Here is a 72,089-nt window from a genome sequence, read left to right as displayed (position 1 = left end):
AGGTGCGAGGGACTCGTGCGTGGCCTCCTACTGGATTGATACCTTGGTTCTCAAAAACTGAGGGAAATACTTACGCTACTTTGCTGCATCACCCTTTCGTCTTCAAGGGAAAACCAACGTAGTGCTCGAGAGGTAGCAAGAAGGATTTCTGGCACCGTGGCCGGGGAGTCTACGCAAAAGTCAACATACCAAGTACCCATCACAAACCCTTATTTCCCGCATTACATTATTTGCCATTTGCCTCTCGTTTTCCTCTCCCCCACTTCACCCTTGCCGTTTTATTCGCCCTCTCTCTTTTCCGTTCGCCTTTTTTTCGCTTGCTTCTTGTTTGCTCGTGTGTTGGATTGCTTGCTTGTCACGATGGCTCAAGATAATACCAAATTGTGTGACTTTACCAATACCAACAATAATGATTTCCTTAGCACGCCGATTGCTCCTCTTACCGATACTGAATCTTGTGAAATCAATGCTACTTTGTTGAATCTTGTCATGAAAGATCAATTCGCTGGCCTTCCTAGTGAAGATGCCGCTACCCATCTAAATAGCTTAGTTGATTTGTGTGATATGCAAAAGAAGAAAGATGTGGACAATGATATTGTTAAATTGAAGCTATTTCCCTTTTTGCTTAGAGATCGTGCTAAAGCTTGGTTTTCATCTTTGCCTAAAAATAGTATTGATTCTTAGAATAAGTGCAAAGATGCTTTTATCTCTAAGTATTTTCCTCCCTCTAAGATCATCTCTCTTAGAAACGATATTATGAATTTTAAGCAACTTGATCATGAACATGTTGCACAAGCTTGGGAGAGGATGAAATTAATGATACGTAATTGCCCTACGCATGGTTTGACTTTGTGGATGATTATACAAAAATTTTATGCCGGATTGAATTTTGCTTCTAGAAATCTTTTAGATTCGGCCACGGGTGGCACTTTTATGGAAATCACTTTAGGAGAAGCTACTAAACTCCTAGCTAATATTATGATTAATTATTCTCAATGGCACACTGAAAGATCTACTAGTAAAAAAGTGCATGCGATAGAAGAAATTAATGTTTTGAGTGGAAAGATGGATGAACTTATGAAATTATTTGCTACTAAGAGTGTTTCTTCTAATCCTAATGATATGCCTTTGTCTACTTTGATTGAGAATAATAATGAACCTATGGATGTGAATTTTGTTGGTAGGAATAATTTTGATAACAACGCGTATAGAGGAAACTTTAATCCTAGGCCTTATCCTAGTAATTCCTGTAATAATTTTGGTAATTCCTACAACAATTCTTATGGAAATTTAATAAGATGCCTTCTGAATTTGAGACTAGTGTTAAGGAATTTATGAATTCGCAAAAGAATTTCAATGCTTTGCTTGAAGAAAAAATTGCTCAAAGTTGATGAATTGGCTAGGAACGTTGATAGAATTTCCCTTGATGTTGATTCTTTAAAACTTAGATCTATTCCACCTAAGCATGATATCAATGAGTCTCTCAAAGCCATGAGAATTGCCATTGATGAGTGCAAAGAAAGAACCGCTAGGATGCGTGCTAAGAAAGATTGCTTTGTGAAAGCGTGTTCTTCTAGTTTCTATGAAAATAAAGATGAAGATCTAAAAGTTATTGATGTGTCCCCTATTAAATCTTTGTTTTGCAATATGAATCTTGATAATGATGGGACTGAATATGATCTACCTTTACCTAGAAGGCGTTCCAAAAATTCGGAGTTTTTAGATCTTGATGCTAAAATCGATAAAAGTGGGATTGAAGAGATGAAAACATTAGATATTAATGAACCCACTATTTTGGATTTCAAGGAATTTAATTATGATAATTGCTCTTTGATAGATTGTATTTCCTTGTTGCAATCCGTGCTAAGTTCTCCTCATGCTTATAGTCAAAATAAAGCCTTTACCAAACATATCGTTGATGCTTTGATGCAATCTTATGAAGAAAAACTTGAGTTGGAAGTTTCTATCCCTAGAAAACTTTATGATGAATGGGAACCTACTATTAAAATTAAAATTAAAGATCATGAATGCTATGCTTTGTGTGATTTGGGTGCTAGTGTTTCCACGATTCCAAAGACTTTGTGCGATTTGCTAGATTTCCGTGATTTTGATGATTGCTCTCTAAACTTGTACCTTGCTGATCCCACTATTAAGAAACCTATGGGAAGAATTAATGATGTTCTTATTGTTGCAAATAGGAACTATGTGCCCGTAGATTTTATTGTTCTTGATATGGATTGCAATCCTTCATGTCCTATTATTCTTGGTAGACCTTTCCTTAGAACGATTGGTGCAATTATTGATATGAAGGAAGGGAATATTAGATTCCAATTTCCGTTAAGTAAAGGCATGGACCACTTCCCTAGAAAGAAAATAAAATTACCATATGAATCTATCATAAGAGACACTTATGGATTGCCTACCAAAGATGGCAATACCTAGATCTATCCTTGCTAGTTGGGAGGCAACCCAATTTTATTTTTAGTTTTTTGCTTTTTGCTTCTGTTGAGGAATAAATATTTGATCTAGCCTCTGGTTATATGTCTTTTTATGTTTTAATTAGTGTTTGTGCCAAGTTAAACCTATAGGATCTTCTTGGATGATAGTTATTTGATCTTGCTGAAAATTCCAGAAACTTTCTGTTCACGAAAATAATTGTTAAAAATCACCAGAACGTGATAAAATATTGATTCTAATTGATGCTGATCAGTAAACAAATTATCTAGGTCTTCCTATTTTTTCTGAATTTTTGGAGTTCCATAAGTTTGCGTTAGTTACAGATTACTACAGACTGTTCTGTTTTTGACAGATTCTGTTTTTCGTGTGTTGTTTGCTTATTTTGATGAATCTATGGCTAGTAAAAGAGTTTATAAACCATAGAGAAGTTGGAATACAGTAGGTTTAACACCAATATAAATAAAGAATGAGTTCATTACAGTACCTTGAAGTGGTCTTTTGTTTTCTTTCGCTAACGGAGCTCACGAGATTTTCTGTTAAGTTTTGTGTTGTGAAGTTTTCAAGTATTGGGTAAAAGATTTGATGGATTATGGAACAAGGAGTGGCAAGAGCCTAAGCTTGGGGATGCCCATGGCACCCCAAGATAATCTAAGGACACCTAAAAGCCAAAGCTTGGGGATGCCCCGGAAGGCATCCCCTCTTTCGTCTACTTCCATCGGTAACTTTACTTGGAGCTATATTTTTATTCGCCAGATGATATGTGTTCTGCTTGGAGCGTCTTGTATGATTTGAGTCTTTGTTTTTTAGTTTACCACAATCATCCTTTCTGTACACACCTTTTGAGAGAGACACACATGATTCGGAAATTATTAGAATACTCTATGTGCTTCACTTATATCTTTTGAGTTATATAGTTTTTGCTCTAGTGCTTCACTTATATCTTTTAGAGCACGGTGGTGGATTTGTTTTATAGAAACTATTGTTCTCTCATGCTTCACTTAGATTATTTTGAGAGTCCTAAAAAACAGCATGGTAGTTTGCTTTAACAATAATAGGTATTCAAGATTAATAAATTTTTTCTTATGAGTGTGTTGAATACTATGAGAAGTTTGATGCTTGAAAATTGTTTTGAGATATGAAGATGGTGATATTAGAGTCATGCTAGTTGAGTAGTTTTGAATTTGAGAAATACTTGTGTTAAAGTTTTTGATTCCCGTAGCATGCACGTATGGTGAACCGTTATGTGATGAAGTCGGAGCATGATTTATTTATTGATTGTCTTCCTTGTGAGTGGCGGTCGGGGACGAATGATGGTCTTTTCCTACCAATCTATCCCCCTAGGAGCATGCGCGTAATACTTTGCTTTGATAACTTGTAGATTTTTGCAATAAGTATATGAGTTCTTTATGACTAATGTTGAGTCCATGGATTATATGCACTTTTCTTCCTTCCACCATTGCTAGCCTCTCTAATACCGCGCACTTTTCGCCGGTATCATACACCCACCATATACCTTCCTCGGATCAGCCACCATACCTACCTATTATGGAATTTCCATAGCCATTCTGACATATATTGCCATGCAACTTACCACCGTTTCGTTTACTATGACACGCTCCATCATTGTCATATTGCTTCGCATGATCATGTAGTTGACATTGTATTTGTGGCAAAGCCACCGTTCATAATTCTTTCATACATGTCACTCTTGATTCATTGCATATCCCGGCACACCGCTGGAGGCATTCACATAGGGTCATATTTTGTTCTAAGTATTGAGTTGTAATTGTTGAGTAGTAAGTAAATAAAAGTGTGATGATCATCATTTTTAGAGCATTGTCCCAAGTGAGGAAAGGATGATGGAGACTATGATTCCCCCACAAGTCAGGATGAGACTCCGGACGAAACAAAGGCCACAAAAAAGAAGAAGAAAAGGCCCAAATAAAAAAACGAGAGAAAAAGAGAGAAGGGACAATGTTACTATCCTTTTACCACACTTGTGCTTCAAAGTAGCACCATGATCTTCATGATAGAGAGTCTCCTATGATATCACTTTCATATACTAGTGGGAATTTTTCATTATAGAACTTGGCTTGTATATTCCAATGATGGGCTTCCTCAAAATGCCCTAGGTCTTCGTGAGCAAGCGAGTTGGATGCACACCCACTTAGTTTCTTTTGTTGAGCTTTCATATACTTATAGCTCTAGTGCATCCGTTGCATGGCAATCCCTACTCACTCACATTAATATCTATTGATGGGAATCTCCATAGCCCGTTGATTCACCTAGCTGATGTGAGACTATCTTCTCCTTTTTGTCTTCTCCACAACCACCATTCTATTCCACATATAGTACTATGTCCATGGCTCACGCTCATGTATTGCGTGAAGATTGAAAAAGTATGAGAACGTCAAAAGTATGAAACAATTGCTTGGCTTGTCATCGGGGTTGTGCATGATTTAAATATTTTGTGTGGTGAAGATAGAGCATAGCCAGACTATATGATTTTTTAGGGATAACTTTTTTTGGCCATGTTATTTTGAGAAGACATAATTGCTTAGTTAGTATGCTTGAAGTATTATTATTTTTATGTCAATATTAAACTTTTTGTATTGAATCTTTCGGATCTGAATATTCATACCACAATTAAGAAGAATTACATTGAAATTATGCCACGTAGCATTCCACATCAAAAATTCTGTTTTTATCATTTACCTACTCGAGGACGAGCAGGAATTAAGCTTGGGGATGCTTGATACGTCTCCAACGTATCTATATATTTTTATTGTTCCATGCTATATTATATTCTGTTTTGGACATTATTAGGCTTTATTATACACTTTTATATTATTTTTGGGACTAACCTATTAACCGGAGGCCCAGCCCAGAATTGCTGTTTTTTGCCTATTTCAGAGTTTCGCAGAAAAAGAATATCAAACGGAGTCCAAACAGAATGAAACCTTCGGGAACGTGATTTTCGGAACGAACGTGATCCAGAGGACTTCGACCCTACGTCAAGACATCAACCAGGAGGACACGAGGTAAGGGGGCGCGCCTACCCCCGCGGGGCGCGCCCTCCACCCTCGTGGGCCCCCTGTTGCTCCACCGACGTACTCCTTCCTCCTATATATACCTACGTACCCCCAAACTACCAGATACGGAGCCAAAAACCTAATTCCACCACCGCAACCTTCTGTACCCGTGAGATCCCATCTTGGGGCCTGTTCCGGAGCTCCGCCGGAGGGGGCATCGATCATGGAGGGCTTCTACATCAACACCATAGCCTCTCCGATGATGTGTGAGTAGTTTACCTCAGACCTTCGGGTCCATAGTTATTAGCTAGATGGCTTCTTCTCTCTCTTCGGATCTCAATACAATGTTCTCCCCCTCTCTCGTGGAGATCTATTCGATGTAATCTTCTTTTGCGGTGTGTTTGTTGAGACCGATGAATTGTGGGTTTATGATCAAGTTTATCTATGAACAATATTTGAATCTTCTCTGAATTCTTTTATGTATGATTGGTTATCTTTGCAAGTCTCTTCGAATTATCAGTTTGGTTTGGCCTACTAGATTGATCTTTCTTGCAATGGGAGAAGTGCTTAGCTTTGGGTTCAATCTTGCGGTGTCCTTTCCCAGTGACAGTAGGGGCAGCAAGGCACGTATTGTATTGTTGCCATAAAGGATAACAAGATGGGGTTTATATCATATTGCATGAGTTTATCCCTCTACATCATGTCATCTTGCTTAAGGTGTTACTCTGTTCTTATGAACTTAATACTCTAGATGCATGCTGGATAGCGGTCGATGTGTGGAGTAATAGTAGTAGATGCAGGCAGGAGTTGGTCTACTTGTCTCAGACGTGATGCCTATATATATGATCATACCTAGATATTCTCATAACTATGCTCAATTCTGTCAATTGCTCAACAGTAATTTGTTCACCCACCGTAATATTTATGCTGATGAGAGAAGCCACTAGTGAAACCTATCGCCCCCGGTCTATTTTCCATCATATTAATTTCCCGACAACAAGCTATTTCTGACGCCGTTTTTATTTTACTTTCTTTACTTTGCATCTTTATCATAAAAATACCAAAAATATTATCTTATCATATCTATCAGATCTCACTCTCGTAAGTGACCGTGTAGGGATTGACAACCCCTTATCGCATTGGTTGCGAGGATTTATTTGTTTGTGTAGGTGCGAGGGACTCGTGCGTGGCCTCCTACTGGATGATACCTTGGTTCTCAAAAACTGAGGGAAATACTTACGCTACTTTGCTGCATCACCCTTTCCTCTTCAAGGGAAAACCAACGCAGTGCTCAAGAGGTAGCAAGCCCCGCACGCCGAATAGTAGAGGCCAGAAACCCTTCCCTTTCGAAGTCAAGACGGTAAACATGATCTACGCAACCCACCTACCGAAGAGGGAGAGGAAGCAGGCGCTACGGGATGTATACTCCATCGAGCCAGTAGCGCCGAAGTTCAATCCATGGTCAGCCTGCCCGATCACGTTCGATCGCAGGGATCATCCCACTAGTATACGCCATGGAGGGTCCGCAGCCCTAGTGCTAGACCCCATTATCGACGGATTCCACCTCACTAGAGACCTAATGGATGGAGGAAGCAGCCTCAATCTTATATACGGGGATAATGTGAAGAAAATGGGGATATATCCATCAAGGATTAAACCCAGTAACACCACCTTCAAGGGTGTCATTCCGGGAGTGGAGGCCCGTTGCACAGGCACCGTGACACTCGAAGTAGTGTTTGGATCTCCGGATAATTTCTGAAGCGAGGACTTGATCTTCGATATTGCACCTTTTCCCAGTGGCTATCACGCCCTCTCGGCCGAACAGCGTTTGCTAAATTCAATGCCATTCCGCACTACGCGTACCTCAAGTTGAAAATGCCTGGTCCTTCTGGCCTCATAACTATCAACGGCAACACAGTACGCTCACTTCGAACCGAAGAGCACATTGCGGCCTTATCGGCCGAAGACCACAACAGCCCATATAGGCCCGGATGCCGACTGTCGGTGTACAAAAGTAGCGGCTCTCCTTTTGACCCCTTTACTTGTGCATGGACAGTCGGAGCCGCGCCCACGGCCACACTTAGCAGGGCAGAGGAGGGAAGCCGAAGGGAAACCGGAGCACCAGACGATCAAGGCAACGCCAGGACCAGAAACAATAAAGAGCAAAGGGGCGAGCTGGACTCCCCCGGCAAGGCCCTTGCCGGGGCGGCCTCCGCGGCCCCGGCAAGAGCCTTGCCGGGGCAGCTTGCTCAACACCAGCAGAGCGAGCCACCCTTGAGCCTAAGAGTTCCAAGCGCTGCCAACAACTACATTGGAACCAAGGCTCGGGAGGCACCTCCGTGGTGGCATGCAGATCTTTGTCAAGATCATAAATACACGAGATCAGATGAGGACCATGCAGATCTTTGTCAAGATCATAAATACACGAGATCAGATGAGGACCAGAATGTTGGTGTCAAAACACTACAAAAAAAAGACACATCCGTGACATTTTGGGCCGACCGAATTTTTTTCTGTCATACATATGACACTTCTATGACGATAATTGTGACAAAACCCGGTATCATCATAGATGTGGTGGGCTCCTACTTCTATGACAAAAAATCATGACAGAAAATGGGCTTTTCATCCTGGGCGGGCCGGAGACGCAGCTGCATGACATTCTTTGGGCCGTCCATGATGGAAAAAACCATGGTAGAAGCGAGGGCGAGGAAAATTTCGGGGAGTTCCCGGTTACGGTGGGAGGTCGGGGGCCGAGCGATGCGCGTTTCTCTCGTACACGTACGCGCGTGTGTGCGAGGCGTTGGCTCTAACTGAACCCGAGCGAGGCGTTGGGCTCTAACTGAACCCGAGCGATTGCACTGCAGGCTACGCGTTACTGAACCCGAGCGATCGATCGATGGCTGTTAACTGAACCTGATCGAACGATTCCTTCGCTACTGCTGCTAACTGAAGCCGATCGATGCTGCCTCTGGGATGAACAGTGAGCGTTGCCGGGGGGGTTGGATGAACAGTGAGCGGTGGCGTTGCCTCTGGATGAACAGGACCCCGTGGTGTGGTGGAGGGCTGGATGAACAGTAGACGGTGGAGGGGTGCCCGTGGAGGGGTGGTTGAACAGGACCCCGTGGTGTGGAGGGCTGGATGAACAGTAGACGGTGGAGGGGTGCCCGTGGAGGGGTGGTTGAACAGGACCCCGTCGTGTGGAGGGCTGGATGAACAGTAGATGGTGGAGGGGTGCCCGTGGAGGGGTGGTTGAACAGTAGCCCGTGGAGTAGCGCGCGGTGGAGGTTGGATGAACAGGAGCCCGTGGAGGCCGGAGGAGGTCGACGGTGGAGATGAACAGTATCCCGTGGAGTCCCGTTTTGCTGTACGCCACACCCCTCCCGATGAACAGGACCCCCGTTTCGACCGTAGGAGGTCCGTTTCGTCCGTTTTGCGGTATGCCACACCCCTCCCGATCAACAGGACCCCCGTTTCGACCGTAGGAGGTCCGTTTCATCCGTTTTGCGGTACGCCACACCCCTCCCGATCAACAGGACCCCCGTTTCAACCATAGGATGTCCGTTTCGTCCGTTTTGCGGTACGCCGGACCCCTCCCGATGAACAGGATCCCGTTTCGAACGTGGCCGGTCGAACACAAGGCCGTTTCCTCCATTGTGCGGTACGCCAGGCCTCGTTTCCATCGCCTGTTCCGTCCAAGCCCTCCCGATGAACACGACCACGCATTCCGTTCCGACCCAGCCGGTTGGCTCCCACGCGTTCCGTTGCCTCCCGATGAACACGACGCATTCCGTTGCCTCCCCATGAACACGACGCATTCCATTGCCTCCCCATGAACACGACGACGACGCTGCTTTCTCCGTTCCGACCCAGCCATGTCAACGAGCCCTCGCCGTACGTATGCGGCAGTAGGCGTTCCAGACCCCGCCCGTATGTACACATACGTGGCCGTATTTTCTTTCTTGCACCCTGGCCGTTGTACATACGTGTACATGCTACGTGCGCGCCTCTACTACGACACGTGCGCGCCTCTACATCCACCAGTATATATGTACGTACACGTTCGCGACCAGAATGACAACGCTACGTATGCTTCGACCAGGTGGGTCCCGACTGTTAGGCACTTCCTTGCGTGCGAAGATGTAGCCGGTGGGTCCCAGCAGTCAGGGGGGCGAATCGTTTTTTCTTGCCCAGACGCACTTCCTTGCGTGCGAAGGTGTAGCTGGTGGGTCCCAGCAGTCAGGGGGCGATGTTTTTTTCGCGAAATATGGTGGCCCGTCCGGTGGGTCCCCGCTGTCAGGTGGAGGAATAATTATTTTGCGCGTAATAAGGAGGCACTTCCTTGCTGCGGCCGTGGACCCAGCTGTCAGCGTCTCCACGCACAGTACTCTTCCGATGGAAGTCGGTCGTTGACCACATTGACCACGCCGCGCCGAGAGCACCACGGCGGTGGACGACGGCGAGGCCTAGGAAGGGGACGACACGGAGGCAGGGAAGACTCGGCAGTTGTTTCCCACGCGGAGGGGAGTACGACTGTACGAGGGTTTATTGGTTCGTCTGCCGTCGCCGGAGAATAACAGCAGGTGTGGGTGAGTATAGGGATGGCTAGGCCAGCGATGGGAGTACGGTGGGGCGGTGAGGCCTACGCGGCAGTACAGCCGGCCGCGGGGAGGAGGGAGCAGGTAGTCCCGCCGGCGCTTGTTTGAGCGGCTGGAGCAGGAAGAGCAGAGATTGAAGAAGCACGACGGCCGTTGGATGGACATCCAACAGTCAGTGCTTGTGCGTCAACCTTTTTTTAGGAAAGCCTCAAATCTGTGGAAAACAACATATAACCCATCTGCCATTATTTCTAATAATTTACAGCCCATTTGCTAATTCTTAAGTTTTTTTTAGCCCATATTCTTTTTGTTAGCATTACAGCCCATATTGTGGCCACGGTTAAAAAATTATACGAAATTTTGCATATTTCGGTGCGGTCCAAACTGTTTTTAATCCCGAAATTTCGACTCACATTCAAACTGATTTTAAAAATAAATGTATATCAATATAAAATCCAACAAATTCTCCATGCATAAAATTTAATGTAATTTAAAATCTTGAAATGAAAAAAAAGAAATTTGAAACTAATTGCCGGTTTGATGTGTTTTAAAAATGTACAACCCATTTCTCATTACTGATGGGCCATTTTCTCGGCCAGCCGAATGAAAGCTGTCCTCGTCTAGAAAGATTTGCAGCCCAACTGGCCTGACAAAGCGACTTACTTGGCAAATCACAAAAAAACTGGGCTGTGGCCATGGACCCAGCTGTTAGCCTCTCCACGTACAGTACTCTTCCGATGGAAGTCGTTCCTTGACCATGTTGACCACGCCACGCTGAGAGCACCATGGCGGTGGACGACGGCGAGGCCTAGGAAGGGGACGACGCGGAGCCGGGGAAGACGTGGCAGTGGAAGCCCGCGCGGAGAGGAGTACGAGGGTTCACTGGTTCGGCTGCGGTGTGAGGCTGCCATTGCCGCAGGGCCTGGCCAGCGGTGGGAATAGTAGGGGGCGGTGAGGCCTCTGCGGCAGCACAGCCGGCCACGGGAGGCAGGAGCATGCGGCACGACCGGCGTTGCTTTGGGCGGCTGGAGCAAGAAGACCAGAGGTTGAAGAAGCACTACGGCCGTTGGATGGACATCGTACGGTCACTAGAGCTAGAATCGTTCATATTGACTAAGTTGACAAAGCCCTTCGTCCCCGTCAACTTAGTAGGCCCACAAGTCAGCCTCCCACCAAGGTGGGTCCCAGCTAGCCGGGGGTGTATTCATTTTTTTGTGCGTAATAAGGAGGCACTTCCGGTGGGTCCGAGCTGACAGCGGGGGGAACATTTCTTTCGCGAAATACGGTGGCCCGTTCGGTGGGTCCCAGCAGTCAGGGGCAAACGATTTTTTTTGCAAAATACTGGTGGCCCGTCCGGTGGGTCCCCGCTGTCAGGTGGAGGAATAATTATTTTCCGCGTAATAAGGAGGCACTTCCTTGCGGCTGCCGTGGACCCAGCTCTCAGCCTCTCCACGTACAGTACTCTTCCGATGGAAGTCGGTCGTTGACCACATTGACCACGCTGCGCCGAGAGCACCACGGCGGTGGACGACGGCGAGGCCTAGGAAGGGGACGACGCGGAGCCGGGCAAGACGCGGCAGTGGATGCCCACGCGGAGAGGAGTACGAGCGTTCACTGGTTCGGCTGTGGTGTGAGGCTGCCGTCGCCGCAGAATAACAGGGGGTGTGGGTGAGTGGAGGGATGGCCTGGCCAGCGGTGGGAGTAGTAGGGGGCGGTGAGGCCTCTGCGGCAGGACAGCCGGCCACGGGAGGCAGGAGCAGGCGGCATGACCGGCGCTGCTTTGGGCGGCTGGAGCAAGAAGACCAGAGGTTGAAGAAGCATGACGGCCGTTGGATGGACATTGTACGGTCACTGCAGCTAGAATCGTTTATATTGACTAAGTTGACAAAGCCCTTGGTACATCAACTTTTTTTTGAATGCATGCAGATCAGCTTAGTAGGCCCACAGGTCAGCTTCCGAAACGGTGCGCCCCAGATGTCAGGGGGAGGAATCATTTTTTGGGCGGGTGAAGCTAGAATATCCAAGATTGAGGAAGAAGCACGGCATCCGTTGGATGGACATCCAACGGCCACTGCTACTAGAACCGTGTGTTGACTATAAGTTGACAAAGCCTTGCATACGCGTCAACTCTGTTTTTTTAGGGGACGCGTCAACTTAGTAAGGCCAGAAGTGTGTGGTAGAGAACTTATAGCCCATTTGAGATTTGTAAGAATGTGTAGCCCATTTTTGAATTCTAATGGAATTTACTACAACCCATTTACAGTTTGTTAAAAGTACAGCCCATTTCAACCAACCGTTCAAAACAGAATTCAATAAAATTTCCCACATTTTGATGGGATCCGTAATATTTTTATCCCGAAATTTCTAGTCAGATTAAATACAATTTCAATATAAATTTATATTATGTAAAAATCCAACAAAACATTGCGCTCGCAACAATTAATGAAATTAAAATTTTCAATATCCAAAAATAATATTTTATAAAGTAATCACGTGCTTGGTGCATTTTTTTATAGTTACTGCCCAGTTTTTATAATTACACCCCATTTATTATTTCTTAAAGCCCATTTTCTTGTTAAGCCTAATGCATCCCTCCTAGGAAAGATTTGCACCCCAGCGGGGTGGAGAATAACAACTTGACCTTGCCTGGGTATTCCTAAAAAAAGTATAGCTGGGCTAGCCATTTTCAGCTTGAAAAAAATTAATATCTGGGCTGGATATCTGCCTCGGCTAGACGGGCCACAGCCCGCCCAGTTAATACCTGCAGCGATGTTTTCGTTGTTGTTCAGAGGAGAAAAATTAATATCTGGGCTAAACATCCAAAAACTCTGCAGTGCTCACACCTCAAAAACACAAATACTGCTCGAGCTGCTTGGTCCCAGCTGTCGGCCGCTTCTTGTGCAATTCTCTTGTTTATTGACTACTACATAGGTTGACAATGGTGTGGGACCGTGATGTCAGGAAACCAGGAGGAAGCAAAATAAATTATAGTTATATATATATATAATAAGGAGGCACTTGCGTACGTGAGGCTATGGACCTGGTGGGTCCCCATTGCCATGCTCTCCAAGTAAAGTCATCTCCTCGCCCGCGCGAGCTTTCCGCCCGAAACAGTCAGCGCCGCCCGCCTCGCTTCCCGGTGCAGGCGATTGCTCCGCCTTCAAACGACACAAGTGTCGTCCGTCCGTCCATCTGCCGCCCACATTAATGATACGCGGTTGCCGAGGCGGCTACTCCGGCGCCACACGTCCGTCCCTCTGCCCGCCCACCATTGCTATATAAACTACTGCGCCGGCCATAGCCGTGTTGGGAATATGCCCTAGAGGCAATAATAAATTGATTATTATTATATTTCCTTGTTCACGATAACCGTTTATTATCCATGCTAGAATTGTATTGATAGGAAACTCAGATACATGTGTGGATACATAGACAACACCATGTCCCTAGTAAGCCTCTAGTTGACTAGCTCGTTGATCAATAGATGGTTACGGTTTCCTGACCTTGGACATTGGATGTCGTTGATAACGGGATCACATCATTAGGAGAATGATGTGATGGACAAGACCCAATCCTAAGCCTAGCGCAAGATCGTGTAGTTCGTTTGCTCAGAGCTTTTCTAATGTCAAGTATCATTTCCTTAGACCATGAGATTGTGCAACTCCCGGATACCGTAGGAATGCTTTGGGTGTACCAAACGTCACAACGTAACTGGGTGGCTATAAAGGTGCACTACAGGTATCTCCGAAAGTGTCTGTTGGGTTAGCACGAATCGAGACTGGGATTTGTCACTCCGTGTAAACGGAGAGGTATCTCTGGGCCCACTCGGTAGGACATCATCATAATGTGCACAATGTGACCAAGGAGTTGATCATGGGATGATGTGAGTTACGGAACGAGTAAAAAGACTTGCCGGTAATGAGATTGAACAAGGTATAGGGATACCGATGATCGAATCTCGGGCAAGTAACATACCGATAGACAAAGGGAATTATATACGGGATTGATTGAATCCCCGACATCGTGGTTCATCCGATGAGATCATCGTGGAACATGTGGGAGCCAACATGGGTATCCAGATCCCGCTGTTGGTTATTGACCGGAGAACGTCTCGGTCATGTCTGCATGGTTCCCGAACCCGTAGGGTCTACACACTTAAGGTTCGATGACGCTAGGGTTATAGGGAAAGTATGTACGTGGTTACCGAATGTTGTTCGGAGTCCCGGATGAGATCCCGAACGTCACGAGGAGTTTCGGAATGGTCCGGAGTTAAAGATTTATATATGGGAAGTCCTGTTTTGGTCACCGGAAAAGTTTCGGGTGATATCGGTAATGTACCGGGACCACCGGGAGGGTCCCGGGGGTCCACCAAGTGGGGCCACCAGCCCCAGGAGGCTGCGTGGGCCAAGTGTGGGAGGGGACCAGCCCCAGGTGGGCTGGTGCGCCCCCCACCAAGGCCCAAGGCGCATGGGAGAGTGGGAGGGGGCAAACCCTAGGTCCAGATGGGCCTTAGGGCCCATCTAGTGGGGCGCCCCCCCCCTCTCCTCCCCTTGGCCGCCCCCCTTGGATGGGATCTAGGGCTGGACGCCTCCTCTTGGGGTGGGAACCCTAGAGGGGGCGCAGCCCCCTCCCCCCTATATATAGTTGAGGTTTGGGCTGCCCAAGACACACGAGAACGTCTCTCTTTCGGCGCAGCCCTACCCCTCTCCCTCCTCCTCCTCTCCCGCGGTGCTTGGCGAAGCCCTGCGGGATTGCCACGCTCCTCCACCACCACCACGCCGTCGTGCTGCTGCTGGATGGAGTCTTCCCCAACCTCTCCCTCTCTCCTTGCTGGATCAAGGCGTGGGAGACGTCACCGGGCTGCACGTGTGTTGAACGCGGAGGCACCGTTCTTCGGTGCTTAGATCGGAATCAACCGCGATCTGAATCGCTACGAGTACGACTCCTTCATCCGCGTTCTTGCAACGCTTCCGCATCGCGATCTACAAGGGTATATAGATCCACTCCCCTTCCCCTCGTTGCTAGAGTAGTCCATAGATTGATCTTGGTGATGCGTAGAAAATTTTGAATTTCTGCTACGTTCCCCAACAGTGGCATCATGAGCTAGGTCTATGCGTAGTTTCTATGCACGAGTAGAACACAAAGTAGTTGTGGGCGTCGATGTTGCCAATTCTTCTTGCCGCTACTAGTCTTATCTTGTTTCGGCGGCATTGTGGGATGAAGCGGCCCGGATCGACCTTACACGTACGCTTACGTGAGACAGGTTCGACCGACTGACATGCACTAGTTGCATAAGGTGGCTAGCGGGTGTCTGTCTCTCCCACTTTAGTCGGAACGGATTCGATGAAAAGGGTCCTTATGAAGGGTAAATAGAAATTGGCATATCACGTTGTGGTTTTACGTAGGTAAGAAACGTTCTTGCTAGAAACCTATACAAGCCACGTAAAAACTTGCAACAACAATTAGAGGACGTCTAACTTGTTTTTCCAGCATGTGCTATGTGATGTGATATGGCCAGAAGATGTGATGAATGATATATGTGATGTATGAGATTGATCATATTCTTGTAATAGGAATCACGACTTGCATGTCGATGAGTATGACAACCGGCAGGAGCCATAGGAGTTGTCTTTATTTTTTGTATGACCTGCGTGTCATTGAATAACGCCATGTAAATTACTTTACTTTATTGCTAAGCGCGTTAGCCATAGAAGTAGAAGTAATCGTTGGCGTGACAACTTCATGAAGACACAATGATGGAGATCATGGTGTCATGCCGGTGACAAAGATGATCATGGTGCGCCGAAGATGGAGATCAAAGGAGCAAAATGATATTGGCCATATCATGTCACTATTTGATTGCATGTGATGTTTATCGTGTTATGCATCTTATTTGCTTAGAACGACGGTAGCTTAAATAAGATGATCCCTCACTAAAATTTCAAGAGACGTGTTCCCCCTAACTGTGCACCGTTGCGAGGTTCGTTGTTTCGAAGCACCACGTGATGATCGGGTGTGATAGATTCTAACGTTCGAATACAACGGGTGTTAACGAGCCTAGCATGTACAGACATGGCCTCGGAACACATGCGAAACACTTAGGTTGACTTGACGAGCCTAGCATGTACAGACATGGCCTCGGAACACAAGAGACCGAAAGGTCGAACATGAGTCGTATAGAAGAAACGATCAACATGGAGATGTTCACCGATGATAACTAGTCTGTCTCACGTGATGATCAGACACGGCCTAGTTTGACTCGGATCATGTATCATTTAGATGACTAGAGGTGTCTATCTGAGTGGGAGTTCATTAAATAATCAGATGAACTTCATTATCATGAACATAGTCAAAAGGTCTTTGCAAATTATGTCATACGCTTTAGTTCTACTGTTTAAGATATGTTCCTAGAGAAAATTTAGTTGAAAGTTGGTAGTAGCAATTATGCGGACTGGGTCCGTAAACTGAGGATTGTCCTCATTGCTGCACAGAAGGCTTATGTCCTTAATGCACCGCTCGGTGTGCTGAACCTCAGCGTCGTCTGTAGATGTTGCGAAACATCTGACATACACGTTTTGATGACTACATGATAGTTCAGTGCGTATTGCTAACGGTTTAGAATTATGGCACCAAAGACGGTTTTGAAACGTCGCAGAACATATGAGATGTTCCAAAGACTGAAATTGGGATTTCAGACTAGTGCCCACGTCAAGAGGTATGAGACCTCTGACAAGTTTCTTAAACCTGCAAACTAAGGGAGAAAAGCTCAATCGTTGAGCATGTGCTCAGATTGTCTGAGTACCACAATCGCTTGAATCGACTGGGAGTTAGTCTCCCAGATGAGATAGTGATGGTTCTCCATAGTCACTGCCACCAAGCTAGTAGAGCTTCGTGATGAACTATAACATATCAGGGATAGTTATGATGATCCTTGAGCTATTCGTGATGTTTGACACCGCGAAAGTAGAAATCAAGAAGGAGCATCAATTGTTGATGGTTAGTAAAACCACTAGTTTAAGAAGGGCAAGGGCAAAAGGGATACTTCATGAAACAGCAAGTCATTTGCTGCTCTAGTGAAGAATCCCAAGGTTGAACCCAAACCCGAGACTAAGTGCTTCTGTAATGAGGGGAACGGTCACTGAAGCAGTACTACCCTAGATACTTGGTAGATGAGAAGGCAGGCAAGGTCGACAGAAGTATATTGGATATACGTTATATGAATGTGTACTTTACTAGTACTCCTAGCAGCACCAGGGTATTAGATACCGGTTCGGTTGCTAAGTGTTAGTAACTCGAAATAAAAGCTGCGGAATAAATGGAGACTGGATAAAGGTGAGATGGAGATGTGCGTTAGAAGTGTTTCCGCGGTTGATGTGATCAAGCATCGCATGCTCCCTCTACTATCGAGATTTGGTGTTTGCGTTGAACATGATTGGATTATGTTTATCACAATACGGTTATTCATTTAAGAAGAATAATGGTTACTCTGTTTATTTGAATAATACCTTCAATGGTCTTGCACCTAAAATGAATCTCGATCGTAGTGATACACATGTTCGTGCCAAAAGATATAAAATAGTAATGATAGTACCACATACTTGTGGCACTGCAATTTGAGTCATATTGATATAGAATGCATGAAGAAGCTCCATGTAGATGGATCTTTGGACTCAGTCGTTTTTGAAAAGATTGAGACATGCGAACCATGTCTATTGGTGTATATGCATGAAGAAACTCCATGCAGATGGATCGTTTGGACTCACTTGATTTCGAATCACTTGAGACATGCAAATCACACCACATGGGCAAGATGACTGAAAGTCCTCGTTTTCAGTAAGATGGAACAAGAGAGCAACTTATTGGAAGTAATACATTTTGATGTATGCAGTCCAATGAGTGCTGAGGCATGCAGTGGATATCGTTATGTTCTTACTTCACAGATGATTTGAGTAGATGCTGAGAATATTTACTTGATGAAACACAAGTCTGAATTATTGAAAGGTTCGAGTAGTTTCAGAGTGAAGTTGAAGATCATCGTGATAAGAGGATAAAATGTCTGTGATATGATCATAGAGATGAGTATCTGAGTTACGAGTTTGGCACACAATTAAGACATTGTGGAAAGTGTTTCACAATTAATACCGCCTGAAACACCATAGTGTGATGGTGTGTCCGAACATCATAACTGCACCCTATTGGATATGGTGCATACCATGATGTCTCTTATCGAATTACCACTATCGTTTATGGGTTAGGCATTAGAGACAACCACATTTACTTTAAATAGGGCACCACGCAATTCCGTTGAGACGACACCGTTTAGAGAAACCTGAGTTGTCGTTTCTTAAAAGTTTGGGGCTGCGATGCTTATGTGAAAAAGTTTCAGGCTGATAAGCTCGAACCCAAAGCAGATAAATGCATCTTCATAGAAAACCCAAAACAGTTGGGTATACCTCCTATTTCACATCTAGAAGCAAAAGTAATTGCTTCTAGAACGGGTCCTTTCTCGAGGAAAAGTTTCTCTCGAAAGAGTTGAGTGGGAGGATGGTGGAGACTTGATAAGGTTATTGAACCGTCACTTCAACTAGTGTGTAGCAGGGCACAGGAAGTTGTTCCTGTGGCACCTACACCAATTGAAGTGGAAGCTTATGATAGTGATCATGAAACTTCGGATCAAGTCACTACCAAACCTCGTAGGACGACGTGGATGCATGCTACTTCAGAGTGGTACGTGATCCTGTCTGAGATATCATGTTGTTGGACAATACTGAACCTACGAGCTATGGAGAAGCGATGGTGGGCCCATATTCCGACAAATTGTTAGAAGCCATGAAATCTGAGATAAATGGATCTTTAAGAAGAAGACAGACATGGACAGTAATGTTACCGTCTATAAAGCTCGACTTGTGGCAAAGAGTATTTTCACAAGTTCAAGGAGTTGACTACAATGAGATTTTCTCATCCGTAGCGATGCTTAAGTCCGTCGGAATCATGTTAGCATTAGCTGCATTTATGAAATCTGGCAGATGGATGTCAAAACAAGTTTCCTTACCAGTTTTCGTAAGGAAAGGTTGTATGTGATACAAGCAGAAAGGTTTTGTCGATCCTAAGGATGCTAAAAGGTATGCTAGCTCCAGCGATCCTTCCATGGACTAGAGCAAGCATCTCGGAGTCAGAATATACGCTTTGATGGAGTGATCAAAGTTTTTGGGTTTATACAAAGTTTGTTAGAAACTTGTATTTACAATAAAGTGAGTGGGAGCGCTACAACATTTCTGATAAGTATATGTGAATGACATATTGTTGATCCGAAATGATGTAAAAATTTCTGGAAAGCATAAAGGGTTGTTTGAAAGGAGTTTTTCAAAGGAAGACCTGGATAAAGCTGCTTACATATTGGGCATCAAGATCTATAGAGATAGATCAAGACGACTGATGATACTTTCAAAGAACGCACACCTTGACATGATTTTGAAAGAGTTCAAAATAGATCAGCAAAGAACGAGTTCTTGGCTATGTTACAAGGTGTGAGTATTGAGTAATACTCAAGACCTGACCATAGCAGAAGAGAGAGAAAGGATGAAGGTCGTCCCCTATGCTTTAGACGTAGGCTCTACAGTATGCTATGCTGTGTACCGCACATGTAGTGTGTCTTGCCATGAGTTGGTCAAGGGGTACAATAGTGATCCGGGAATGGATCACATGACAGCGGTCGAACTTATCCTTAGTATCTAGTGGACTAAGGAATTTTCTCGATTATGGAGGTGAAAAGGAGTTCGTCGTAAAGGGTTACGTCGATACGAACTTTGACACTAATCCGGATGACTCTGAGTAGTAAACCGGATTCGTATAGTAGAGCAGTTATTTGAAATGGCTCCAAATAGCGCGTGGTAGCATCCACAAGATGACATAGATATTCGTAAAGCACACGGATCTGAAAGGTTCAGTCCCGTTGACTAATAACCTCTCTCACAAGCATAACATGATCAAACCAGAACTCATTGAGTGTTAATCACATAGAGATGTGAACTAGATTGTTGACTCTAGTAAACTCTTTGGATGTTGGTCACATGGTGATGTGACCTATGAGTGTTAATCACATGGTGATGTGGACTAGATTATTGACTCTAGTGCAAGTGGGAGACTATTGGGAATATGCCCTAGAGGCAATAATAAATTGATTATTATTATATTTCCTTGTTCACGATAATCGTTTATTATCCATGCTAGAACTGTATTGATAGGAAACTCAGATACATGTGTGGATACATAGACAACACCATGTCCCTAGTAAGCCTCTAGTTTACTAGCTCGTTGATCAATAGATGGTTACGGTTTCCTGACCATGGACATTGGATGTCGTTGATAACGGGATCACATCATTAGGATAATGAGGTGATGGACAAGACCAAATCCTAAGCCTAGCGCAAGATCGTGTAGTTCGTTTGCTCAGAGCTTTTCTAATGTCAAGTATCATTTCCTTAGACCATGAGATTGTGCAACTCCCGGATACCGTAGGAATGCTTTGGGTGTACCAAACGTCACAACGTAACTGGGTGGCTATAAAGGTGCACTACAGGTATCTCCGAAAGTGTCTGTTGGGTTGGCACGAATCGAGACTGGGATTTGTCACTCCGTGTAAACGGAGAGGTATCTCTGGGCCCACTCGGTAGGACATCATCATAATGTGCACAATGTGACCAAGTAGTTGATCATGGGATGATGTGAGTTACGGAACGAGTAAAGAGACTTGCCGGTAACGAGATTGAACAAGGTATAGGGATACCGACGATCAAATCTCGGGCAAGTAACATACCGATAGACAAAGGGAATTATATACGGGATTGATTGAATCCCCAACATCGTGGTTCATCCGATGAGATCATCGTGGAACATGTGGGAGCCAACATGGGTATCCAGATCCCGTTGTTGGTTATTGACCGGAGAACGTGTCGGTCATGTCTGCATGGTTCCCGAACCCGTAGGGTCTACACACTTAAGGTTCGATGACGCTAGGGTTATAGAGAAAGTATGTACGTGGTTACCGAATGTTGTTCGGAGTCCCAGATGAGATCCCGGACATCACGAGGAGTTTCGGAATGGTCCGGAGGTAAAGATTTATATATGGGAAGTCCTGTTTTGGTCACCGGAAAAGTTTCGGGTGATATCGGTAATGTACCGGGACCACCGGGAGGGTCCCGGGGGTCCACCAAGTGGGGCCACCAGCCCCAGGAGGCTGCGTGGGCCAAGTGTGGGAGGGGACCAGCCCCAGGTGGGCTGGTGCGCCCCCCGACCAAGGCCCAAGGCGCATGGGAGAGTGCGAGGGGGCAAACCCTAGGTCCAGATGGGCCTTAGGGCCCATCTAGTGGGGCGCCCCCCTCTCCTCCCCTTGGCCGCCCCCCTTGGATGGGATCTAGGGTTGGCCGCCTCCTCTTGGGGTGGGAACCCTAGAGGGGGCGCAGCCCCCTCCCCCCCTATATATAGTTGAGGTTTGGGCTGCCCAAGACACACGAGAACGTCTCTCTTTCGGCGCAGCCCTACCCCTCTCCCTCCTCCTCCTCTCCCGCGGTGCTTGGCGAAGCCCTGCGGGATTGCCACGCTCCTCCACCACCACCACGCCGTCGTGCTGCTGCTGGATGGAGTCTGCCCGAACCTCTCCCTCTCTCCTTGCTGGATCAAGGTGTGGGAGACGTCACCGGGCTGCACGTGTGTTGAACGCGGAGGCACCGTTCTTCGGTGCTTAGATCGGAATCAACCGCGATCTGAATTGCTACGAGTACGACTCCTTCATCCGCGTTCTTGCAACGCTTCCGCATCGCGATCTACAAGGGTATGTAGATCCACTCCCCTTCCCCTCGTTGCTAGAGTACTCCATAAATTGATCTTGGTGATGCGTAGAAAATTTTGAATTTTTGCTACGTTCCCCAACAAGCCGCAGTCATCCGCATATGTTCCCTTTCTCCTGTCCACACCACTACTGCCCACCATGGCTTCCTCGCGCTCCAACGCTCTTCGGGACGGGCGGACGACAGACCACAAGGATATGGCAGCCATTGCTGCCGACCGGCTGGCCGGCAGGCAGCCAGAGGACGACGACGTCTCAATGGAGAACATGGTAGTCGACGATCCGGCGCCAACCCCCTCCTCCGCGCTATCCTCGCCGGCGCATTGCACCATGACCATCGGCGAGGCCCGTGCCCGATATATGGACAGGGTGAGGCAGGTGCGTGAGGAGCAGTTCCGGGAGGCGCAGGCCGACGCAACCTACAACCACCATCTCCTCCAGGAGCACCTGCAGGCGGAGGAGCAGATCACCGCCAAGCAGGAGGCGCTGCTCGACTCGTACCGCTCGGCCCGCAAGGGCCGCCTCGAGCGCTGGCGGTACCGCATGCGGGTGGCGGAGGCTGCGGCCGCCTACAAAGAGGCTAGCAAAGAGGGCGATGAAGCGGGCGAGGCCCTGTTTGGCGAGACCGAGGACGAGGCAGAGGACAATGCCGGCTCCGACGAGTCCCCGCTCCGCTGGCGTCGACGAGGCCCTACTTCGCCGAGGCCCCGTGGCGCCAACAACGAGGCAGAGGACACCGTCGGCTCCGCCGAGGCCCCGCCCCACCAACAACGAGGCAGAGGACATCGCCGGCTCAGCCGAGGCCCCACCCTGCCGGCAACATGGGGGAGGATTTCCACCGCTCCGCTGAGGCGCCGCCCGCCAGCAACAAGACAGAGGACATCGCCGGCTCCGCCGAGGCCCCGCCCCGCTGCCAACGAGGCCGCGCCACACAGAAAATGAGGAAGAGTAGAACACGGTAGGTCGCCGCCGCTCGGGTCCAAGTAAGGCCACCGCTGCTACCCTCCGGTTGAAGCCAAGCTAGGCGGGTTGACCATTGACGGCCGGTTAGCTTCTTGGCGGCGACGTGGAGTCGGAGAGCTGCGCTGGAGAAGAACGCTGCTTCTACTTAACTGCTGGTGCAGTTGGCTGACTGACACGTGGGCCCAACAGGCCACATGTCAGTTACGCAACTGCACCTGCAGTTAAGTCGCTGAAGCTTCTGTTCGGCTCAGCGGGACACAGGTGGGTAGCTTCGGTTAATTAATTATACCTCCAGCGCACCCCTTTTTAGTTGAAGAATGTATGAAATGTAATGAAATCCGGCATGTTTATATGAAATCCGACCGTGTATGAATGAATTTATTTCGATTAGTTCGAATTCCTGTATCACTGGCATTGGATGAACATGCAAAACAATACGTACTAGCATTATTCCCAGGGTGATCACCTCGTTTGCAGCAGTTTCACATGACTCCCTCCGATCCTTTCTAGTCTGCATACAAGTTTTGTCTGCAGTCAAAGTATCTCTACTTTGACCAATCTTATACAAAAAAGTATGCACTTTCACAATGTGCAAAGTAAAAAGGAACAGAAGGAGTACAAAGAGTTTGAGCAGCTTTTTAGCGTTTCTGTACATTGCAATCAAACACACAGGCCTGTCAATTCATAGAGAACATTCAAAACAATCGATGATTATGCATCTCAGCGGCTCACATGTCAGAGGCAATATTTACTTCACAACTAAAGAATAAAGAAAAAATTGATCGACGCTGCTGACAGCAAAGGGCGTCCCATTCGAAAATATCAAACGCATGTCTTGCTAAAATCAATGAGAAAAATTTGACAAGGTTGTACCATTCCAAAATATCAAATGCCTACGATTGTGGAATGGGAAGGGTTTGCCATCATTTCGGACATTGACATGGCACCTCGTGCTAAATAAACCAGCTGTTCTTTTTGTGCAGTTCCACCAAAATCAACCAAATTCGTGCGTAGCTTGTATGATTTCGCCCTTATATGTTGCAACGCCTTGAACTTATCGGCACCTCCTTTCTTGTGGTGGAAATGAATGATTCGATGTATTCATGAACATTTTGTGCAGTTCCCATTGAAATCAAGCTGGGCACCCCTGTTTGCACAAATACAAAAAAGTGATTAGTATAAAGCAAACTGTACTATGAATTGACAGTTTCAACAGGCACATACATGGTCCATGTAGAGCACACTTTTAGAAAAATGGAACTCACCAGAAAGAATCCTAGAACAACATTGTACTCGCGCATCACAGCAAAAAAATGGAGATTTGTCAGTCCTTCTGAGCTGAAGTTAGTTTGGTCTTGTGGGGAGTAATGTAACCATCCTTCAACTGCTCCTTGTGAAATATCCTTATCTTACCTCAATGGGATATTATGGTGCACATACAGATTGGAAGTCTTGTCTCCATTTGTGCAGTTCACTAAAATCAAGCAACATTATCGTACAAGTAGCACAACATATGAAAGCATACTGCAGAATCATGTGAAAGAAGGCTAGTACTGACCTCTCATGATGCGGAATTCAAACAAATCACAAGAAGAAGATCTGAACCAAATTCGCCTTAACGGATAGGAAGTAAGATCTCCTCTTGTGCAGTTCCACTAAAATCAAGCAATCAAGCAACATTGTCGGTGTGACATTTTGGTTGAACTGCACAAAACACTCTTAAAACAAAAGTGTTTTGTGCAGTGCAAAAAAAGGTCACAATGGCAATGAGGTGAAGTAGTTAACCCTGTTTACACAGAGGTGGAAAGGAAACAATTAGTGGTCAATAACGGTGGATGACACAGAAGCCAACAAAAAGAAGCATCTACCTTATCTAAATGGGAAAGAAAGCAAGACAGTAGCATTTCTCAAATGATGGCATTGATTAATATTAACATAGAGATTATATTAACAATAAAATTCTTTAAACATGTAATTTGCTTTTAACTGTGGCATTGCATCAATTTTCCAGCGGCATTATTAGAGGGTGTTTGTTTACAGGGACATTTTGGTGTAGGGACTAAAAAAACTCCGTGTCGGTCGCATCTAAACCAAACAGGAGGGACTTTTAGGGACTAAAAGTGGGCATTTGGGACTAAAGAAAGAAGACCCCGAGGGAGTCTTTTTTGGACTTTTTCCAACAGTTGCCCCTGCCACGCATCGCACCTTGTCTCTATTAGTTCATTACTAGGGGTAACATGGTCTTTTAGCATGTCATTTAATAACCTCTAGTCCATGTTTAGTCCCTGGAACCAAGCAGGTAGGGACTAGGGAGTTTTTAACCAAACAGGGCCTTAGATTAACAATAGCTAATGAGTTGCACGGGACAATGGATGCACCAGCACCATGTGCATCTACCGATGTATTGTGGTCATGCACAGTCTGTTGCAACAAAGAACAAACAACCAAGGAGAATATTTGTGTTGGTCCCAGTTTTGTTATCTTTAGACACCTTTCCCTATGTGAGCGCAGCAAATCTAGTCCTGCTCAAACTCTACAGCCTTGTCCCTTCCTTTCCTTTTTGAACTAGTACTTTCGCCCCTTCCTTTCCTCTTGAACCACGTCCTAGATTTATGCGATACAACTTTCCCCACTACTTTCCCCCATTCCTTTCCTCTTTGAACCACGTCCTGGATTCATGCTATACAACTTTCCCCCTTCATTTCCTCTTTGAACCACGTCCTAGGTTCATGCTATATACAACTTTTCCCACTACTTTCCCCCACTCCTTTCCTCTTTGAACCACGTCCTAGATTCATGGTATACATGCAGATAGAGCAATGCATGTGGAGTAAGTAAATTATACCTTAAGGTACTTGGGGCGTGGTTCGGTGGGCGACGGGATGGCGGCGAAAAAGAAGGGGTCGGAGGCCCTCCCGCGCCGCCGCTGGGTGGAAAGTGAACAGCTGCGCCGGTAGTCCCTCGCCGACGATGACAGCGTTAAGCCTCCTTCCCTTCCCGGCGAACGGATCCTGCCGGCTCTTTGAGCAGCAGTGAGGGGAGAGAGAGGCCAACGAAGTCTTGTTTAGATCTGGAGAGGGCGAGAGAGTGTGAAGAGAGCAACTACAAGCACTGGGGCTCCAGCGGGAGAGGGCGAGAGAGTGTGAAGAGAGCAATTACAAGCGCTAAGGCTCCAGCGTGTATGTATATACTTGAGAGAGTGTGTGAAGCGTGCAAACCCTAGAAAACATTTTGACCAGTCAAAGAATCCTCCTGGCAAAAATTATGCTCAAGTGTAGTTATCAAACCCGAGACCTCAAGTTTGATGAGCGAACAGGCTAACCAACTACACAACCCTCCCGTTATGTTCAACGAGAGGGAAATAACCTTTTATACATTCCTGCATTCGTGTGACAAGCATGCCGTGTTTTTTTGTGTGTGTGTGGGAGTCATTGGGATTTCAATCATAATCGTGTCATGTGGCTTTGGTGGTAAGACTATCCACAGTGGTGCAGAAATAATGCAGCCTTAGTCACCTTACCTCTCTCCACGTAGTACGTTGGGTCCCACCAGTCAGAGGGTGAAACAAACAAATTAATAAGAAAAATTAAAAGCGCCAGTGGTGTATCTTACCTCACACATCCTTCTACTGCTCAGGAAAACTGTCCAATTGATCCCTCTGTTCGCTCACGTACTATTTTAAGTGAATCCTTATTATAACCTGCACACAAATTTTGGGCACTTGTATTCGACTTAAGTCAGTGTGCCACCGTATCTCGTACTTACTACTCCCTCAGTCTAGGTGTAATAAGTCACGTTAGAAGGTGCAACGGGACCAAGGTGCGTGCGTGTGCGTGTGTGTGTGTGTGTGTGTGTGTTTAACAGCATGTGTGTGTTAGAGAGAGCGACAGATCGACCTACTCCTACAGAGAGATGTTGTGTAGTGTACGGTTTTAGCCGCGAGAGTCGGTGCATCCTCTCGTTTCCGGGCGTGTCCGGTAGGGACATGCGGACAGCTGCCACGCCCGCTCCTGACTAGCCTGGCCCACGCAAAGCCCCTCCATCGCCCGCGCGCGCTTCCCGCCCGAAACGGTCAGCGCCGCTCCAAAGAATCGGTGCCGGATTCATGCCTGGGCAGAGCAGACGCGACCTCTCACTGGCGCAAGAGTGATGGTTGCTTCGTCCGTCCAACTTACTCCCGGGTCTATGTGATTTGACGGCTCATTGGTCTTTATTACTGAGGTGGTAGGACTGTTGGATGTCCCACGCTTTCGGCGAAAGGAGGTACTACTACTAGATTACCATTTTCTCCATTCTTACAGCGGAGGCGTGCAAGAGCAGTGAAAACACGCAGGCTCACGTCACACTATCACCGTGCGACACCTAATTCTTTACATAGTACTCCCTCCGTTCCTAAATATTACTAGATGAGTCCCCGCGCATTGCCGTGGAACAACGATATATCTCTCTGCGCAAAATTATCGATTTCATAGAACTAATAAAAACTCACCGGCAACTGCCCACGTCACGGCAATGAGCAAGGGACGAAGGCAACCTCACCGGCTTTGTGAGAGAGAACGGCGGGGACCCCTGATCGGGACGTGCCGACAGTGGGTTTTCACCGTCGGCGACGGCCACCACATTTACACTAAGCATCCACCCCTTCCCCAAGCGGACGTGATCCGCCGGGATGTTAGAGATGTGGCCACAGTCGTTTTGTGCGAGAGAGTGTGAAGAGAGCAACCCCAGCACGCAACCGTGTAGGCTGGCCCGTCCTAACTATCTATATAGTGGAGCGGTTTCCTTTTCTCTCCATATGAACCTATCATATTGCGTACGTGCCACTGAAGAAAAAAAACTTTATTTATAAATGACGCAGCACCTACTACTCGTTCTCCTATAACCTTGCGCTTGGCATCTCCAAAATATTAACCTTGCGATTGGCTCTTCGCCTCTTCGGGAAGTCGAGCAATAATGGTAGTGCAGTATATATCGTTCTGGCTATATGAGACCGAATGAATTGCTGCACGTCCACCACGTGGGCGAGGGTCGAGGGGCGAGGGAGAGTGCTACATACGGAGCAAAATGAGTGAATCTACACTCTAAAATACGTCTATATAAATCAGTGTTTGGAGTATGTACTAGTAGTTCATATTGAAATCTACTAAAGGACATATATATTCCAAACAATATGATATAATCTCTATAACCAAGGTAGTAGGGACGAGGAGTAAACGGAGGGAGTAGTAAATTTTTCTCCTCGTCCTGCGAGCCACCGCGCGCATGGGCGAGGGAGCGGGCGTAAGGCGGAGCAGGCTTCACCTCATCCTGCGAGCCACCGCGCCCGTGGGCGGGGGAGAAGGCGTACTAAGCAAGCTTCTCCTCGTTCTGTGAGTTGACGGGACACATCAAAAGTACTCCAGTGTATAGAGCCTTGCCTCTAAGGTAGGTCCCACATGGTTTGCCTCTTTTTTTAACATAACACGTCAAGTCGCAATTTGTTTGTTCACCCGTGGTAGACGATCCTCCCTCCACCAAGTGGACAACCAGTACACGTGCCAAATTACCACGTGGGCTGCCTTTTTCATACAGAAATGAGCTCCACCGTGTATCGCGCGGGTGTGGTTGGGAAAGAGACGGGAGTACGTGCGCCGTGCATGCACCTCTTCTCTTGGTGCACGTCCCCCAGCAACGTGGGTGTGTGTGAGAGATACAAACCACGTTCGTGAGTGTTTTTTGCTTTGGGGTGGGCGGTGGGGTGGGGGGTTGATTTCATGAATTATTTGTGGGAATATGTGTCGATGACATCTCAAACAAATTTTTGCATGCAATGTGTGTGAAATGGAGGCCTATCCATATCATACATAGAGGGTCGGGCAATCCACGAGAAGAGAGGGAGGGGTCATAGCTATCGATAGAGTCAAAGAGAGGATCAAGTGGGTGGGTGCGAGATCGATGAAGAGAGCCATCGAAATTGTGTGTGTGTGCAACTCAAAGATATAGGGCGACTGGCCTACCGGAATGTTAGAGGGCACATGTCAAGTTTGTGTGTGGCAGGGAGACATGACTAGAGCGCTCGATGTATCGGTGTGTGTGGGGGGGAGGGGGTGGGGGGAGGGTGTCGGGTGGTAGGTGCGACATAGGCCAACGGATGGCTTATCATAGTGGGAACCAGTAAAACATCGCCGGTGCCTGGAAACGGGATGAGGCGAAGACATGCACGCCGGCGGATCTTACCCAGGTTCGGGGCTCTCCGTGGAGATAACACCCCTAGTCCTGCTCTGCGGGGTCTCCGCATGGTCACTAGATCAATACAAGTAGCTACAAGCGCTCCTGGAGCTGTTTGGCTAGAGGAAGAAGAAGGGCAAGGCTAGCTCTCCTTTTCTCTCTATGTGGTGTGTGGAATTCTATGAGATCAACCCTTTGCATGGGTGTCCTGGGGGGTTTACATAGGCCTACCCCCCAGGGGTACAATGGTAATCCGGCTGGGCGCGGGTCCCAGCCGTCAGCGTCTATGCACGTCGGCTTCTCCGCCGGTCATTGGGGCCCGCCGACTGGTGGGTCCCGCCGGCTGCCGGCCTCTTGGCCGACAGGCCGGCCCCACCGCTTGGGGGCTTTGTCGGCGGCTGGTTACTGTTGCCTCGCCTCTGATGACGAGAGCTTTGTTGAGGTAAGCGTGGCTACAGTGTCGCCACCTTGCGGGCTCTCACTGTAGTCTTACCTCGTCTTGTCTCCTTAATGAGGCACATGTTTCGAGGGAGGGAGGTAGCCGGCTATTGGGAGCCGGCCACACCCTTGGCTGACTTGAGGAGGCCAGGCCGCCTTCGGGTGTCTCTCTGGCAAAAGGGGCCCGCCGCCTACGGGCCGTACTGGCGCCTGTCGTGGGTGACATCGAGGCCAACATGGCTACAGTGCCGCGCTGGACGGGGGATGGCTGGCCCGTACGGCGCCCTGTGGCCATGCATGTTCCGGGATTCGGGGGTAGTGGGCTATACTGCGGCCACGCCCCATCCTATAGCCGTTATGTGGGTACAGTCTTAGTGGGTGCATTCTTGGCCGGCTTCTGGGAGCCGGCTTTCTTCATGGCCGGCTTCTAGGAGTCGGCTTTCTTCATGGCCGGCTTCTAGGAGTCGGTCCTCTTGGGGCCGGATCCCTGGAGTCAGCTATCTTGTATCTTTCTTGGGGGAGGTTTCTGAGGTTGGGTCGGCTTCTGGGAGTCGGCCCTGGGGATAGCCGGCTGGGGGAAAGCGGCCCTATGCTTTGTATGCTTGAAGGCTTTAATGGCCTGATAATTTTTCGAAGAGCCAGGGGGAGTCGGTTAGGCTACCCGTGGCCATTTTCTCTGACAGTAGTCCCCGAAGCTGGTTGGGCTTCGAGGCTGAGAGGGGGTCAAGAAGCTCGGTCAGCTTCTTATCTTGACGAGCCAGCAGCTGGGAGCCGGCTTCGGTTGGGCGCGCCGTCTTGGCGAAATTTTTAAATTCGGAAGGCGGGAGTCTGTTGGCGCGTGCACCGGGCCGCGGGCCGTTCGCTCGCCGCCTGCGAACCACGTGGCGTCCCTTGGCTGAAAAGAGCCTGCCAACGCACGCGCGCGACAAGACGTCGCCGCAGGCCGAGGGCCCACCACTCCTACGCCTGGGCCCAGGCGCAGATTCTTTGTGGCCCAAAGCTGTCCGCACGTCTTCCGGCGGCGGTTTCCGCACGCCATTAGGGCGCAGTAATCGCGGGGCGTGGGGGAGTGGGCGCAGTTAATCCCACGTTCCTCCCCACGCCTCGCCTTCTCGGCTTCGCTGCACGAGGCTATAAGTAGGGGGAGGAGGGGAAGCGGCAGACGCTCGCACGCTCCTCTCCTCTCCGCCATCTTCTTCCTCCTGCTTTCTCTCGCAGCAGCGCCTCGCCGCCGTGCCGTTCCACCAATCTTCACTCCGGCCTGCAGCTTTGCCACTGCAGGGCCGTGCTTTCTCCGCCGCCGCACTCTTCCTCGTTGCTTCTCGCCACCATGCAGTACGGCGGGGATTGGGACGGCTCCAACGTCCATATGGACCACATCGAGTTCCTCCGCAAGACGCGGCGGTTGCCCGGCGCAGACCAGGTGCGGGTCCGTCTCGCACCTGCGAAGGAGATCACGCCGGCGCCGGAGGAAGGCGAGCGGGTAGTCTTCCGCTCGCACTTCCTGCGCGGCATCAGCTTGCCAGCGAGGGCTTTCTTCCGCTCCTTCCTTGACTTCTATCAACTCCAGCCGCACCACCTCACTCCGAACACGGTGGTGCTGCTGTCCGCCTTTGTCACCTTGCGCGAAGGCTTTCTTGGCGTTCTCCCCACCCTCGAGCTCTGGGGGGAGTTCTTCCAATCGAAGTTGGGCACCCGCATGCAGGGCGTGCCGGCCCAGAGCGGCGCCTTCATCGCGATGCGGAGGCCGGCGGCCGACAACCCCTTCCCCGTCATCACGTTAATCCAGTTGGTGAAACTCTGGCAGAAGTCATATTTCTACATGAAGAACGTCGCCCCACAAGGCGACTACGTCAACTTGCCGGCTTACGTAGCCGGCCCGCCGGCTGGGAGGCGGCCCCAGTGGTCCTATCGGGTCGTGACGCTGTCGTAGGCTGGAGCCACGGCCGTCGCCCTACCGCGGGTGATGATCCAGTCGGAGGGCCTGGCTGGATCCGACTTGCTGGCCGCCTTCGTCGCGCGCCGGGTGCTTCCGCTTCAGAGCCGCCCTCACCTGATCTGTCAGATGAGCGGCCAACTCGATCCGAGTCGGATGTGCACCAAGTACATGCCGCATGACGAGGTGGCCCATATGGTGAATTATCTTGCAAACTGCAAGCTCTCCGCAGAGTGGCATTTTGGCAAGGAGCCATATTCTCGTGCACATCCACCGCCCACGGTATGTTCTCTTTTTCCCTTTCTTCTCTTAGTTTTGTCGCCGAGTTCCTCTTCGCTGACTCTGACCAGTCGGCACGTCTTGACAGAGCCCTCTCCTTCGACCGGCAGCTGGGTCGGAGGCGGAGCGCCGATTCCTCCCTGACCGGGCGGAGCATGAGCTGGAGGACCACGACTTGGGGGCGGCCGCCATGGATGAAAACACCGAGGCGGGTGGCGGCGAAGCCGGCGGTGAAGCAGGCGGCTCCGGGCTCGGAGCCAGCTTCGACGACTGGCCGGATGACGACGAGGCGGAAATCGTCCCACGCCGCCAGCCGGCGCCCGGCCACGGCGCGGGTTCCTCCGCCGCGCCGCCTGCTAGGGGCGGCGGGCAAAAGCGCCGGGCTGCGTCGGGCTTGTTCGGCAGTCGGCCGAAGAAGCCCAAGGGCGGGGCGGTGGCGACCAGGCGGGATGAGGCGGCCGTGAAGGCGGCCCGCTTCCGCAAGGTGGTGAAGCAGCCGCAGACGGTGTCGGTGTAAGTGTATATTCCTTTGTACATCTGTCTTCTTTTCTTGGTGATTTCTGAATCCTTGTCCTTTCTCAAAAATCAGGGCTCCGCTTTCGCTCGAGCGGGTTGCTGCCGCCTCCGTCGTTGGATCGCCGGGAGGATCCGGGAGCACCCGCCGCGTGGACCCCCGCGCCGAGCTTCAGGCGGCGACGGAGCGAAACGCGCGGGAGGCGCGGGAGGAGCGGGAGGCGGAGGAGTTGAGGGCGGCTGCCGCCAAGGCGGCACAGGAGGAGGAGGAGGCGGCGAAGGCGCGCGCCGACGCAGCGGCCAAGGCCCAAGCGGAGGCCGCGGCCGCGGCAACAGCGGAGGGGGCCTTGCTCGTCACTCCTCTGCGTGTCGCGGCGCCCGAGGCCCCGGAGCCCCCGCCGGAGGAAACCAGCGGCGACCAGCCGGGGTTGGAGAGGGAGGACGACGTCGTCGTCCTGGAGAGGGAGGCGGCACCGGCCCTGCTGACTGGGGCGGCTCAAGGCAGCCGGCCTAACGTGCTGCCTGCGCAATCGGCCTGGGGCGAGTCGGCCACGAGGACGGACCTGGTGGTCTAGTCGCCATCGCGCCAGCGCGCGGGGAAGGCCGCATCGGACCCGCAGAAGGCCGCGGGCTCCGGCTCGTCGGCCCGGGACGTGGAGGCGGCCAGTGCTAGCTCGGGGTGGACGCCGGGTGGAGGGACGGCCGTGGTGAACGTGGCGGCGCAGGACGTCCGGAACCAGCTTCAGTCCTAGGCTTCGGCGCTGAGGAAATACAACGACGAGTTCTTTGCGACGCGAGCGGCCATTCAGGTTAGTCTTCCTATTTTTGCTTTTTTTATCTTGGTTTCTTCCGTGGGGGCGCGTCAGCGCACCCACTGGGTGTAGTCCCCGAGTTCCGAGTCGGCTGCTGAGCAGGCGGCTTGGAACTTCTTAGCGGGCTTTGTTTTGCTATCTTGTTCTCATTCGCTCCTCTGCCTGACTTGCAGGACTACCACAACCTCCGCACGGCTGCCTTCAACTCCCAGGCTCGGGAGCTGACCCAGAAGAATGCTGACCTATCTGAGAGCCGGGGTAAGTGCTTCATCCTTTATCTCACGTGGGGGCGCGTCAGCGCACCCACTGGGTGTAGTCCCCGAGATTCGGGCCGACTGCTGAGCAGTCGGCTCGGATCTTCCTGGACGACTTCTTCCTTATTGCTTCTTTCTTTTCTGCCCTGCCTGCAGCGGCCAACGCCAGACTGAGGGAGCAGCTGGGTGGGACTCAGGCCACCCTCCACGCTAAGGAGGCCGAATTTGACGCCTTGGCCCAAGAGCGTGACCGCCTGGCCAAGAGGCTGGCCGACCAGGAGAAGAGCCATAAGGCGGCCCTGAAGGCGGTGTAGGACAGCGAGGCCGCCCTCCAAGCCGAATATGAGACAGAGGCGGCAAGTTGGGCCGAAGCGAGGCAGTCGCTGATCAACGGCTACGGCCAGATCGAAGACTTGGTTGACGGTAGGCTGCCCTCTTCTTCGTCCTTGCTTGCCGCTTGCCCTTTGGCTCATTTTCTGACTTGGTGTTTTCTTTTCTTTATCTTTCTTTCTTGCACAGAGTACTTCCTTGGCTACTCTACTGCCGCCAACCAGGTCGTCGAGGCCCACCGCGAGGCACAAAGGCAGGCTGGCGCCGAGATCGCGCCGGATGCTCGCCGGTCGCTGGAGGAGCAGGTCTTGGCGATTCAAGCCCGCCTCCAGCCGGCTCACCGCATGCTCCGCCGGCTTCAGCGTGTTGGAGCGCAGGTGTTGACCGCTCTCTGGCCTGGTGAGGTGATTCCCCGCACCCCCAGTCGGACTGCCGACTGGCTGGACGTGGCGGTCGGCCGCTTCGAGGCCTGGAAGGCTTCTGCGGCTCGGTCCGGCGCCAGGCGGGCACTGGAGTTCGTCAAGGCCTAGTATCCCGAGCTGAGTCTGGACCAGCTGGCCACCTGGCGGCAGGAGGCCGACACGGAGCTGGAGCCGGCGCGGCCGGCTATCATCCAGTGGGCTTCGGCGATTGCCGACTACACCGACACCAGCGCCTTCGCTCCTGAGGTGGACGACAACGGCGTTGCCCAGCCGGAAGAGTGGTTCGGGCTGAACCCGGCAGATGGCGAGGACTTGGCGGAGGAGATCGACTCCAGCGACGAGAGTGAGGAGGAGGAGGCGGAGGAGGGTGAAGACGCCGCGCCAGATGGTGGAGCGGCCGGTCAGCCTCAGCTTGACCGTGCCTCCAGCAACAAGGCACGCGCGGGTGCACCGCTTGCAGCCGGCGATGATCAAGCTGAGACCCGCCAGTCCGCCACTCCTCCAGCCGGCGGCGCCGTCTCCACCGACCAGCCCGGCTCCCCTGCTGCGCCCTCAGTCTAGTCTGCTGCCTCTACTTTCCTGTTTTACCACTCTTGGAACAGTTTTTTGTTAAGTTTGCACAATTCCACCCACTGGGGGTGTATTCAAACTATATTGACTGCCGGCCTGTTGGGGGCCTTGTGTGTAAATATAATTATGCATGCGTTTGGCTTTCCCTTGTTCTTTGCTTTTCATCCTTCGGATGTTTCCTTTGCCGCCCTCCCTTGGTTGCCGCCTTCCCAGCCGGACAGTTGCTCTGCAATCTGTGGCTGGAGAAGTGCTTGGCCAGTTGGGAGGGCAAGTACTCTAGCTTTGTTGGATTATAGCGAAGTGACTGGGAGGCCGGCCAGCCGACTGTTTTACAAGCCGGTAGGCGTGGTTGGAGGCCGCCTTTGCGTTATATAAGTTCGTTAGTCCTTAGCCGTTTTTCGTGTGGGCATCCTTTCTGCCTTTGGCTCTTGCCAGTCGGATAGTCGGTTCTTCGAGCTGCGACTTTCAACAAGAGAGGGCTCGGGTGCCGGCACACTACTTGTCTGACTTCAGGTAGAACTTCTAATATAACTTAAGGCGGCCAGTCCCCGGGCCGACTAGTCGAACCCGGTGCCAGATAGAAAATCAAATGTAATAATACATTCATGAGTATGACACTCGTCATTCATAGATAAAGGAGGGCAGTCCCCGAGTGCGCCTCGGGGTGCCCGTTTGTCTCATATTAAAAAAAGGTAGCATGATACATACTGCTTTCAACTGTAAAATCTTCTCAGGAGGTTTTCGTTTCATGGTCGTTCCGACTCCTTGCCGGAATCATCCCTCTTGCATGCTCTTGGCTACTGTGCGTCGATCAGGTAGTAGGAGTCATTGCCTAGTGCTTTGCTGACGACGAAAGGGCCTTCCCAAGGGGCCAAGAGCTTGTGCTGGCCAGCTGTTCGCTGGATCAGCCGGAGCACAAGGTCGCCCTCTTGGAAGGATATTGGCTTGACCTTTCGGTTGTGGTAACGGTGCAAACCCTGCTGGTAGATGGCGGACCGGCTGAGTGCTAACAGCCGGCCTTCTTCCAGCAGGTCGACGCCGTCTTCTCGTGCTTCCTTGGCCTCCGCCTCCGTGTACATGGTGACCCGAGGCGAGTCGAACTCGATGTGAGTTGGGATGACAGCCTCGGCACCATACACAAGGAAGAACGGAGTGAAGCCCGTTGACTTGTTTGGGGTAGTACGCAGACTCCAGAGGACAGCCGGCAGCTCGTCGAGCCAGCAGCCGGCCGAACACTCCAGTGGTATGACCAGTCGGGGCTTGATGCCGGAGAGGATGAGGCCGTTTGCTCGCTCGACCTGGCCGTTTGACTGCGGGTGGGCAACGGACGCTAAGTCCAGTCGGATGCCCTGTGTCGCGCAGAAACGTGCCAGTGCTCCCTTGGCAAAGTTTGTGCCGTTGTCGATGATGATGCTGTGCGGCACGCCATACCAAGTAGTGATGTTGGCAATGAATGTCACGGCAGTCGGCCCGTTCAGCTTCTTGATCGGCTTCGCTTTGATCCACTTGGTAAATTTTTCCACGGCGACAAGCAGATGTGTCAAGCTACCGCGGGCTGTCTTGAATGGGCCCACCATGTCCATCCCCCAGACGGCAAAGGGCCAGGTGAGGGGGATGGTCTTGAGTGCAGAAGCCGGCAGGTGTTGCTTGGAACTGAAGACTTGGCATCCTTTGCAGCATTTGACTATCTCTTTGGCATCTTCCAAAGCAGTCGGCCAGAAGAAACCATGGCGGAAAGCTTTGGCCACAAGTGATCTCGAGGCTGCGTGGTGGCCGCATTCTCCTTGGTGGTTATCCTTGAGGATTGCTACACCCTTCTCTGGGTCGACGCAGCGCTGGAAGACTCCAATGACGCTGCGCTTGACAAGTTCTCTGTTTATTATTGCATATGCTCCGGCTCGGCGTTGCACTAGTCTTGCCAAGATCTCATCAGTCGGCAGCTCTCTGTTGACTAGGAAGTTGAGGATGGGCTAGGCCCATGATGGAGCTGTGACTTCTTCTACTGTTAGTATGTCCACTGTGACTCGGGTGGGTGGGTTGGGTGGTGGAGAGTTGGAGTTGGCCACCGCTTCTTGTGTCGCTGCTGTCCCCGGGCCGACTGCTGCAGTCCCCGGGCCGGGTTCTGAAATCCCCGAGCCAGGTGCGACTACGGCAGTCCCCGGGCCGCTTGTGGAAGTCCCCGAGCCGCCTGCCGGGTTCCTCTAGTTGGGTCCGGCTGCATCGGGGGCGGGCGGTACGAAGATAGAGTCCGACTCTGGAGACGGCTTGATAGACGGTTTGAGGAGGCGCTGGAGAGAGACAACGGTTGGTATAGCCTGTCGGGTGGAGCCGATTCGTGCCAGGGCATCTGCTTGGTCGTTGTCGGCCCGTGGTTCGTGAAGGAACTCGCACCCTTCGAAGTACCCACTGATCTGCTGGACGAGGAACCGATAGCTCGCCATGTTTGCATCCTTGGCGTCCCAGTCGCCAGATGACTGCTGGACCACCAAGTCTGAGTCGCCATAACACAGGATCCGGCGTATGCCGAGCTCTTTGGCTAGCCGGAGCCCGTGTATGAGCGCCTCGTATTCATCCACGTTGTTGGAGGCGGCAAAGTGGATTTGCAGCGTGTATCTGAGCTTGTCGCCTTTGGGAGAGGTGAGGACGATGCCGGCTCCCAAGCCGGTGCGCATCTTGGACCCGTCGAAGTGCATCCGCCAATGAGTAGAGTCGGGAGCCGGCGGTAAGTACTGGGTCTCGGCCCAGTCGACGAGGAAGTCGGCCAATGCTTGGGAGTTGCTAGCGGTGCGGGGCTGGTAGAAGATTGTGTAAGGCGCCAGCGTAATGGCCCATTTAGCCACCCGGCCGGATGCATCCCGGCTGCCTATGATCTCGGCAAGCGGGGCGGTGCATACGACCGTGATGGAATGCTCTTGAAAGTAGGGCTTCAGCTTCTTGGCGGCGAAGTACACTCCATAGCACATCTTCTGGTAGTGTGGGTAGTTTTGCTTTGAGCTGGACAGTACTTCGCTTAGATAATACACCAGCCTCTGGACTAGCTGGGCTCAGCCTTCTTCTGGGCGCTGAACCATGATGACTGTACTGACCACTCGGCTAGTTGCGGCAATGTAGAGGAGCATGGGCTCCTCCTCAGCCGGCGCCGCCAGGACAGGTGGAGTGGTCAGCATCTTCTTCAACTCATGGAAGGCTTGCCCTGCTTGGTCATTCCACTCGAAATGAGTGGATTTCTTCATGAGTCGGTACAGGGGGAGAGCCTTCTCTCCTAGCCGGCTGATAAAGCGGTTTAGGGAGGCCAGACACCCAGTGAACTTCTGCACGTCTCGCAACTTGGTGGGAATCTCCATTCTTTCAATGGCTTTGATCTTCACAGGGTTGCACTCAATGCCGCGTTCGGAGACCAGAAAGCCTAGAAGCTGGCCGGCTGGTACTCCGAATACACATTTCTCAGGGTTGAGCTTGATCTGGAATCGGCGCAAGTTGGCAAATGTTTCTTTGAGGTCTTCCAGCAAGGCATTTCTGCTGAGTTGCTTGAGGAGGCATTTCTGCATGCAACGCTGAAAAGTGGCACCGGCATTCCTCAAGCCGAATGTCATAGTCAGGTAACAGAAAGCTCCGAATGGTGTGATGAAGCCGGTCTGCTGGGTCTAACTTAATCTGGTGGTATCCTGAGTAGGCATCCAAGAAACTCAACAACTCGCATCCGGCTGTGGAGTCTATTACTTGATCAATCCGTGGCAGAGCAAACGGATCTTTGGGGCAGGCCTTGTTGAGGCTAGTGTAGTCCATACACATACGCCATTTGTTGTTGTTCTTCAACACCAAGACTGGGTTGGCAAGCCACTCTGGGAAAAACACTTCCATAATAAAGCCGGCGGCAAGGAGCCGGGCTATCTCTTCTCCTACGATTCTTCTTTTCTCTTCTGACAGTCGGCGGAGAGGCTGCTTGACCGGCTTCGCGTCTGCTCGGACGTGTAACTTGTGCTCGGCGAAATCCTTCGAAACACTCGGCATGTCCTTTGGGGACCATGCAAAGATGTCTCGATTCTCACGGAGGAAGTCGACGAGCTCGCCTTCCTATTTACTGTCCAGGTTTGCACCAATGACTGCAAACCTCTCCGGGTTCTCCGGGTCCGGAGGTATCTTCTTCGTCTCCTTGGCCGGCTGGAAGGAGCCCTGCGCATCATATTCCTTGGGGTTGGGGGACAAGGCCGGCTGCTTGCCGGCCATGGCCACAACTCGCTCCAGCATCTTCTTCTCTTCTGCCACTACGAGGGACTCGGCCAGCCGGATGCTGGTTGCAGCGCACTCGATGGACTTCTTGTAGTCGCCGGCTACAGTGATGATCCCTTCGAGCTCGGCATCTTCATCTTCAGGTAGACGTAGTGGGCCATGAACTTGGCCAGAGCAGGTCGGCCAGGCAAGGCGTGGTAAGGGCTTTCCAGATCCACTACCTCGAACCAGATTGCTTCTCGGCGAAAGTGATCCTTGTCTCCGAAGAGAATATCCATCTTGACCTTGCTGATCGGGGAACAGGACAGGCCGGGTACGATGCCATGGAACACGGTCCGGCTTGGCATGAGCTGCTTCGCCTTGAGGTTCAACTTCTCCATGGTATCACGGTACAGTATGTTGATACTGCTTCCGCCATCAATCAGAACGCGGGAGAATCGGGCAGCCCGCCTCTCCGTTGCGAGGGTGACATCCAACACCAATGCGTAGGAGCCAGGGGACAGCATCACCTCTGGGTGATCGGCCCGGCTCTAGTTGATAGGCCTTTCGAACCAATGCATGAACTCGGGGTTGCTGGAGGGGACTGCATTGACCTCTTGGTGCTGTTGGCGCCAGTTGCGCTTGTCTTCAACCAGGCTTGTGAAGACGACTTAGGTGGCGTGTTCATCAAGGAACTCATCTTGAATGGCTCCGACTGCTGGGGGGCTGGAGGCGGCGGGCCGGGAGGCGGAGGCGGCACCAGCCCCTCGCCCTTGGAGATCCGGGTGAGCCAGTGGCACTTTCGGGTCGTGTGGTTGGACGGCTTCGCGCCGCTGTGGAACTTGCAGGGGGCATTGAGAGTCTGCTCGTAGGAGAAGGCCGGCTGCCAAGCCGGCCTGCCGCCCTTCTTCTTGGGAGCGGGCCGCTCTTCGGGCTGCTCATCTTCGACTGTGGCCACCTGCCGGCTGGTGGAAGGCGGCATAGGGGCCTTGCGCTTGTGATCATTCTGGTAGGGGCGCCGATTGGAGTCGCCAGACGGCGTCTTAGGAGCCGGAGCGAGCACCTTTCCAGAGGCGTCGACTCGGAGCTCGGTCTTCATCGAGGAGTGGCGTACTTGTCTGCAATGACCAGCAGCTCGTCGAGGGTAGCCGGCTCGTCGCAGAGGAGTCGGTGCTTGAGAAGGGTGCCCTCTCGGCACCCGGTGGTGAAGTATTCGATGGCTTGAACCTCGTGCACCCCCTCGTAGGAGTTGCGGAGCTCGGCCCACCGCGTGAGGTAGTCGCGGGTCGACTCGCTGGGCCCTTGGACGCATAAGGAGAGCTAGCGGGGCTTGGGAGGCCGCTTGTACGTGCTGGTGAAGTTGCGGATGAAGACTTCCGTGAAGTCCAGCCAGCTGTTGACGCTGAAGGGCTTGAGGCTGTTGAGCCAGGTGTGTGCCGTGCCCTGCAGCATGAGAGGGACGTACTTCACGGCTACGCGCCTGTTGCCGTTCGCTATGCTGACAGCGGTAGAGTAGTCGATGAGCCAATCTTCCGGCTTCAAAGAGTCGTTGTACTTGGGCGTGTCTCTGGGGAGCGAGAACCCTTCGGGGAAGGGCTCGTCGCGGATGCGGGGGCCAAAGCATGGCGGGCCGACATCGTCTTCTTCTTCTAGCGCCAGGGATCGAGCTAGGCGGTCGATCCGGTGGCGGGCGTCGTTCTCGCCGACTCCTTCGCAGTGGCCTAGTCGGCCACCGAGAGTCAGATGTGTGACAGGCGGCGGGGTGGGATGTCTCTCCCCACGAGGCGGGGGAGGAGGCGGATTGCCTTGGCGCTCCACTGCTCGAGGGCAGCCTTCCGCGTCTTGCTCGATGGTGATTCGAGTCCAGCTGCGGCTAGCAGCCGGCTCCTTGTCTTTCCTTGCGCGGGCGCCGCTCGCAGTCGGCGACCGGGATGTCGCGGCGTGCTCTCGGCGTGGGGGAGGACTCTCAGCGCGGGCGCCTGCTTCATGCCGTTCTGCGGCCGCGTCGATCTGCTGCTGAATGCGCTTTGTCATGTAGGGGAGCTCATCAGCCCCCAGCCCATTCAGCTCTTGTGCGGCCGCTTGAGCGGCTCGCAGATTCTCGAGCGGTGTGGCGTAGACGGGGCGGTCTGCCCCCAGCATGCTGGCGATGGCCGCGCCACGCTTCTTGACGAGGCCGGCTCGGCTCGGCCCGCCATGAGGCGGCGTACCAAAGGCGACGCGGTCGACTTCGCGCTGGTGAGCCTCGGTGAGGCGTCTCATGGAGGCTATCATCTGGCCCTCCGTGATGAGGGCGAGGTGGCGTGCCTCCAGGGTCTCGGCGTTGGCGTCAGCCGGGATGGGGACGGATAAGTCGTGCATCGCCGCTTGTAGGGCGTCGTGGGCGTTCTCGCCCGAGTCGGCGACGTGGCTGATGACCAGCACCTTAGTGACAGCGCTGCTGCCGCTGTCAGCTCGAGGGAGAGGGTCGTCGAAGACTACCACATCAGAGGGGTAGGCATCGAGCGATGCCGTGTCGGAGTCGACAAGCATCGGGTCGGTGGAGCCGACCTACTCCAAGTCCACAGCAAGCTCGCTGGAGATGTGAAGCTGGTCGAGGAGGCTGACGAGGCGGCTCTCGGGGCAGTCCGTGCCCGCGTCGGACGCGGGCTCGTCGGAGATGCGAGTCTCGCCAAGAAGATTGGCGAGGCAGCTCGCTGCGCAGGCGTCGTCGACGCCTAGCAGCGCGTCGGGGCAAGCGCCATCGGGCGCAGCAGGCTGGCTGCGCTCGCGGTGGAGGAAAAGGGTTCCCGTCCAGAACAGGTCTCCGGACGACGGTGCACCTAGCCCCAAAGTGGGCGCCAAATGTCGGGTGGTAGGTGCGACATATGCCAACGGATGGCTTATCATAGTGGGAGCCAGTAAAACATCGCGGTGCCTGGAAACGGGATGAGGCGAAGACATGCACGCCGGCGGATCTTACCCAGGTTCGGGGCTCTCCATGGAGATAACACCCCTAGTCCTGCTCTGCGGGGTCTCCGCATGGTCACTAGATCAATACAAGTAGCTAAAAGCGCTCTTGGAGCTGTTTGGCTAGAGGAAGAAGAAGGGCAAGGCTAGCTCTCCTTTTCTCTCTATGTGGTGTGTGGAATTCTATGAGATCAACCCTTTGCATGGGTGTCCCGAAGGGTTTATATAGGCCTACCCCCCAGGGGTACAATGGTAATCCGGCTGGGCACGGGTCCCAGCCGTCAGCGTCTATGCACGCCGGCTTCTCCGCCGGTCATTGGGGCCCGCCGACTGGTGGGTCCCGCCGGTTGCCGGCCTCTTGGCCGACAGGCCGGCCCCACCGCTTGGGGGCTTTGTCGGCGGCTGGTTACTGTTGCCTCGCCTCTGATGACGAGAGCTTTGTTGAGGTAAGCGTGGCTACAGTGTCGCCGCCTTGCGGGCTCTCACTATAGTCTTACCTCGTCTTGTCTCCTTAATGAGGCACATGTTTTGAGGGAGGGAGGTAGCCGGCTATTGGGAGCCGGCCACACCCCTGGCCGACTAGAGGAGGCCAGGCCGCCTTCGAGTGTCTCTCTGGCAAAAGGGGCCGCCGCCTACGGGCCGAACTGGCGCCTGTCGTGGGAGACGTCGAGGCCAACACGGCTACAGTGCCGCGCCGGACGGGGGATGGCTGGCCCATACGGCGCCCTGTGGCCATGCCTGTTCCGGGATTCGGGGGTAGTGGGCTGTACTGCGGCCACGCCCCATCCTATCGCCGTTATGTGGGTACCGTCTTAGTGGATGCAGTCTTGGCCGGCTTCTGCGAGCCGGCTTTCTTCATGGCCGGCTTCTGGGAGTCGGCTTTCTTCATGGCCGGCTTCTGGGAGTCGGTCCTCTTGGGGCCGGCTCCCTGGAGTCAGCTATCTCGTATCTTTCTTGGGGGAGGTTTCTGAGGCTGGGTCGCCTTCTGGGAGTCGGCCCTGGGGATAGCCGGCCGGGGGAAGGCGGCCCTATGCTTTGTATGCTTGAAGACTTGAATGGCCTGATAATTTTTTGAAGAGCCAGGTGGAGTCGGTTAGGCTACCCGTGGCCATTTGCTCCGACAGAGGGGTAGGCAGAGGCCTAACTCTAGAGGTAGAACGACTCGTATATGTGTTGAGAAGGAGAGACCCAGCTATGTCTTGAGGGAGATCGGTCGACATCCATACATAACTGAAGGACGGGAAATATGATGGGACAGAGAGAGAGAGAGGAGAGAGAGAGGGTGGGAGAGGGGTAGAGTGCTGGATGGGTGATGGAGTTGCTTCTCGAAGATGGTGGGACAGGCCTACTAGACAAACTGAGGGTGGAACTGCAATGTTATCAATAAGAGTGGGGATGTGTTTCTGTGTGTGCCTGTGCGTGATAGATCTTTCGGGACGCATCCATGGATGATGAAGGGGAACCATGTGTTTGGTAAGCAAACCTAACTAGATCGGTAGATCAATTGTTGTTTGTCGGAGGAAGGGAGAGACACAACTAATGAGGTAGATTGATTGACGTGTGGGTAAAAACGAGTTATAAGGACCTAGCTGGCTATATGTATAGCGAGAGATCGGTCGGTGTACGTCCATTTGTTAGAGGCAAATAAGGCCCAGCGAGACGGATAGACAGAGAGAATGGAGCTAGGAGGTGGTGCGAGAGGCCCAAATACTAGCTAGATAGGGGGAGGAGTGTGCGGTTGTGAGATCGATGAAAAGAGGGGCGAGAGTTTACACGTGTGTCTGACCGTATGAGAGACACGAGGCAAGGACACATAAAGGAGGAGATTGAAGGTGTGTGTGTATGTTGTAGGCAGGCATCGCTGGAGAGGTTTATCCATCGGTGTGTGTCGGAAAGGAGTTGTGGAGACTCTGGGAGCACGACCTAAAGAAAAAAATGAATGTGCCCGGTGGATAGAATGCCGAGGCAGGGGGAGGGCGAGGAGGGCGTGTGCATGCACGAGAGAAAGTTAGTGGTAGCTACAAAGGTTAGAGGATTGTGTGGGTGTAAGAGACTAACAAAGATCATAATTTGATATGAAAGCGGATTCATATATTTGAATAGGAGATCATAGTGTTTTAAACATTGCGTGCATGAATATAGTGGTGATACACGTGCTGTGCACATGTTATACCATAATGTGATAATGCATGGCGTTTGCAACTCACAGCTAAATGCCGAACAATCTAAACCATACTATACATCAAACAATCTCACATTTTATTTGAATTTGTGATAATGTGTGGCGTTTGCAGCTTACAACTAAATATCGAACAATCTAAACAATACTATATATCGAACATTCTCACATTTTATTTGAATTTGTGGTAATGTGTGGTGTTTGCAACTCACATCTAAATACTTGTAGGCGTAGGGGGCGGGGCACCATACATAATGTGATAAACACATTATACATATGAGACATGGTTTAGATTATGAAGATCTATCTAGAGCTAGAAATGTAATGTGATTTGAAATCAAAATAAAGTGGATTCAAAAAATCTAGTTCGAGTTCATATAGTACACATAGTTCATATGTAACTCGAGACTAATCATGTGGTGTGCTGTGAAGATAATACACAAACGATGGTTTAACTTGACAATAATGATGATTGTAGATCTTATTAAAACAGAGAAACGAATTCAAATGCTTTGACTTCACAACCATCATTATTGTAGATCTTATTCAAATAGAGAAACGAATTCAAATTTAGTTCATATTGAAGTGGTAGTATATACGTTTGGAATACACTAAAACGTTCATTTGAGTAGTAGGTTGCATGCATTATACACGTAGCGAAATATTTTAATTGAACATAACATGAATTCAAAGTTTTGAATGACATTTGTAGTGCGCATTGATTTGGTACAGTACATGTTAGGCTTGTCCGGGAATTTCAACCCGCGCCTTGTTAGCCCGAAATATTTAAGATATATCTTTGTCTCGTTGTGCTCCGACAACTCCCTCCATCTCAACCCGCGCCTTGCTATTCCAAAATTACAACACGCGCGAAAACTCCCACCTCCTGTGAAATCCCGACACGCGAAATGCCCGTGCTACCCCTGAACCGAAAGAACCGCCTCAAATCGGTGGGGGTACTTTTGTAACTTACCCCACATTTCGGACAAGCGCGTCTCTAAGCCATGGTTCCCCACTGCCATCCCATTCACCCACCCATTCGTACACCGAGGCCGCGAAAACCCGCGACGAAACCCCACACCCTGCTCCGTCCGCCACCCAGCCGGAGCCTCTTCCCCGACGACGTCGTCCACAGCAACACCTCGACGTTCCTCATCCACCGTACCGGATGAGGATCCGTCGTCGATCTCCTCGTCCTGCCGGTTCAGCCACCCCGTCCTCCACCTCCAAGGAGCTGCCCCGACGTTCCCCTCGTCTTTCGCGCCACCTCCATTCCCACACCGCCGTCTTCACCTGCACCACCGGAAGAGCATCATCATCACCGTTTCCTCGGATGAAGCTGCGGCCTAATCGGCGCCACCAAAGAGGTTGTACACTAATTGCCGCATTTTCTTCTTGATTCGATCTCACGGTGTTGCCGGTGCTCGGTCCCGAGCCGACACGGCACGGCTCCATCCACGGCGGCATCGCCGGCCACTTCCTCCACGGCGTCGCTCCCTCGGTGGCGACGTGCACATCAGTAGGAGCTGCTGCTGCTTTAGCTCTCGCTCGCGCTGCTGCTCTGCTCTGCTCTTGCTCTCGGGCCCCTGCCTGGTCTGCTCTTGCTATTGCTCTTGCTTGCGCTGCTGCTCTCGCTCTTGCTCTTGCTTGCGATGCTGCTCCGATTTAGCTACACTTCGGTCGACTGAATCGACTTTTGGGTCAGTCGATTTTCAGGGGGGGGGGGGGGGCTCGCCGGGGTGAAGGAAGAACCAGCCGCAGCGGGGAGGGGGGCTCGCCGGAGAGGTACCCCACTATCTATCATAGGGTTCAGGATGGGGGCGGTGGTCGCCGGCGGTGGCGGGGCGTTGGCGGGGCGGTGGCATGGGGATCGCCGGAGAAAAAGCTCGGCACGGGGGGCCTAGAGGGATGGCCGGAGCGGCGGCGGACCGGCGGTGTGGAGTGTTTTCGGGGCGGCGCACCACCGGCCGCGGGCGGCGGGGGGCTGCTGTTTGGCCGGTGGTGGCTGGCGGCTCTGGGGGGTGGAAGTTGAAGATGAACCGCAACCCCTTGATTTCATATCCAACAGCTGCAAAATCGACTGACCAGAGATGAAAAAGTCAGTCGGCCGACGTGTAGCCTCACCTTGCTAGTGCGTTCAGTTTCGACACCAAAATTCAGTTTCGACAGCAAAATTCAGTTTCGACAGTTAAGTTCAGTTTCGACAGTTAAGTTCAGTTTCGACAGTTAAGTTCAGTTTCGACAGTTAAGTTCAGAGATGAGCGGCTGATGTATTTTACATCTAGCACTTTGTGGTTATGTATTTTACGTCATGTATTGGAGATGCTATTAGAATTCCACTCAGGTTAACGTTGTTCATTGTCTCTCTTGTCCTGCTTCAGCCTCGACGTCGTACAACTCACCGGAGTTGCTCCAACGAAGAAACCCTCCATCACAGCGGAGCAGTACCTCGGGCTCCATCTCCAGACGCCTAAGATCTTCTTCCCCTCCTCCGACAGCAAAGTCAGCCGGAGCATCCTCACCGGCCAACCCAATCACGCTGAGATCGACATGGCTTCGCCAAAGAGGTTGTACACTTGTTGCATCTCTTTTTTACTCTACATGTTATATATATTGTCCACTGAGCACACGGATTTGTTCCTTTAGTGTCTCCTTGAAAGAAAAAACGTAGGAATTTTAATTTTCACTTGTCCTCCTTTTCAAATTCCTATTCATGAAGCACAAGACTAAGAGATAGTAGCATAATAGCGTTATAACCGTACATTTTCTTGTGGTTTGACTTAATCTCACCATGCTTCCTTGCATCTTCTGATCTTCCAATTGTTGTGAATCAAACACCCAGATTGGCAGAAATCTTGTGTTTTTAAATTCTCTGTTTTGCACGTGCATTCCTATCCTATTCCTGTCTATTTCCTATCCTTGCATTGTTGGAATCCTCCAATTCAAACGAGCCCTTACAGAATTACTTCTCTTACAGATAGTTGTCAAAGAAAACCTTGCGTGGTTTGTCCCGCTCCTGCTGCGCCGTCGTCCACCCCAGCTCAGCTGCTCCAACGACAGAAGGGTCCAGCACAGCAGGGATCTGGCCTCCAGACTATCTTTCGCCGCCTCAGATCTTCTTCCCCGCCGCTGGCAGCCATGAAAACTGCAGTACCATCATCAACTGAGCAGATGACCTCGAGGACTACACGGGTCCGCAAGAGAGGTCGCACTCTTTCGTGTCTGCTTACGTTATGCATCGCTTAATATTACATGCTACCTTATTGTCCTGTTCACCGATTAGACTCTGAGTCAGCTCCAAACTAATTGTCAAACTTGAGTTTTTAAATGGTTGTGGGGTACATATCGGGGCCGCTATCAATAGTATCTATCTACTATCTGGTTAATCTCCGGTGTCTACTATGAGTTTCATGTTGGGTGGGAAACAAACAGTAAAGAAGCCATTATCTGTATTTTTTAACTGAAGCCATTATCTGCCTGCTATTATTGGTTTTGGGTCTATCCATAGGTTGCTACCATCACTCTGGAATTTTGCATGCACTCCTTACATAATCTCACTATGTTTTATTCCTATGCATGACAGTTATTGTAAACAATGGAACTGAACATGTAGAGCAAAAGAGACGAGCCTTGCGTGCCAATAAAATTTCATGCAGACGTCGCTCTATGGTAGGCGCAAAGGCAGCCCCCCTCCACGCATTTCGGATTGTAATCGAGAGGAAGATATCTGTTCTGAGGGGGATTCAGAAGGAGAAGACAACTCCTATTTACCCCCTGAGGTCTTCGCTCTAACTTGGCATCCTGATGTTGGTTATATCATGCATATGGTGTCTTGAATTGCTTACTTTATACATCAAATATGTCATCTGCTTAGTTTAGACATCCTTTGTGCGAATGCCATCTGTTTAGTTTATTCATCGTTTATGTGAATTATGCAACGCCATCTTGTTTAGCCAGGCATCATATATGTGAATTTTGCAATGCCATCCTGCTTAGCCAGTCATCTTATATGTAAATTATATCAGGCCATCCTTTTTTTTCGTTACATATTACATTTGTCAACAATGTTAGTACATTCAACTGCTCTTCGTGTGCATCCGCCATTTGACACGGTGATGGCAAATTCTGGAGTGGAAACAAGGTCTTCAGAGCAGACTATGCTATCTAACGAAGCGCATATCTCGCTGGTTACGGATAGCTCCTCAGAGGAGGATTCAGAGACAGATGACCAGTCCTATTCCCCCCCCCCCCCGAGGTGTATGCTCTAACTTGGCAGGGTTATGTTGCTCATATCGTGCGTATGGTGTCTCGCATTGCTATGTCATTTGATTAGTTTAGACATGCTTTGTGTGAATGCCACCTGTTCAATGTCTAATTACCATATATGTGAATTATGCATTGCCATCTTGTTGCAAGACATTATATATGTGAATTATACAATGCTATCTTGTTGCAAAGGCATTATATATGTGAATTATGCAATGCCATGCTGTTTAGGCAATCATCATGTATGTGAATTATATCATGCTATCATTTTTTTGTATTACGTGTTCCATTTGTCGACAACGTTTGTATATTCAACTACTCTTCCTGTGCATCAGCTATTTGAAGCGGTGATGGCAGTATCTGGAGTGAAAACAAGGTATTCAGAGCAGACAATGCTACCTGATGAAGCAGACATCTTGCTGGTTACAGAGAGCTCCTCAGAGGAGGATTCAGAGACTGATGACCAGTCCTATTTCCCCCCTGAGGTGTATGCTCAAACTTGGCAGGGTTATATTACCCATGTCATGCATGTTGTCTTGCATTGCTTAGTTTTTACATCATATATGGATTGCCATCTGCTTACTTGCTTACTATATAAATCATATATTTGAATTATATCATGCCATCATGTTTACATAGTATACACATCATCTATCTGAATTATGGCATGGCAACCCATTTAATAAAGACATCATATAGTTATATCATCTCATCCTGTTTAGTGTTTACAGTCATCATATTTTGAATTATGGCATTCTATCCGTGAATGTATGTGAATTATGGCATGCCAACCTATTTAATAAACACATTACATAGTTATGTCATGTCATCCTGTTTACATAGTCTCATATTTTGAACTATGTCTTTCCATCTTTTTTAGTTAGCCATCATAATGTGAAATTGTGTCATGCTATCCTGTTTAGTTAGCTATCATATATGTGAAATTGTGTCATGCTATCCTGTTTGGTTAGACAACATAAGTATGAATTATTTCATGCCCTCTTTTATTCCCCACTATCCATTGCACCTGTCTATCATACAATGTCTATACTTTCAATTACTTTTCTTGTTTATCAGCCATTTGAATTGGAGAGCGTGATGGCAGTATCTAAGGGAGTAACAACACGGTCTTCAGAAAAGACAGTGCTACCAGTTGATGCAGATAGAACCACGGTTGTACTTGCCCAAGGACCAGATCCACCACACATAACCCAAACTCTCGCAGATTGTACCCCTACCCAGTTGGACAGAGAACCAGCTACACCCCTTCTAACCCCAACCCCGGCAGATAGTAACCCAGTTCCAGTTGACACAACACCGTCTCCACCATAGAGCACCCAAACATGAGCAGTTAGTAAGGGAACTGCAGTGCCCAAAGCACGAGGACCACCACTCCGAATCCCAACTCAACGCTTAAAGGGGAAGAAGATTTGTTCCCAGGTTAGGTTCTGTAGCTATGGTTCATACTCCTTTGCTCTTGCATTACTGTATTTACTCATACCAACTATTTTCAAATTTGAAGGATGGAATTGAAACTTCAATGGCGCAACAGGTATGTTTTAAACCTGTTTCTTTAACTGGTTTGCTGTTGTAACCTGCTCTATGTTGATTTCAGTTTCAATTGAATAAACAGTTATGTTCTCATGTCATGCACATTACAAGTGTTGTTATTGCTCTATAGTTACCCACACTTATATTCTGTATATTCTGCTTTGTCTTGAACAAATATTATTTGAACTGTGTCTCTATCTTGATTTGGCAACAAAAACTAGAATGATATAGACCATAAAGTGACCACGGTACATAGATATATGTTTGTTTCATGCTGTTATCCTGTCCACTTTACTACTGAACTCATTTACCAAAATGAGTTTCATATACAACATGGTAAACATGTGATGTGTCTGCTTGTTTCTCTTTTAGAATGCGGACAAAATATTGGAGAACAGTACCGCGTTATCCAATGGTAAAGGAAGTAATGCAGATAAGGTTCAAGATAGTGAGACATCCCTGTTGGTCTCCAAGAAAGCTGATAAAAACTATCTTGACGACAGTGAGGGAACCCAAAAGTCCTGTCTTGATGTAGTGTTCAAGTTACTGGCCACTACTGCTGGCACAAGCTCTTCGAACCCGCTGCCTAAATCAGTTTGTCTTCTTGAGTCTCAACTTAAAGTTGAAAGACATCGATCAGATGTGCTGCGACAGGAAGCTGAAGGACTGAGGAAGTCCCTGCAGAATTCAGATGCATATTTTCTGGTGCAACAGCAAGCGCTGGAGGATTTAAGCGCCAAACAAGAGAAAGTTAATAAGCTTGCTAAGCATCTTGCCAGCATTATGGGTACCCAGGATATTGTTTCTTGAGATCTTCTGAAGTGGTTTCAGTTCTGGATTTGTTTTGCTGCGGCGTTTATTTGCGCTGGTCGCCAACTTTGACAACCAGTGTATATGATATGCTGCTTTGTTCCCTATATTTGCACTGGTGGCGAACTTTGATGCCCAGTGGATGTAATATGTGTAATAGCCATGATAGCCTAGCGTTAGTTGCTTGCTTATTTTTTTCCTTGTTGTCTTGTTTATTTGTTTGCTTGTAGTCATTGCAGTTCTTTTTCTGCGGTTAGCTAGTGGCTGCAATAACCTATTTTTTAAAACTAGGCCACAATAACCATGGGCTAATATTTACTGTAGTGACACTGGGCCTCCTACTGGCCGTAGAAACAGTGGGCCTTCTACGGGCCGTAGAAACAATGGGCCTTCTACGGGCCGTAGAAACAATGGGCCTTCTGCGGGCCTTATCATCAATGGGCCTTATACGGGCCGTATGATCAATTGGCCAAACATGGGCCAAACAGACCGCATTATGGCCGTAAACGGGCTAGAGTTGGAATCTTCCGTTCATGGGCCGACCATAATGGGCCATCGTTAATAGGCCGTATTTGATGATGCTATGAAAACGGCCCAACGTATTAACGGACCACAAATGGGCCGACTGTAACCACGGGCTGAATTTGGCCCACAAGCAGAAAATGACAGTAACGGGCCGTAAGTAAACGAATGCTGGAAATGAGCCCAAGAATAAATGGGCTCTGAGAAGGCCGAAAGATAACATGGGCTGGAAACGGCCCAATGGAATAACGGGCCGTTAATGGGTATAAAGTGATACACTGTTCATTACGGGCCAGTTTCACCACGGGTCGTTAATGGGTGTAAAGTGATACACCGATCATTACGGGTCAGTTTCACCACGGGCCGTTAATAGGCCAAGAGTTACATAGGGCCTCTTATGGGCCGAAAGACGTCATGGGCCATACATGCGCCAGAAGTGAAAATGGGCTGGAATCATAATGGATGGCCCAGATGACGCTACTGGGCCTAATTCGGATAGGGCGTAACGGGCCTTGGGTTAGCGGGCTGTAAATGGGCTATATGCGAACAGGCCGTTAACAGGTTTCCATGGGCCGGCACGCCACCTTTTAACCAAGTCAAACGGGCCGGCCTTTTCACAGGAATGGGCCTCTGTTGGGCCGTGCCACGTGTCGACGTATCATAGGCGCCTTCCGTCCAATGAGTGGATGACATCTGTCCCAACGATGAGCTGACACGTGTTTCCTCCAGCCAATGATGATTTTACACGTGGAAAATCCCCATTGGTCGGGGCTCTTAACGGGTTATCGGATCCAAACCCCGACCCGATAGCTTAACGGCGTTTCATTACGGTGGATGCCACGTGTCGGTCACCCTTGACGAAAGCACTTCTGTGATGCGCGATTTATCGTCATGGAAGTGGACACTTCCGTGATGATAATTTTGGCAATGTCATGGAACACTTCTACGACAGCACAGGTATGACTATCTTGATTCTGTCATAAATTGGTCATGGATGTACATGCATGACAGAAAACACGACCTACTATGACAAACACGTATCATCACGGAAGTGTATTTTTTTGTAGTGAAACCGGCGGATCTCGGGTAGGGGGTCCCGAACTATGCGTCTAGGATCGATGGTAACAGGAGACTGGCGACCCGATGTTTACCCAGGTTCGGGCCCTCTCTATGGAGGTAATACCCTACTTCCTGCTTGATTGATCTTGATGAATATGAGTATTACAAGAGTTGATCTACCACGAGATCGTAATGGCTAAACCCTAAAAGCCTAGCCTATGAATATGGTAATGAGTATATCCTTTCCGGACTAACCCCTCCGGTTTATATAGACACCGGGGGGGATCTAGGGTTTACATGAAGCCGGTTACATAAGAAGGAATCTTCATAATTGGTCGCCAAGCTATCCTTCCATGCCAAGGAGAGTCCAATCCGGACAAGGTGCAGTCTTCGGTCTTCATATCTTCACAGCCCATCAGTCCAGCCCATGGATAATAGGCCGGACGCCCGAGGACCCCTTAGTCCAGGACTCCGTCAGTAGCCCCCGAACCAGTCTTCAATAGCGAGGTGCTCGGCACACATACTGTCTTCGGCATTGCAAGGCGGGTTCCTCCTTCAATAATCTCCGAGTAATGTATTCGGTCATTGATCGAATGTCGCCTCCTTGGCTTCTGCGCGTTGAATAATCTTCGTCCTCCACGTGTCGAGTGAATGTGGAGAGTCAGGGTATTTTTGCGAATAACACCCTATCTACGCAAGGAAGAGCGTCTATTTAAAGAGATTGGATCCCAGATCCATTCAACGCTACACAGAAGAAATCCCCAGAGACTGCCTAGGAGAAACCATTCCAGCATGGCTAGTGTTCCCAGCTCCTCCGCTTGTCCCGGCCCAGAGAAAGGCGAGTGGGAGAGGTGTTCCGTGTCTCATAGCCAATTGGTGAGGTTGCAAACGCAGGGATTCCTTCCCCCTACAGATCTAGTCCCTATTCGAGCGGGGCTAGCTTCCTTCAATGGTGGGCCTCAGGCAGAGGACTTCCCCAATCCGTCCGGGGGAGATCGAGTGTGTTTTGTCCCCCACCTGCTAAGAGGCGTTGGATTCCCGATCCATCCGTTCCTCCGAGGGCTTCTGGAGTACTACGGCCTCCAGCTACACAACTTCACTCCGGCCTCCATCCTGCACATTGCGGGTTACGTCGCTTTATGCGAACTGTTCCTGGGCGTCGAGGCTCATTTCGAGTTGTGGAGGAAGTTGTTCTGTCTCGTCCCGCGTAATCACAAAGGGTCGATATTTGAAGTGGGCGGAGCCGAAGTATGGCGTGTCGCCGATACCGGATACCCATCCGGCACACCAAGGAAGGCACCTGACGAATGGCCCTCCGAATGGTTTTATATAGAGGACGTTGCGCTCCCCAACCCGGTTCGAAAGGGTCTTCCAGAATTTGCCCGCGTCCCGGTAAAGAAACGCCATAGTTGGCGTCCCCGGAGCCTTGAAGAGGACGATGGCGCGGAGGTTCGTCAGCTGACGAGAAAGATAAAAGAGCTCACTCAGTCCGGACTCACAGTAATCGAGGTTATGGCGATCTCCATAGCGCGAGGGGTTCAGCCACTCCAGTACAGAGGGCTTCGAATGTGGCACTACAATGGGGAGGATGACGCCTCTCGCTGCGGCCGGAAAGGTCCGGATACCCCTGCCGCTTTGGCTAAGATATTACCGGAACTGTTCAAAGGGGAGGAAAAGGAATTTCTCCACATCAAATTCAGAGACGGGTACTCTATGTATAACCCTCCACGTTGGGTAAGGTCCAACCCCTCTGTTTTTACTCCTTCCATCTCCGAATTGCCTTTGATAAATTTCTAGTTCGTTTGCTTATGACAGCACTGGCGAAAAGTCACCGAGGGATTTTATAGTCCCTCCCCACAGCCGGAGGACCAAAACCGGGAGCTTGATCCCGGGTTCGAAGAGGATCCGGATATATTTGTGGTGCATGCTGAGGGGGTGTTTTACCAGACGAGCTATGATGGCACAGAGGTAGCCATCATTGCCGACTACCCTGGTATTCTTCCTGCTTCACAGGTAAGTAATCAAGAAACACCTTCTCTGAAAGTGTGTGCCTATTCTGCCTCACCCACCACACTGTCGCGCGTTCTACAGGGGAGGCGGTCGACGATACCGAGGAAATCGGTTCCAGCAGCGGGCAGGCCTTCGAAGAGGGGGGTCGGTGAAGGCACCGCCGGGCCTTCATCGAGGAGGTAAGGATTAATATGTTTTTCAGTGGCTGTATCCAACTGTGACCTATGCGCCTGTTTGATTACAGAAAAAAGGTTCGCCGGACTGTGTCCGAGGGTCCGACCGGCCGTGCTCCCAAGATGTGGACCCGGTCGGGGAGCTGGAGGCCGATGTAGGAACAAAGCCGGACTGCCCCTCGGCCGAGGGGTTGGACAATATGTCTGTTACCAACTCGGAAGTAGAGAGTGCCATGAAAAATTGGCATTGCAGGGCTGTTTTACAAGACCCAAAGTTCTTGGACGAGGCCTTTAATGCCTTTAGCTCGGGTGACGCATACATCCGAGCTGCTCGAGACGGGCTTAGAAAAGCCACAAGGCAATATCTGACAGATGTGCATGTAAGTTTTCTTTGTCAAAAAAGGATAGCCATATACCCGTAGTCCCCAAGACTGAAAGCAGTTGGCACAACTTAGTTAAGGATTGTTTGAACAACCAGGTCCTTGCGGAGAGGAATAGTCTGCTATCCCAAGAGCTGGAGCAGTGTCGGACGCAGCTAAAAGCTGCTACCGCCGAACTGGGAGACTTGAAGAAGTCGTCCTCGGGTATTGTTCCCTTCCACCAAGGAACAATAATTGTGTACCCACTGTTCTAATGTTGTTGCTAATTTCGCATAATAGGGTCGTCTGATCAACTTGCAAAGAAGCTGAAGGTTGCCCAAGAGGGAGAAAAGAGGCAAAAAGGCAACACGCCACAGGCGAGCGTGTGCTGACCCGTGTCAGAGATGTGAAAAACAAGCTGCAGGATTCCAACACTGCATTGGGTGAGGAGTTGAAAGATGTCGGGGCCCAGCTAGCCGCTTCCGTGAAGGAGAACAAGGAACTGCGGGGCGGTATCTTCAGTATGTGTCTGAGCTATTTATGAATTAGCTCAGAGATAAATGGGACTGATATAGTCATGTTTGCAGGTGTGCTGACGGGCCGTCCTGAAGAGGAGGTGTCCGGATCATCGAGTGATCTGCTGCAGAGGCTGTCCCAGGTGCACGAGCATGCTCCGCTAGCCATGCGGAGCGTGGCTAAGGCCTTATGGCCGTCCGACTCCCCTCCAGGAAGTGTGGAGGAGCTTGTTGAGCTGTTCAAGGGAGCTCGGCGGCGTATCCGGCTATGGAAGATATCAGCCTGCCGAGAGGGTGCGCGGGAAGCCTGGGCCATGGTGAAAACGCGGTATACCAAGATGGACCCGAATCACATGGCCAGGGTTGGACCGCTAGGGCCCAATGGGGAAGAAATTCCCGTTAGCATAGTATATGACCAAGTAGAGGTGGCCGCCAAATATTCCCAACATGATTGTAAGTTAGACCGCCTGTTGGACGATATAGAGAAGGAAGTGTTTGAGTCCTAATGACTATGTACATTCCTTACCCTATGTAATTCTAGCTGAATTGTATAGCATTTGTCATGGCAGACCTTTTCGCTTTGACCTCCAGACTCGATGGTGCGGAGTGTTTTCGAATACCCTCGCGGCCGAATAGACCGGGGTATGTTGGAAAACTAGGCATAGGGGTCATAGTTGCTAGAACAGACAAGTTGTATCCGGCTAGTTATGTTATATTACATTGAGATTGTAAGAAACATCTTCCAGGGAGAATAGTTCCGTTAAGGGTTCCTTTCTGTGGGTGTGCATGCATTAGTAGACATGTCCGAATTGTGATGTAAAAATCACAGTGTGTATAGCTTCTGGGGGTTCACAATAGAGTGAGTGCAAAGAGTATTTTTCATCCACCGACCGAATATTCCCTTAAGAACGCTAGCTTTCGGCTTCACCCAGTCTGAGGTACACATTCGGATAACCCGGCAATAACAATCGCAGAGGTGCTCCCTTTACCACCTAGCCGAACAATCGGGAATGTAGGGGTAAGCACAGGAGCCAGGCAACCCAGCTTGGCAAAAACTTAAGTCATATCGATGCATATAATGGTGAAGAAAAGACATACGGGAAGAACGCATATGTATGATGAGCTTGATGCTCGGAAAAATAGTATTAACAAGCTTCTGTTAATGAAGCCCCCAGGTATGATGGGCGTACATATGTAAGAATGTGTACGTCAGCAGTGTTCGGTCGAGCCGAATGAGAGCTTTAAGGCGATAAGAAGAATGTGTAAAATGGAGAAAAAGGAATGGAAACTATAGGGGAGAAGGAGACTAACAAAGCGTTCGGCGCTAGGCATAGAACCTTCGGAGTCTGGCCGCGTTCCAGGGGTTCGGCTCTAGGCGATTGTCTGATGCGTTACAAAGACGGTACGCTCCTTCGGTAAGAACTTCATCAATTATGAAGGGATCCTCCCATTTGGGCTTGAGTTTGTCCTTTTTCTTCTCCGGCAAGCGTAGAACGAGTTCGCCAACATTGTAAGTCTTGGCCCGTACTTCTCTGCTTTGATATCTTCGAGCCTGCTGCTGATAAAATGCTGAACGGGCTTTGGCGACGTCGCGCTCCTCCTCCAGGGCGTCTAGGCTGTCCTGCCGATCCAACTCGGCCTCTTTCTCTTCGTACATACGCACTCGAGGTGAGTCATATATAATATCGCAGGGCAATATAGCCTCTGCGCCGTACACCATGAAGAAAGGTGTGTATCCGGTAGTACGGTTGGGCGTGGTCCGCAGCCCCCAGAGTACGGAGTCAAGCTCCTCGACCCAGTGTTTGTCTGATTCTTTCAAAGACCGCACTAGCCTGGGTTTGATGCCGCTCATAATAAGACCGTTAGCTCGTTCGACTTGACCGTTTGTTTGCGGGTGGTAGACAGAGGCGTAATCGAGCTTAATGCCCAGATTAGCACACCAGGTTTTCACCTCATCAGCTGTGAAATTGGAACCGTTATCAGTGATGATGCTGTGCGGCACACCATAACGGTGCACCACATCGGATATAAATGCGATCACTGGTCCGGACTCGGCCGTTTTGACTGGTCTAGCCTCTATCCACTTGGTGAATTTGTCCACCATGACCAGCAGATATTTTTTCTAATGGCTTCCCCCCTTAAGGGGTCCAACCATGTCCAAGCCCCAGACTGCAAAGGGCCATGTAATGGGGATTGTTTGTAGGGCGGTTGGGGGCATATGGCTTTGGTTGGCGAAGAGTTGGCATCCAACGCAGCGATGGACGAGGTCTTGTGCGTCTGCCCGGGCCGTGGGCCAATAAAATCCTGTCCGGAAGGCCTTGCTGACAAGTGCCCGGGCTGCGGCGTGGTGCCCACCGAGACCGGCGTGAATTTCTGCCAAGAGTTGCCGCCCCTCCTCCTCGGAGATACACCTTTGAAGGACTCCGGTGGTGCTGTTCTTGTAGAGCTCTCCCTCGTGAACTTTATAGGCCTTCGAACGCCGGACGATGCGGCGAGCCTCATTCTGATCTTCTGGGAGCTCCTTCCTATTAAGGTAGGCCAAGAATGGTTCGGTCCATGGGGCAATTACTGCCATGATGAGGTGGGCCGATGGTGTTATTTCGGTGACTGAGCCTCCGATGATATCGGCGTGTTCGCTATCTGTGTTTGTCTTCGAAACGGGACTGTCGTTGCTGTCTCCCCCTTGCAACACCACGGATGGCTTAAAGAGCCTTTCGAGGAAGATGTTAGGTGGTACGGGGTCACGCTTAGCGCCGATGCGAGCAAGGACGTCTATCGCCTGATTACTTTCGCGGGCGACGTGATGAAATTCGAGTCCCTCGAATCGAGCCAACATCTTTAAGACGACATTGTGATAAGCTGCCATCTTTGGATATTTGGCATCAAAGTGTAACACCCCGGATGTAACTTTCCATATTTGTAACTCCAACTCTTGCCATTTTCGGCTATGTGTTATGATATTCCCTTCGTGGTCGGGTTTTGTCTTTCGTTTTGCATTTAGTTCTTGTCATGCATCTCATACCATGTCATCATGTGCATTGCATTTGCATACATGTTCGTCTCAGGCATCCGAGCATTTTCCCCGTTGTCCATTTTGCAATCCGGCACTCCCTGTCGTGGAATTGTCACGGCAGATGTCCTCGAGCTAGGACTTAGTCGTGGAGCCATCGCAACTAGGAAGCTTGAAGGGGTTAATGCGGGACAAGGAACACGAGGGTTTATACTGGTTCGGCCCCTTACGGTGAAGGTAAAAGCCTACGTCCAGTCTGAGGTGGTATTGATTAGGGTTACGATCGCCAGGGAGCTAAACTGCTATGCCTGGCTCTCGAGGAGATTGTTCTTGTTCTTAAACCGCCGCCGGGTCGTCCCTTTATATAGGGAGACTGACGCCCAGCAGCCCTGAGAGTCCCGGCCGGCTCATAAGAGTGTCCGGCTCGGACTCTCAACTATACTTGCCTTACACTACAAGTTCTACCATGATAATGATTGTAACTACAGGCCTTAAGCCATATCCGGGTCTTAGCCCATCTCTGGCCCATCGTCTTGAAGCTTGGCTCCGGGCTTCTGGCAATGACCATACGAGTAACCCGGCCCCTCCTGGCGGGTGACTCTAAGGTCTATATCCTCAACAATAGGCCCCAGATTGATTTGAGCCGACTCATGTCAATCTTCAACTCTTCTGACAGAAAAAATCTCCGGCTTACCATTCATGTGAAGGCCATGACCCGGCGTGATGTCATCCTCTGGACAACGGATAATCCGCCGTGACGTCATCCTCCATTAAGTCCGTTTTTTACTCCGCCAGATCCGCAACGGATCTTTCTCTTTACTGTCATCCCAAAAATCGAGGTGTTTCGTGGGGAGATAACCACGCCGTGGTCTCCTTGAATCTCGCGCCCACTTATGACCTTGCCTTATAAATAGGCCAGCCCGACGGGCTCTTCTCACGCTCCCTTCTCTGTCATCTTCCTCCTCTCACTGTCCCGTGCTGCTCGAGCTCCGCCGCCGTCGCCGCCGCGGGTCTCCTCGTCGTCACCAGCTCAGGCCGCTGCATCACCCTGAACGGACCAGAGAAACGCGACAACCTCCGCGGCTCTCCAGCTCCGGTAAGTCTTGCTTGTCCTGTAGGATAGATCTACCGTAGGGTTCGTCCGTGTTCTTCGTGTTCATCGCCATTGCCACAAGCTTCGGTAGTTCTCCTAGTCACTGCCCTTGTTTGATCTTTATCCCTGTATAGGACTAGTGCGGCAGTTGTTTAGGACTCATTTCAAATGCCCGTAGATCTCTTTCCACTGCATAAATGCTTCGTTCGAGCTCAAGAACATCCGCTCGTCTGTTTCTAGGTCTAGAAACTTTTCATTTCACCCGACCATTTTGATCCAAAAGTTTTACTGCGATGTGTGAAACCTGTTTTACCACACTTAGTAAAAACTGCAACCATTGAACCTTGGCGGCTTACAATTCCGGCTTAAAGAAACCACGCGCCATAGAATCCTCCGACTTAAAGAAAACCATGCTTCGTAGAATCCTCCGGCTTAACTGTGGTAAGGCCGTAGATAACCAACTTATTCTGAATGCCCCTGCGGTTTAAATAACCTACTATACCTGAGTATATATCATTAGTCCCCTTCATAAGCCGCCACCTCAGTTTGAACTATAGATCTCCGGCTTATAATTAACCCGGACATTTTTCCTTTTTGTCATAGACCGCCAACTTTCACCATGCCTCCCAAGGCTCCCATCACTTGCAACTGGATGAGGTCCAACGTCACCAACGAGACTCTAGCCAATTTTGTTAAGTCCGGATATTTGCCTAAGAAGAAAATCATGTCCTACCGTGCCCCTGACCCGTCAGAAGAGAGACCACAGCCAAAGGACGGGGAGGTAGTGATTTTCGCAGATCATATGAGCCGGGGCTTCGCACCGCTCGGCTCAAAGTTCTTTAGGGACGTGCTCAACTTCTTCGACTTGCGGCCTCAAGATATAGGCCCCAACTCAGTATCCAACATCTGCAATTTTCAAGTCTTCTGCGAGGTTTACCTTGGAGAAGAACCTAGTCTGCTGCTCTTCAGAGAGCTTTTTTACTTAAACCGCCAGAATGAGTGCGCCAACGGGCCAAGTCTGGAGCTAGGTGGCATTTCCATCCAGCGGCGTAGGGACTGTCTTTTCCCTTACGCAGAGCCGCTGAGCCACCCCAAGGACTGGAACATGACTTGGTTCTACTGCCAAGATACATCCCTGGCTGATGAAAGCCCGCTGCCCGGCTTTCGCCCAACACGTCTAGAGCGGACTCACCCACTGTCGGACAAGCTGACTCAAGCGGAGCGCCAGCCTCTGCTTCCTACTATCAACAAAATCAAGGCCCTCCTGGGCAATGGTCTGAATGGAATCGACCTGGTCCGGGTCTGGATCTCATGGCGGGTGATCCCATTGAGCCGCCGCCCCGGCTTAATGTGCGAGTACACAGGACGGAAGGATGACCCGCAGAGACACAGCCGCAACGATCTTCCAGAAGACGTTGCAGAGGAGGAAACCAAGGCTCTTTTAAATGAGAGCCTGGCAGACTGCGGAAGGACCGGGCTAGCCCCCTTCTGCAAGACCAACCCAGCCCCAGCGGTAAGCCGCTGACTTTAACTTTTCAACCTCTTCTGCATATAACCTTCATCTGAACCATTTTAAGAATTCATTACTGTATTTCTCAGGCTGATGATAAATTCTGGCGGGTCAAATATGACCATGAGGCGGCCAAGAAGGCCAGGAAGGCGAAGAAAGCCGCCAAGAAAGCCGCCCTCGCAAAAAAGGAAGCAGACCTACTGCTTCGGAGCTGATGCAATTAAGCGACAGCTCCGAGTCAGAGGTAACCCTCAAGCCTTTAATTTCTTGTTGTATTTGTTGTTTCTTGCTGTCCGCCTTATCAACACTTGCTCATTGACAGGATGACACCGGCGCCAGTAACCCGGTGGTTGAAGAGGTAATGTCTCTTTCCTCCGACTCGGAGCCCTTGCCACAGCTGAAAGTCCGAAGGGTAACCCGGAAAGTAAGCTTTTCACATCCTTTAGCTTACCAAGACCCTCAATTTATTTTGAAGCGACAGGTTCATGAAAGCCGGCGTCACACCCAGACCAACAAGGACACCGATCTCTCCGCCGGGTTACCCGACGCAACAAGGAAGCATCGAACTGAGGTTTTTTCTCACCTGTACCCTTTTCATCTGTTGGCGGGTGTTATCCGTCAGCCACTCAATTCTTCTGACTCCAATTATCAGGAGACCTCCCCTTCTTCGGGCGACTCTATGCAGTCGAGTCTTCCGACTTTCAAGACCGCGCCCGGGTAATGACAACCAGCTTACATTATATTTGTCTGTACTTACTCTTTGTGTGCTTAACACTTCTGTCCTTTCAGTGCCCAGGCAAAACTCACCAAAAGAGCAAAGAAGACCAGATCAGCCGGAGTGCCGGATTTGCCTGAACCGGATGTGACGGTTCAAGAACCACCAGCTGCCTCCGCCCCCGAAGCTACCACTCCAATGGACACGGCGCCTGAAGCCACTGCCCCAGCTACCAAGGCAACGATCGAAGCTTCGGTTAACCCGGAGGCCTCCGGCTCAGCTCCACCAGCAGACGACCCGCACGTGGTAATCACCCGGACGGGGTTTGTTGAACCGGGGAGACCGACCGTGTTGGCCAAGTGCTCCGCTAAGGGGGAGTTGCTGCAGCCCCACCGGGCGAATCTGGACCTCTCCAAGTACAGCAACCTGAGCATTGGAGAGCTCGTCTCTGGCTACATCAGCCAAGTACACAAGAGCCGGGACGCCGAGGTCGCCATGGTAAACCAGATCCAGCAAAAATCTGAGGTATCCTTCTGCTATCTTCTTACTTACTGCATAGTTACCTTTGCCATGCTAGCCCCCAAGTCGACGACTTATGATTTGAATATGTTGTAGACTTAGGTTCCGGCTTACTCAATTGAGCCGGCAGTATGTAGATAGATACGTTCAATATGCATTAGCCCCCAAGTGCCAAGTGTCTTTGCTTGGAAAGTGCTTGGGACTTATATAGTAACTGCTCATGTCATAACCCGGAAATTTATATAGGCTGTTGGCAAGAAGCTAGAGGCGGACCTTGCGGATCTCAAGAGCCGGCTGAAGATGCAGGAGATGGAGACCCGGAAGGCAAACGCCAACTTTGTATCCAGCATCGCCACTCAAGAAAAGCTGAAGACCGAGTTTGATGCTGAGCGAAAAGCCTGGGCCGAAGAGAAGGCCGCACTGGTAACCCGGGCGGAACAGGCGGAGAAGGCTCTCTCTGAGAAGACCGTCGAGCTCTCCGGCCTAAAGCGCCAGGTTTCCCAAATGGTGGCCGCCATCTTCGGTAAGTCGCCTCACCGGTTTTCATCAAGTGTAGAGTGTTTACTTCTCATGATTCATCCTTATCACCGGCTTATCTGATTCTGTAAAACAGGTCCCAGAAGTGCCAACCTCAACCAGAGCGTGGTCACCAAGCTAAAGGCCGTGTATACCCTGGTGGAGCAGCTCTACACCGGGTCACAGCGTGCCTTAGCTGTGGTGGCCCTATCCAACGAGGTGCCGACTCACCTGGCCGAAGTCCTGCACCGGCTCGCCGTTCTGCCTCAGCGGATCCAAGAGCTGCGACGGGCCTCCGCGAGAGCCGGAGCAATCGTCGCGCTGAGCCGGGCCAAGGCATTCCTGCCAGAGCTAGACCCGGCAGACATCGCCCTGGGTTATCCAAGCCTGAAGGAAGACGGCTCAGCTTTCGATCAGAAGGATTTCGCAGCCTGCGTGAAGGCGGTGCGCCCGGTGGCCACCCTTATCGGGAATGACACGGACCTGACCAAGTACCATCCGGGTTATGATGCGGAGAATCAGAGGATTCCAACCCCTCGCTATGAAGCCCTCAACCTGATCCGTCCGGCTCGTCAGCACACCTTCGCCCCGGAGATTGACCGGGCCGGGTTAATTGACGAGGAAGCCCAATTCGAAGCTCTCAGCGGCATCGACTGGAAGTCATCAACCTTCCAGGTCTTGGGATCAGCCGGAGGAGAAGACAGGAACGAACCGGAGACTTCAACTCAGCGGGCATCGTGACTCGGCTGGCGGTTTACCAAACAATGCTTGATCCGTTTTAGACTTGATGAGTTTTTGTAATAGAGTAGGTGCAACAGTTCATCTCTGCCGTGCCATCGTGCACGTATTGAATGCGAAAGTCTTTTGAAGTGATCTCTTTGATATTTCTCTGGGTCAAAATCATCCCTTTGTTTTTCTCAACCTCAAAGAGGTGCCCTTAAGTATCCTGCATAAAAAGGCAAATCACAAGTCTCGAGGCGGCTTACCGCCCTGAGAATCAGGTGTTTTGGATAGATAACCCGGAATATGAATCAAAAAAGACTGGTCCTCCATTATATCCTTAACACAGCCGTAATAACACACTTAGCGGCCTGTAAGCATACTTCCGGTTTAGATAACCCGGGTAACAAGGTTGGTATCTTAACTCCGATTTACCTGTCGTAATGACACCCATGGCGTTCAACGAACACTGTAAACCAAAGTTAAGCCGGTAAAGTGAGACCCGGCCGTACACACCTTGACATAATCAGAGTAAACTTGTAATAAAACAGAAGAACTTAGGGGCTTCCGGTTCGAATACGACCAGAGACCCGGCCCAAAGGGGTTACGCTAAGATTCGGATACGATCATATAGCCCCCAGTGGGTGCGGCGATGCCAATCAAGAGGGTACTGACAGCTATGTTCTTTTTGGTTCGAATACGACCCATGTTTGAACAGGAAGCCCCCAAGTGATTTGTAAAATTGTTTAACGACGCTGATTCGAATACGATCCACGTCGGTTCCCAGAGGGGTTAAACTATGATTCAAATATGACCAAAGATAACCTCCCAATGAGCTCGGCACTTTGCCAATCAAATGGGTATCGACAGCTATGTTCTCTTTGGTTATAATACGACCCATGTTTGAACAGGAAGCCCCCAAGTGACTTTTACTGCTTACGGCTAGATTCGAATACGATCATAAGCCGGATCCTCCTTTACGTCATCATGGAATCTTGTAATAAAAACAACACGTGCATATTTGGAGGGGAAAAAGGACAGAGGTCCTGCTTTATTGCTTATCATAATATATACATGACTGGGAGAAATATGTACACCACGAGAGCCGGTGGCTCAAGTGTAGTAAGGCCAAAGCTGAGCTATGTTCCACGGCCGACGGGTCTCTTCCTCCGACTTACATGAATCCTTGTGCTCCCGAATGTCAATGAGGTAATATGACCCGTTGTGCAAGTTCTTGCTGACCACAAAGGGCCCTTCCCAAGGTGGGGATAACTTGTGTGCATCTGTTTGATCCTGGATGAGCCGGAGCACAAGGTCGCCTTCCTGGAAGACCCGGGATTTGACCCGGCGGCTATGATAACGGCGCAGGTCTTGTTGGTAAATCGCTGAACGGGCTGCCGCCACATCACGCTGTTCGTCCAACAAGTCAAGAGCATCCTGGTGCGCCTGTTCATTATCCGTCTCAACATAAGCCGCCACGCGAGGTGAGTCGTGACGGATGTCACTGGGGAGGACTGCTTCTGCTCCATAAACCATGAAGAAAGGCGTGAAGCCTGTAGATCTGTTAGGAGTAGTGTTGATGCTCCATAACACGGAGGGCAACTCCTCCACCCAACAACCCGGCGTCCGTTGCAAAGGGACCAAAAGCCGGGGCTTGATGCCCTTCAGAATCTCCTGATTAGCTCTCTCAGCTTGACCATTGGATTGAGGATGAGCCACTGAAGAAACATCAAGTCGGATATGCTCTCGTTGACAAAACTCTTCCATGGCGCCTTTGGAAAGATTGGTGCCATTGTCAGTTATAATGTTGTGCGGAAAGCCAAAGCGGAAAATCACCTTTTTCATAAATTGAACCGCCGTGGCCGCATCGCACTTGCTAACTGGCTCAGCTTCCACCCACTTTGTAAATTTCTCAACTGCCACCAAGAGGTGGGTCTTCTTATCCTTGGACCTTTTAAAAGGCCCAACCATATCAAGCCCCCAGACCGCAAAGGGCCAAGTGATTGGGATCATCCTCAACTCCTGAGCCGGCACGTGAGCCCGTCGTGAGAACCTTTGGCAACCATCACATCTACTGACCAAGTCCTCTGCATCAGCATGAGCCGTCAACCAATAAAAACCATGACGGAAAGCCTTGGCCACAAGGGATTTTGAGCCGGCATGATGGCCACAATCCCCTTCATGGATCTCACGCAAGATCTCTTGACCTTCCTCAGGGGAGACACAACACTGAAAAGCCCCTGTAACACTACGATGATGCAACTCGCCATCGATAACAATCATTGACTTAGCCCGCCGGGTTATATGCCTGGCCAAAGTTTCATCCTCAGGCAACTCTCCCCGGGTTATATAAGCCAGATATGGCATTGTCCAGTCTGGTATGACATGAAGAGCCGCCACCAGTCGTGCCTCCGGGTCAGGGATAGCCAAGTCTTCCTCTGTAGGCAACTTAACCGAAGGGTTATACAGGACGTCCAGGAAAGTGTTAGGCGGCGCCGGCTTTCGCTGAGAGCCCAGCCGGCTTAGAGCATCAGCCGCCTCGTTCTTCCTGTGATCAATGTGCTCCACTTGGTAGCCCTGAAAGTGCCCAGCAATGGCATCAACCTCGCGGCGATAAGCCGCCATGAGAGGATCCTTAGAATCCCACTTGCCTGATACTTGTTGAGCCACCAAGTCTGAGTCACCAAAGAACCTTACCCGGCTCAAGCTCATCTCCTTAGCCATCCGAAGACCGTGGAGCAAGGCCTCGTACTCAGCCGCATTGTTAGTGCAAGGAAACATCAACTGTAGCACATAATGGAACTTGTCACCCTTAGGGGAAGCCAATACAACGCCAGCCCCCGAGCCCTCCAACTGCCTGGACCCATCAAAGTGAATGGTCCAATATGTGTTATCCGGCTTTTGCTCGGGCACTTGTGACTCTGTCCAATCATTGATGAAATCCACCAAGGCCTGAGATTTAACAGCAGTGCGTGGCACATATTTGAGACCATGAGGTCCAAGTTCTATAGCCCACTTAGCAATTCTCCCTGTGGACTCTCTGTTTTGAATGATATCGCCAAGGGGGGCAGAGCTGACCACAGTGATGGGATGACCCTGAAAATAATGCTTAAGTTTTCGGCTTGCCATGAACACACCATATACCAGCTTCTGCCAATGCGGGTACCACTGCTTGGACTCAATGAGCACTTCGCTGACATAATAAACCGGCCGCTGAACCAGATGCTCCTTACCCTCCTCCTTGCGCTCCACCACAATAGCCACACTGACGGCTCGTGCGTTTGCCGCCACATACAGTGGTAAGGGCTCCTTATCAACCGGAGCAGCAAGGACTGGGGGCTCTGCCAGCTGCTTCTTCAAATCCTCAAAGGCGGTATTAGGTGCATCATTCCAGACAAAGTTATCAGTTTTCTTCATCAACTGATATAAGGGCATGGCCTTGTCACCCAAACGGCTTATAAACCGGCTTAACACAGCGATGTGACCCGCCAAGCGCTGAACGTCATTTATACACGCCGGCTTAGCCAGGGAGGTGATGGCCTTGATCTTCTCCGGGTTAGCCTCAATGCCTCTGTCAGAAACCAAGAAGCCCAAGAGTTTGCCTGCAGGAACACCAAAGACACACTTGGCCGGGTTAAGCATCATCTTATAGACCCGGAGATTATCAAAGGTTTCCCTTAAATCATCTATCAGGGTTTCCTCTTTGATGGATTTAACCACAATATCGTCCACGTAAGCGTGAACATTGCGCCCGATCTGTTTATGAAGACAGTTCTGCACACAACGCTGGTAAGTCGCCTGTGCACACTTGAGTCCAAAGGGCATAGACACATAGCAGAAGGCTCCAAAGGGAGTAATGAACGCTGTCTTCTCCCGGTCCTTAACCGCCATCTTAATCTAATGATAACCAGAATAAGCATCCAAGAATCTTAAACGTGCACAACCTGCCGTAGCGTCAATGATTTGATCAATACGGGGGAGGGCAAAAGGATCAGCCGGACACGCCTTGTTCAAGTCCGTGTAGTCCACACACATCCGCCAGGTGCCGTTCTTCTTGAGTACGAGCACCGGGTTAGCCAACCACTCTGGGTGAAAAACTTCAACGATAAACCCGGCCGCCAAGAGCCGGGCTACTTCTTCACCAATAGCTTTCCGCCTTTCCTCATTAAATCGCCGAAGGAACTGTCTGACCGGCTTAAATTTCGGATCAACATTGAGAGTATGCTCAGCGAGTTCTCTAGGTACACCTGGCATGTCAGAAGGTTTCCACGCGAAGATGTCCCTATTCTCACGGATGAACTCGATGAGCGCGCTTTCCTATTTTGGATCCAGATTTGCACTAATGCTAAACTGCTGAGACGAGTCACCTGGAACAAAATCAACAAGTTTAGTCTCATCAGCTGACTTAAATTTCATTGCCGGCTCTTGTTCTATGGTTGGCTTTTTCAGAGAGGTCATATCTGTTGGGTCAACATTGTCTTTGTAAAACTTCAACTCCTCTGTAGCACACACAGATTCTGCATAAGCCGCGTCGCCTTCCTCACACTCCAGAGCCACTTTCTGGCTGCCGTGAACCGTAATGGTCCCATTGTGACCCGGCATTTTGAGCTGTAAGTACACATAACACGGCCGTGCCATGAACTTGGCATAAGCCGGCCGTCCAAATATAGCATGGTATGGACTTCTTATCTTGACCACCTCAAAGGTCAATTTCTCCACCCTGTAGTTGTTCTCATCACCAAAAGCGACTTCCAATTCGATCTTGCCAACTGGATAAGCCGACTTACCAGGTACTACACCATGGAAGATAGTGTTTGACTGGCTGAGGTTCTTATCAACCAACCCCGTACGGCGAAAGGTCTCATAATAGAGGATGTTGATGCTGCTGCCTCCATCCATGAGCACCTTTGTGAACTTATATCCTCCCACTTGAGGAGCCACCACTAAGGCCAAGTGGCCCGGGTTATCCACCCGGGGAGGGTGATCCTCCCTACTCCACACTATAGGCTGCTCAGACCACCGCAAGTAGCGTGGGACCGCCGGCTCAACAGCATTCACAGCCCTCTTGTGAAGCTTCTGATCTCGCTTGCACAAACTAGTGGTAAACACATGATACTGTCCACCGCTAAGCTGCTTTGGATTGGTCTGATAACCCCCCTGCTGTTGTTGATGACCCTGGCCAGACTGTTGATTAAAGCCCCCTTGACCGCTCTGAGGACCAGAATTTGAGCCGCCCCCCCGGCCATGAAAGCCGCCGGCGCCTGAGCCGCCGCCCGGGCCATTGTAGTTTTTAAAGGCTTTCATGATTGCACAATCCTTCCATAGATGAGTCGCTGGCTTCTCTCTAGAGCCATGCCTTGGACAAGGTTCATTCAACAGCTGCTCCAGCGTCGGACCTGACCCGCCGCCGCGGGGAGGGGGTCTACCCTTGCGTCGCTGGTTATTACCTTGTGAGCTGGCGTTGGCTACAAACTCTAGGCTGCCATCCGCCTTGCGCTTGCCTCCTCCTTGGTTCCCCTGGTTATGCTGGGGACCCTTGCCATTGCCATTCTTCTTTCCCTTCCCTGCCCTTTCATCATCTGAAGGGGGATCCTTGGTACCATCAGAATCGACGTACTTGACAAGAGCCGCCATTAGCGTGCCCATGTCACTGCAGTCGCGCTTAAGCCACCCGAGTTTCATCTTCAGGGGCACGAAGCGACAATTCTGTTCCAACATTAAGACTGCAGAGCCGGCATCCATCTTATCTGATGAATGTATGATCTCCTTGACCCGGCGAACCCAATGAGTCGTGGATTCACCCTCCTGCTGCTTACAGTTAGTCAAATCCACAATTGACATAGACTGCCTATAGGTATCCTTGAAGTTTTGGATGAACCGGGCTTTTAGCTCAGCCCAAGATCTGATGGAGTTCGGTGGTAGCCCTTTCAACCAAGTGCGGGCAGTCCCATCCAACATCATGGTGAAGTACTTAGCCATGGCCGCCTCACTGACCTCCAGTAGCTCCATGGCCATCTCATAACTCTCGATCCAGGCTGCAGGCTGTATGTCAGCTGTGTAGTTAGGCACCTTCCTAGGGCCCTTGAAGTCCTTAGGCAGACGTTCATTATGATTAGCTGGCACCAAACAAGGGACACCCCCGGTCCTGGTAGGGATACCCACATCAACGGAAGTCGTCGGATAAGCCGGGGGGGTCTGGTAAGCCGTCAATTGAGGCACTTGCTCCGCCTCTTGGCGCGCTTTGTCCTGGTCTGCTGCGTAAAAGGCTCCATTATGAGCCGGGCCATGGCCAGGGGGCGGGTCATGGCGTCGGACGTTACTTGAGCCGGTTGCTGAGACCATGTGCCGGCTGTAACTCGGGCTCTGACCCGGACGAGGGGTCGAGTGGATCCTATCCCGGCTGTAGGAGTACGCCTCCTGCTGTGCCAGTGCCGTCTGCAGGAGTTCCCTAACCCGGCGGGTTTCAATAGCCGTCGGAGAGTCGCCGTCAACTGGGAGAGCCGCCAGCCGTGCTGCCGCAGCGACCATGTTCTCCAGCGGGTTATGATAATGACCCAGGGGTATTGGCACATACTGAGGCGGGGCAGGGGGCACCTGGGGAGGCCCCATCACTCGTGGCTGAATAAGGGGTCCAGACCCGGGCGCTATGACCCTTGGCGGGTTACTAGACCCTGCACCTGGCGTGTTGAAGAGGTAGCGTGGATCGTAAACCGGTGGGAGTCGAGACTGGGCCTTTTGATGCCTCCTTCTCATGACCTCATTGGCCGCGTTCTGATCCATCGTGAGTTGGAAGGACTGCGCCTGAATCAGCTGAGTCTGGGCATCGAGAGCCGCCCGCTCCGCAGCCAGCCTGATCCCTTCCGCTGCAAGATCCTCTTTAGCTTTTATCAGATCCAATTTTAACTGTGCCACCTCCGCATCATGCTGAGCTTGATCCGCCGGGTCAACCGTGGCGGTTAACAGGGCCGTCATCTTGTCCGTGAGATCCATTAGCACCTGAGCCGGAGAGGGCACCGGGTTTCCCGCTCCAGCAGCGGGGTTCTGAACAGGCTGCGCACTAGTCATAAAAACTCCAACCTGACTTGGCGGCTCAAAAAGGTCCGGAATACTGTCACCATCGGAACAACCCATGAGCCTGCCATCTTGAAGTTGGTACAACGAGTTTGACTCATCGGTGGCCGACTCGCCGTCAGAGCCGGCGGCCGTCTCATCACCAGATCTAGATTGATCGGAGAGTCTTCCATGGATACACCCCACAAAAGCATGCCTTAAGGCAGGCCGGGCCTGGGCGGGTCGCGCAAGCTGAGCCGTCTCGATGAGATCAGCGCAGAGACCCGGCTCAGGGCCCGGCTCACCAATTTTGCCAATGAAAACGTGAATTCCGCCGAAGGGGACCCGGTACCCGTACTAAATTGAGCCGGCGTCGGGGCCCCAGTTTGCATCGTCGATGTAGAGCTTGCCGCGACGACTCTTGGTCATCCGGCCCACAACGTATCCCTTGAGCCCTTCGAAGTTGCCCTTCAAGAACTCAAATCCACCGTGCGCTGGCCCCACGGTGGGCGCCAACTGTCGTGGAATTGTCACGGCAGATGTCCTCGAGCTAGGACTTAGTCGTGGAGCCATCGCAACTAGGAAGCTTGAAGGGGTTAATGCGGGACAAGGAACACGAGGGTTTATACTGGTTCGGTCCCTTACGGTGAAGGTAAAAGCCTATGTCCAGTCCGAGGTGGTATTGATTAGGGTTACGATCGCCAGGGAGCTAAACTGCTATGCCCGGCTCTCGAGGAGATTGTTCTTGTTCTTAAACCGCCGCCGGGTCGTCCCTTTATATTGGGAGACTGACGCCCAGCAGCCCTTAGAGTCCTGGCCGGCTCATAAGAGTGTCCGGCTCGGACTCTCAACTATACTTGCCTTACACTACAAGTTGTACCATGATAATGATTGTAACTACAGGCCTTAAGCCATATCCGGGTCTTAGCCCATCTCTGGCCCATCGTCTTGAAGCTTGGCTCCGGGCTTCTGGCAATGACCATACGAGTAACCCGGCCCCTCCTGGCGGGTGACTCTAAGGTCTATATCCTCAAAACTCCCACCTCCTCCGGCGCACCCCTCTTGTTTCTTTTCGTGAGCGGGTGTCAAACGTTCTCGGAATGGACCGAGGCTTGTCAAGTGGCCTTGGTATACCACCGGTAGACCACCGGTCAAGTTTCGTTCCATTTGGAGGTCGTTTGGTACTCCAACGGTTAACCGGGCAACCGCAAAGTCCGTTTGTGTGTGCAGCAAAAACCCCTCTCTAAACAGCCCAAAACCCCTCCAAGTCATCTCCATGCTCTAGGTCATTCGATCACGATCGTGTGGGCGAAAATCGCACCTCATTTGGACTCTCCTAGCTCCCTCTAGCTATATATATGTGAGCCTCCCCGAAATTTTCGGATCCCCGAAACCCTAGCCTCTCCCTCCGCGCGCCGGACCCGTCCGCTCGGCGCCGGACGTTTCTCCGCCGCCGCCCGCGACCAACCAGGGCCCGACACGTGGCGCCCGCCGCCGCCCGTACCGCCGCCGCCCGCGAGCCCGCATCCGGCCCCCGAGCCCGCGGCGCCCGCCCGCGCGCCGCCGCCGTCCTCCTCCAGCGCGGGAGCCCGCGCCCGTCCCCTCCGGCGCCGGCGCCACCGCGCCTCTCCGCCGCCGCCGCCGCCGGTGTGCCCACGCCGCACCGGAGCCGCCCTCCGCCGCCCACCGGCGCCTTCT

This window comes from Aegilops tauschii, chromosome 4 (assembly GCF_002575655.3).
Source record: "Aegilops tauschii subsp. strangulata cultivar AL8/78 chromosome 4, Aet v6.0, whole genome shotgun sequence".
NCBI lineage: Eukaryota > Viridiplantae > Streptophyta > Magnoliopsida > Poales > Poaceae > Aegilops > Aegilops tauschii.
The sequence above is the reverse complement of the archived record's forward strand: the minus strand, read 5'-3'. Positions refer to the sequence as shown.